This window comes from Podarcis tiliguerta (assembly GCF_965153285.1).
Source record: "Podarcis tiliguerta genome assembly, chromosome: 1".
Lineage (NCBI taxonomy): Eukaryota > Metazoa > Chordata > Lepidosauria > Squamata > Lacertidae > Podarcis > Podarcis tiliguerta.
In genome coordinates, this window is record NC_139534.1 from 125814330 (window position 1) to 125886418 (window position 72089).

General features: G+C 44.5%; 1 protein-coding gene across 2 annotated transcripts; it reads right to left on the bottom strand.

Moving 5' to 3' along the window:
* Positions 1–3002: 3002 nt before the first annotated feature.
* Positions 3003–43758, bottom strand: HIF1A (hypoxia inducible factor 1 subunit alpha). Of its 2 annotated transcripts, none has more exons than XM_083435471.1 (15): positions 43128–43758; positions 20421–20611; positions 18563–18708; positions 18322–18406; positions 16789–16901; positions 15695–15897; positions 13797–13903; positions 13464–13611; positions 11503–11723; positions 11033–11313; positions 10153–10278; positions 9435–9808; positions 7508–7622; positions 6287–6413; positions 3003–4865 (listed from the first exon to the last, which is right to left on the bottom strand). In XM_083435471.1, exons 1-15 carry the CDS (start codon positions 43169–43171, stop codon positions 4714–4716), a joined length of 2433 nt encoding a protein of 810 aa, XP_083291597.1. In that variant the 5' UTR covers positions 43172–43758; the 3' UTR covers positions 3003–4713. The 2 variants fall into 2 exon arrangements, with proteins under 2 accessions (XP_083291597.1, XP_083291598.1); XM_083435472.1 differs by having other exon boundaries at positions 7508–7619; positions 43128–43678.
* Positions 43759–72089: the final 28331 nt, after the last annotated feature.

A 72089-nucleotide genomic window follows, 5' to 3' on the forward strand; every position in this document is an offset into this window, starting at 1 on the left:
TAGTTGAGTGCACTTAGGTCGGGCTGCCATGCGCTCGAGACACGTTTATTTGCTTTGAATGGCCGTCATAGCGTCCTCTTTTCCGCTCTTCAAAATATGGCAACTCTACATGTACTTTTAATAGTTGCATAGAATAGATGAAGGAATTTGGGCAGGTAAACATTGTGGCTCAGAATATTGCTTTAAAGGAGGCTAGACCTGTTCTCTGAGAACTTGTCTATCAGTGGTTAACAGCCATGTGGAACCTCCACAGCTGGTGATAGTGTACCTCTGAATACTGGTTTTCCAGAATCATCAAAGCGGGGTGTTGCCTTCATATGGGCTTTCAAGCTATTAAAAGCAGAGTATAGTAAGCCCCATTCTCCTTTGCACCTGTTTAAGGAAATGGTTTGGCGACAGACCACCCAATCCACACAGATGGAGGGCTGCCTTATCATTGCCAAGAATGTAAAACTATTTGGAACTGCTATAAATAGCTGGCTTGTAGAGTTAACTTGCAGCCTTAGTCAATATGAAGAGGAGTGCAACTTTGCTCTCATTTCTGCTACTGAACTTCTCTAATGGACTGACAATAGTATATTTGGGAAGGGAAGTAATGAAAGAACAGAAGAAACTGATTAAAACATACAAAAAAACATTGTCAGCAGACAGATTGCGGTTTCCTAAAGAGCAATACGTTACATTTTACAATGTATTAAATATGAGATAGTATGTTGTGTTTTATAAAAATTGTAAAGGGATGAGACCTGGTCAGCACAGCAAAGTACATAAATTTTCTTTTAAGTTGCCAGTTACCGGTACTTGAAACTAATTAAGGTAGCTATTCTAGATGCAAAGAATTAGCCTAACGTCAGCAAGACATCATACAATATAGCATAAATTTTATTTGTGTGTAGGAATTCACTTTAAAATGTCAGTTATAAGCAGACTTAAGCTAAGATAGCATAGTTAATATCAGAGTTGCACACAAGCATGTTACACTTGTTTCTTGAAACTGAATCAGGGCTCTAATATGCAAAGAAAGGTATCTCCAATTCTTTCTAAGGGGCACTTCCTGTACTCCTAGGTTATGTTTGAGGTGTGGGAGATTTGTATGAAGATGTCCAAAACTGGCTACATTGCCAGGCATGGTGGAGAAACCAACAGACCACTGAACTAGTTTGCTTGGAGCACAGCATTCCCTTATATTATGCATACACTGAAATTCAATAGCACAAAATGTGGCTTTCTTCTTTTCTTAAAAAAATAGTAATCACCAAGTGACCAGGATAGCTCCTTGCCTTTTCTTCCGACTAGCAAAATCAGAATACAGTGGTACCTCGGGTTACACACGCTTCAGGTTACAGACTCCGCTAACCGAGAAATAGTGCTTCAGGTTAAGAACTTTGCTTCAGGATCAGAACAGAAATCGTGCTCCGGCGGTGCAGCGGCAGCAGGCGGCCCCATTAGCTAAAGTGGTGCTTCAGGTTAAGAACGGACCTCCGGAACGAATTAAGTACTTAATCCGAGGTACCACTGTATATTGTGCAAAGTTTAGGGGCTGCAGAATTTGGATTGCTTATGTGCGGACTAAGCATGGGCATGTTCAGTATTAAAATACTGGCTACTACTAGAGCTAACATCCCTCATGTTAGTCATTGTGTGGAACAGCTACAAAGTTGAAGACTTCCGTTTGGCAACTGTAATACTGCCTCAGCAGCATGGAGCATGCACAAATCTCTTCCCACTATTTTGGAATATGCTGTTTTCTTCCATGATTTCTCAGTCCACCAATGAGGTATGTACGTTCCAGGTGACTTGTGATTCTAGAATTCCATAGCTTTTGGCACACTTCCAGTTTGTTCCAGTGGTTTCACAGTAGAATGGGCTGAAACACAAATGTGTTCAGATGAATAGAAGATGCACTGCACATAAAAGCTTCACTTGCATTATTGCTTGCTAGCTGAAACCTTCTTGGTGTGGTATTTGGGTGCTCTCGGTATAGAATCCCAGGACCCAGGTTGGATGAAAAATATTGGGGTGGGTTTTTTTTAAATGCTGTGTGTATAGGAGAGCATCCTAAGCAAATATTTCAACATATGCCATGAAGCAGGCACTGCAGAAGAAATGGGATGGCAAGGAAAGAAGCGTTCCCACTGGGAAGCAGGAATGCTTGCACAGATGAATGTCTGGAAGAGCGTGATATTGAATTCTACTCAATGTGTCTTCTGTCTTCGTGGTTTCAGTGCGGTCTACAGCAGCATTGGCCAGGAGGTAAATTAGGAACCACCGGTAGATCTATGTGATTTTCAGTAGCCTGGCAAAGATTTCTGATTCCCAAATAGCAACAATATTTCCTCTTCACCCCCATCAGTTTAACTGGGGTAAACGGAGAACTTTGCAGTTAACTATGAGTGACGTTTGGGTTAAACAAGTGTGGGAGGTTGTTTCAGTTCTGTTCCAATACTAGAACCTCTTCAGCTCTTGATGTCCAGAAATTGTCCTGTCTGATCAAAGCTGCAACCCCATAGCAATCTTACTGAAAACAATGGAGCTTGCTTCTGAGTAGACATATACATGTGCAGATATGTATCCTTCTGCCAGACCCAAGCTTCATGAATTCCAGAAGCTTAAAGGCATCCAATCCTATATCACTGCTCTATACAATGGTACTTCGCAAGACGAATGCCTCGGAAGACGAAAGAGTTTTTTGTTTTCCCTATGGGCTTGCTTCGCAAGACGAAACGTCTTGCGCCTTTTTTTTTTAACCGCCAATGCATTCCTATGGGAAACCGTCAATACACAGCGGTGCTTCGCAAGACGAAAAAATTCACAAGACGAAAAAACTCGCAGAACGAATTAATTTCGTCTTGCGAGGCACCACTGTACTTTCAGCAACTTTACGGTGGCAAAGTAAATTTGACATGTGAACTAAAGGCACTTGCAAGACCACTTCCAATGAAAAGAATTATAGACACTAGAAATTAACTGTCATCTGCAGATACATACACTTCAGTTGCAGGCCTGGTCCACATATAGTTTATTGATGTAATAAAACAATACAGTTAGTGTTAGATCCAACCACGTAAGGGGGGGGGGAGAAATGGAGGAGGGATAATTATTATACAGCACAAAGAAGGAAACGAAGATGTTGTGTGACATATTACCTAAATAAAAAGGTTCCTAAAATATATTCAGCATTACTGAAATCTATGGTTAACAAAAATAAAACAAATGGATGTTAATAGCAACAAGGTGCATTAAAAACCAAAACATCAATTATTACCAAGCAACTGAATGATGAAACTAGGCAACTCTGCTAACAAGGCAGGGATGCTTTACGATTTGCTTGAAAGATCACCTCTACCAAACAGGGTCATTGGAACATTAAAATTCAATTATTAGGTACACAATATTAGCATGAACTTTCAGAGCGATAGGCAGGGGGGGACTGTTCTCCCTGCAGAGGTGGCAAAGCGACTACTTTGAAAACATTGTTTTTCAATTAAAAGATAATTCATCCACATATGTAACGTAAGAAGATCCCTATTGCAGTAGACCAAAGGTCCAGCCAGATGCATCGAGGAAGCCCAGAAATAGGGAGTGAAAACAACAGCCCTCCCCTGCAAACTGGCATTCAGAGGTCCACGGCCCCCCCAAACACAGATTCCACTCCGCTACTGTGGCAGGCAGCTACCAATAAGCCTATCTTCCATGGGTAATCTTTTAAAAAGCCACATAAGCCAATGGCCGCCACCACATTGTCGCAGTGAATTAATGCATTGCATGAAGAAATGCCTTCTGTCCTGAAACAATCTTCACTGGGAAAGCCAGAGTTTAAATATTGCAAAAAGGAGGGGGGAATCTCCTATCTGCTTACTCCACGACTAATCATAATTTTATAACCCTCTACCTGGTCATCTCTTATGCAACTTAAAAATGTCCCAAATGTTGCTAGCCCCTCCAGATCAAACTCTCTTCCCCCCCCGAACCATACACGGACATTAAAACACAGCATTTAAGAACCCTCTTTTTCGAGTACAACATGACAAAAAAATAGAATTACTCCAAAATTTCTACATGATTTCACAGCCAGTAAACATAAACAAGTGGAAGAGAAAAGAAATTTAAAAAAAAGTTTTCTTTAAAAACTAGCTTTATAAATGCAGTATATATTGCATGAGGAACTGCTGGCATTTCATTTTTATTTTCTTAAGAAAATAGATTGTGCGATTGTGGCTACAAATGCACCGCTGCAAAGAAATGTTTCTCTTCTTTAAAAAAAGTAAAGTAAAAATTTATCTGAACATCAGAGCACACAATGCCTTCAACCACATGAGAGAAGGCGTAGACAGTTTCACCGCGGTGGTGATTCACTTGATAGAAATATTTTCAGTGAAAAAAACGCTTGATCCAAAATAAAAAATAAATACTTTTTAAAAAGGTGCCTACTTCAAAGCTGCCATTGCAAGTGTGTTCTAAACATACTGGACTTTTGATTGTTTATGTACCAAAAAAATGCACCATTAGCCAAGTTACTGTTGTTACATAAAGAACATTGTTGTTTTTAAAAGACTGTCCAAAGTAGAAAGGGGATCAGAACCAAACTAACTGAATTAGTGCAGTATTTGTAGCCAGGCTTCTAAAATCAGATATAGAAAATATAAATAGACTGCTTTTAGGTGGTGGGTCACCAGTGTCCAAGAAAACAGAACAGTTGTGTGTGGGGAAAGCTCAGTTGACTTGATCCAGGGCTTTGAGCAACTCTTCACCCTGTAGCAAGTTGCGGTTGCCTTGTATGGGTGCGTTTACTTCACAGTCATAGCTGGTAAGTTGCGGGAGTCCCTTCTCATCAATGGACTGCCCTAGAAGTTTACTTGCTATATCTGCAAGGGGGGAAAAAGGAAGCATGTGTTAACTTGCCCAAAACACATACATTCTTCAGGGTTAACGTTGGTTTGGCAAATTAAAAAGAATACAAGTTGCGCGAGGTCTATTAGACTGCCCTGTGTGCATGTTGCAGTTTTCTGATGGGGGGGGCACTGAATGTGGGACCAGGACTCCTATTACAAAACACACAAAGAAAACAAGCTTCTAGCCATTATGGCTATGAAAATATATCCCAGAAAACGGGTGTGGGCAACGCCTCCTGAAATTGCAAGCCAGAGGAAAGACTGAGTAAGACCTCAAGTAGTCAGGGTCATGAGGCCCGCCCCTATCCTAAAAAGATGCCCATTTTACATAGGTTGCAGAACCCAGCTATTCTAAGCCCAGAATCTGGCTGCAAGACTTCATTATTTTTAGGCAAAACACACCTGTAGGGAGTGGCTGCTTAGTCCTCCTCTCTCCTCCACAAACTATTTCTTCCATCTGACTCCAAATACCCATGTTCAGCCCATCCTCCCTCTCCTCACTGCCCTTCGTCTCCAGGTAGACACAAAACTAAGGCCCTCATGTAACCATTATGCCAATAAGGGCTTCTTCTCTCACCCTGCTCCTTTTCTGTTAGGAACACAGGAAGCTGTATTGTACGGAGTCAGGCCATCAGTCCATTGCTCAGAATTGTCTACACCAGGGGTCTGCAACATGCAGCCCATGGGCTGGATGCGGCCCACGAAGACCGTTTTACTGGCCCACAAGCTGCCCCCAAACCGAGCCGCCTGCTCGGCAAGTCCCCCGCGCGTTGCACTAAACCAGCACAGTGCGACAACTCGCCAAGCGGCGCCGGAAATGGCGTCTGCGCAGATACCAGAAATTGCATCTGTGTATGTCCAAATGCTGGAAATCACTTCTGTGCCGGCGCAATTTTTGGCATCTGGGCATGCACAGAAGCGATTTCCGGTGCTGCGGACACGATTTCTGGCATCGCGCTGCGCCAGTCCGGCCCATGGACGATCTCTGTGGGAGTGATCCAGCCCATGGCCGGTAAACCTTGCCGACCCCTGGTCTACAGAGACCAGCAGAGTCTCTCCCAGCCCCACCTGGAGATGCCAGGGATGGAACATGAAACCTTCTGCATGCAATGTGGATGCTCGGCCACTGAGATACGTTCTTTCTGTTGCTTCAGGTTTTGTCCAAATGTGTAGGGGGGAAATACAGAAGCCACGGTTCTTTCCTTCAAGGAGTAGATAAATTCTGTCCCACCCAGACAAGGCTCCGGATCCTAAGGTTAATGGAAACTCCTTTTTTTGGCTTCGCCATTCATTTCAGTTATTATTATTAGAGGGGTGTCACACATCTCCGGGTTAACAATGGCAGAGGAAAAGAGAGAGCACCAGATTGGTCTTGCTCCATGACAGCCACTGACCTGATGGTAATAAAATGACCGTCTTCTCCGACACCTCATTCTGCCCATTAGATTTACATCCTTTTACGCGTTTCCAAGCCAGGGACACATTTCCCCCAGGACTACTTGACTGCGTCAGTAATGTGCCCTTAAAAAAATGAACACACAAACACACACAGAAAAGTCCAATTAATATAACCACAGAGAAACCATACAGACATACTGCTGAGTTAACCAGCTGCTGTGTAAAAATGGCCCTTTTTTTAAAAAACACAGTATTTTGCAGGAAAAAATCTGAATATAAAAGTTTAGGAACAATAAACTGTGCAAAGGGACATCCTGTTTATTTTGATGAGGCTTCGGCAGGGGCAGGTGAAGGCCACCACACACACACACAACCTTGGAATTGTTGCTGCCAGATACACCACCCATAAAATTTCAGCCTGGTCTTTGACCATTGTTGATGTCTGAGGCTCCTATGCACATTTACTTAGGACCATAGCTGTCAAGGTTTCCCCTTTTTAAAGGGAAATTCCCTTATTCCGAATAGGATTCCTCCCAAGAAAAGGGAAAAGTTGACAGCTATGCTTAGGACTCCCTCCCATGTGAAATGCATAGGATCAGGCAGGCAGTGTATCCCAAACAAGACTTTTGGGGCTAATGGTGTAAACAAAAAGTGCAAAAATGATAATTCTCTGCCATGTTGTAAAATGTTTGCCTATTCACTTGCACCCACCCGTCTTCCCCACTTTAAAAATGAGATTAAATGGACTCCTTGGGCCAAGGTTTTGTGCAGACTTGCTGGTAAATCGTATGGGTTTGATGGTAGAATTTCTGAACTGTAGTAACTAAGGTGTGGGTTTGTCTTTATAAATTCTGGTCACACTAAGTGGCACAGCAAACAAGTGTACCAAGCTACAAACATCAGCTCCAGGTAATGGACCAATGGGAAACGGACAGCAGATAGTGCAAGCCCACCAAGCCTTGTTCTGCCAGATCCGTTCCAGGGTCTTGAGGCAAAAGAACTCATGTTAAAAAGGAACACCTATGGTTCAGTGGTGTTGAATAGGATTATTTTTAAATGTTCAAACAACTGTGCCTTCACCTGATATGAAGGATAGAACCATGACCACATGGCTACAACTTGATTTAAGTTACCACCGCAGAAAATTTAAGCTTTTTTAAAAAAGCAACAACCTCATGTTTTTTTAATAGGGAGGGACTGTATATTTAAAAACTTACAATGCCCACTGCTTGGAAAAGCAAGCCATCTTGTTCCATTTTCCGTTTCCTCTGAATATTGTGCAGAGCTATTAACTTTGGATTAATTTCTTCATTTGCTGCAGCAGTTGATCTACTGAAAATAACAAGTTGAGAAGGTTAATTCCCACTCCCCTCCAGACAAATGTCCTGTGTTAAAACCTACTGCATTTGTGTCATGGCTTTAAAAGGGAAAAAAGTAAGTTCCACAATGCTCTCTAGCTTGTAAAAATGTGAGTTCCAAGGGGGTTGGGTTCACAGAACACTGATGTGTGTGGTACAACACAAAGAAGAGTACAGTGGTGCCTCGCAAGACGAAAAGAATCCGTTCCGGGAGTCTTTTCGTCTTGCGTTTTTTTCGTCTTGCGAAGCAAGCCCATTGACGGAGTAGCACTATTAGCGCTATTGACTAAAAAAGGGCTAAAAACGGCTTTTTGGGGGGGGGATTAGCGGTTTTGCTGCTAAAATGCTTTTAGCAGTTTAGCGATTCAGAATAAGGGGTTTTGGAGCAAAAAAAAAAAAATCGATTTTTTTCATCATTCGAAGCAAGCCCATAGGGAAATTCGTCTTGCGAAGTGCCTCTGCAGACGGAAAACCCTTTCGTCTTGCGGGTTTTCCGTCTTGCGAGGCATTCGTCTTGCACCACTGTATTGAATAGCTACATACAGCTAGGATCACATGGAGAGAAAATACAGTGTTCAGAGAGACCTGAAGACCATATTTCAGAGACTAGGAACAGCCTTGCTCAAATACGCTCAAAGGTTTGGGGCAGGGTATGTGTGCATTACCAGCAGTGGTCAGTCAAGAACAGGATGGGGTGCGAGGTCAACTGCACCTCAGTAAGACTGAAGCAACTTCCGAGACAGACTGATGCTGTCAAGGAAGTGGTGCAATCAAAGGTTTGCACGTTCCCCCATGTAGAATATTCCCAATGCATATGAAACAATCAGCACTTTGGGGGTAGAGGGGAGAAATAGTCTGGCAATGAAGACACCATACAAAATTCCTGCTTTTCTGTTTCGGCTCTAACTTGCAAGCCATTTCAGGGTTCCTGTGTAGAAGTTTGGCACCTATGTGTCAGGGAACTGCAATCGGAGCGGGAGGCGGAGAGGAGGCTCCCGGACGATGGTGGAGAGGGTCCTAGTAGAAGGAGGGATAGCCCATCCGCTGGGGAAGGTAATCAGCGTAACACCAGTGGGAAAGGGGAGGAGATGGAGGAATCGGAGAGGTGGCTCCAGGACTCTTCGCAGGAGACCAGCGGAGAGGGGACGAGTGCTCCTTTGCCCACACCCACCTTGCGCAGGAAACTTTCGCGCAGGCAACGGGGGAGGAGACTGGGAGTCAAACAGCTTCTATATTGGAAGCGGTTTAAGAAACGCCCACTGATGGATTCTGCCAGCGACTGAGGCAGCCACAGATCTTGAGGCTGTCCTGACAGAAAGGGTTCAACCATGCATCCTAGCCAGAAGTAAAGGCAACTTACGCACAAGCAACCCCTAGAACCATTACACTATGGAAGAGTCATTGAAACTTTGTCCAGGGTAGCATTACCAGCAGCAATAAGTGCTGCCAGGAAGAGGAGCACACAGTCTTTTTCAAGCAAACCACAGAAGCGAAGGTTTTAGTCACGATCAAAACTATCCAGGCAGAGACTGATAACCTGAAGCCTAAACCTGGAATTGTTATAGGACAGTATTTGGCTGAAACCTAAATCTTCTTGGTAGAAGAATCCATAGGTATCAAGTCAACCGTGATAAAAATACACAACCCCCTGCAGGAACCTTTTTTGCCCAATGGGGGACTCCAACCCACGAACCAGAGATTAAGAGTGTCCTGCTCTACCTGCTATGTGACTGGTTTTAAGATCAAGTGGGCAACATATTTTTTTTACAAAAACCAAACAAACTACCTTTTACCCAACGTGACTGTTAACAAGTTTGGCACTCCTGGACTCGGCTTCTCTTTCAGCTCTGTCGTGCCTTTTCCTTCTCTGACTGGGGACGCCGTTCGACTGAGATTCTCGGCATAGGGTGATGCTGGGGCACTGTTGGCTTCTATGACAACGTGAACAGGAGCTATCAGTGTCGTCGATTCATCCTCATGTTTGACCGTCGCAGGTAGGATCTTGTCTGCGGCAGGCTGAAATCCCGTGACGGTGCCCACTTTGGAAGGAGGGCTTGCCGAATTGCTCTCCAGCGGAGAAAGCTGGTCAAAGGATCGCAGCTGGAAGTCATCGTCCATGGGTATGTAGGGCGCCAACATTTCCAGGTCTAAATCAGTTTCCTGAAATGTCAGCACAAGAAAGTGTGATTGCATCTTTTGACAGGGAAGTCAAGACTGCAGGGATGGTCAATCCAGCTTTAGGGTTCCCATCTACCAAAAATTGCTGCTTTCCAAACCTCCTGCCATTTCCAAATGCGGAAGCCCCATTTAAATGAACGGACACAGGGAGCAACACAGCTATGTACACAATTCTTGTGTTTTATCCCTCACCCCAGCTTCCAGGTCACACAAGTTCTATCAAAAACATTGCCGGTTAACACTGCACAGTATTAGTAAACGTTTAAAAAACTAAATGCAGCCACAACGGAGGCCTAAAAAGTGAGTGTTTCCTCCAACGTGCTTACCTGCATAGAATATGGGTTTTTAGACTCCGGGTCTATTGCAAATAGCTTTTCCACCAGCTCCAACTTGAACTCGCTGTCAATCTCGCTGTCCACATTGAAGCAATAGTCATTAGGAGGACTACTGGGCTGTAAAGACAATCCACACCTCTATTCAACAAACTTGTGCATTTCCCTCACCCAATTTTAAAAGTGGTCCATGTTCAAAGATTTCCCCACAATGCAAAGCATCAGAGCTTCCGTAATCAGGATGCTGCAAGATTCCAGGACCGCGCAGCCTGTGGCTGTTGCAGCTCACACATATTTAATGTCATAAATATATCCCTGAATTCAAGGGACACCCCCCTCGCCCTCACTAAAAATCACCTTTCTAAAATCTCCTCCTCAATCTAGTAATCCTTTCCTTTGCTCATCTGTAAAGAAGGGTTGCAAGTTGTCAGATGGCAGGATTCTGTACAGCTCAAAGTGCTTGGCTTAAGCTGCCATCTGTTATGAGTCAAATGAAGCAGGAGGAGCTGTTCTGCAAGGTTCAATCCTCAGCATTTCAAGGTAAGAGACCTGTCTGAAATCCTGGGAATGCAGCTACCAGTCAAGAGTAGACAATACTGAGCTAGATGGACCAACATAAATCAGCTTTCTATGATCCTAAAGGAGCTTGATTTGTCTAGCTCTCCTGTTGCATTATTTCGTGTTGGATCACGTTATGCTGACTGGATTGTTTTAAGCTGACAGTGAAATGTATGCTGCCCCCAAGATTCTTGGAAGAAGGGCGGGATACAAAGCTGACAAATTTGACATTGAAAATAGATATTTTATTTACACGTCGGGCAACAGAGATTCAGTTAAAAATTACAGATCTGCAGCAGATTATCAGATGACTAACCTCAGGTGGGCTTTGGCTGGGGCTTCCATCAGAAGGAGAATCTGGTTTTTCTTGCATCCGACGGATGGAGAAAGCAAGATCCAAGGGCTCTGTGCTGGGCTCCAGCTTGGACACCACCTCTCTATTGAGTGCTGGGTCTGCATTGCTACGGAGTGGTTTTGTAGCTTCGGAAGCAGGCAGAGGGGAAATAGCCAAATTTATACTCTGCAATTTCTCACTGGATGAGGGGAGCATTACATCGTTATACAAGGGAACGTCATCAAACTGCTGCTCATCAGACTCTACAAAAATTAAAGAAAAGTCGTCACCCTAAGTGTTGCGTTGCACCTTAAAGGGCCTCATTAAAAATCCAGCACATATTACACTTGCGACACCCTGAGGGCATCCGGCAAAACATGCCGCTTGCTTTTAATGTACTTCATAGGCAACTCTGCCCGTCAGAAGGCTGCCTGAATTAAACACCCACCCACCATCATTGCTGAAATCCAACGCTATTATGGTGTCTCCAGCTGCAGGTGCAAGGTAGGTTAACGCATCTGGCTCCTTCTTAAGCTTCTCATAGAGGCTGTTGCTGTCTTCCAGTTCAGTCTTGTCCAGTATTTTGATCATCCCCATCTCAGGGGAATCCACTGGTTTCAACATGCACTCGGTTTGCTGGAGTGAAAAAATCAAATCGCCCTGAACAATGCCACTGCAGAAGAGAAGAGGAGGAATGTTAGAGAGCACCTTGTAGCCTTTGACTTCCTAAGTTTATCACATTAGTGGCTTCCAACACTTTCTATCTCTTTCCTGCCGCAGGACCCCTGCTTGTTGCAGAGAATTTTATGGTGTTAACTCAGTCCATATGGTGAACTGACCACACCTACCTACAGAACACATCAAACACTTCCCCCTATGGCTGCACATTGCAGGGAAAGATTGCTAGTAGCGGGCAAGCTGGTTTTCCAGGAAACTGGTCTCCTGCTACTCATCTTCTCATTGAGGAACCCAGAACAATACTCTAAAACCACTGCAACACTTACTTGGGAATTAGCCTGAACTCAGTGGTTAGCAAACTCGTAAGACTGGGTTGGACATGTTCATTAGTAGCCTGGCAAGAGGCTTTCCGGATTAGTGCAATATGAGAACAAATCTGAAGGATGCAGATAAAATAGAGATTAGTATGCAAAGTGTAACATCTCAGGCCACATTAATTTATCCAAGATATGTTCTCTTGATGAAAGCCGTAACACTGTAGCCATTTACACAGTTGATAAGCTGTTTCTCCCTATATATTTTGTTTTATATATTTAAGCATTATAAGATAGGAAGATATTCGTAGTTTACAACCTTTAAGGTAGAACATAGAGTTCTATAGAACCTTTTTTAAAAACAAAAAAAAAAACTTTCTACTTGTTTGGAAAAGCCCTAATGAAGAGGCAAATATGGTATGACAGATATCCGTTTCTGTTAATGAATATAGATGCATCCTTCTATAGATTGTTCTTTTAGTGCACTATATACTAAGAGCACGCACTATGAGGTCTCACCACAGGCGCAGTGGTTGTTCACAGAATATTGCCCTCCATGGCTCAATTAAGCCTCATTTACCCTTCCCCGCCCCCCCCCCCCATGCACGCAATACATATGCACATGGGTGATAACATACACAATGGTGTAAGGCATTAGAAGGTACTGGTGGGTCCATTCAGCGTTCCATTTCTGAATGCTGCACGGTACTTGAGTTCCAGAGAATGATTAAATTGCAAGGCAGATAGATCGTGCAGGTGGCATGTGCAGACATTTAACCCAGGCATGTTCCCTGCAATGGCAGTTCTGCTATTTGTATTAATGGGGTTAATATGCCCTGTGGGAGTCTGCATGACGGACTGGACTGCACACAAGCAGACTAGGATGCATTTACAGATACATGTGTCTACTGGTGTTTTTCATTTTTAATATATATGCAGCACAATTCAGGCACAATCCAAGCTATAAAAATGTATGTACATTGGGTGAATATTATGTCTGTGTGTGTGTGTGTACGCACACACTTTAACTGCCCCCAATACAAAATGAGGCAATCCATAGGAATAAAGGAGCTATGGTACAACTCAAGATGTTACCATTTTCTAGTTAGCCTTGTTAGCAATTTCCTTGGGCATCTCTGACAGCATAATATGAAAATGGGCAAACACACATACAAACTGGGTTATATGAATTATGCATTCACACGGCAGGTTTTTACAGCTTCCCTTAAAATAGAAGGAGATATGTTTTGCTAGCAAAGGCAACAGTATTGTATGAGAGAGTGAGAGAGAGAGAGAGAGAGAGAGAGAGAGAGAGAGAGAGAGATAGCCAGGCTGTTTAGGCATACTGATGTCACTAGACTGATCTTTGGCATCGAAAAACACCCACCCCTAAATACCCACAGGTAACACAGAAAGCTCACCTCAAGACATAATTCACACACACTATACATTGTGGCTGAGAATTCTTATTGTTGTATATGACGGTTGCTTGAGTTTCAACCCAAACATAGCCCCCATGTTTGGCAAGCATTCTGTACTGCCCGGTGGTCACCTGTCCTTTAGCGAACACTGGAAGCAGAAAGACACACATTATTTACATTGTTAGGCAATGTCTAAAATGGTTAACAGTGAAACAATCCATAGCCTTTAGAATGTTGCTGGCATTATGACGCATGATAGCTAGACGTGAGCAACAGAGTGTGTACTTCAGCCTGCAACTATCTCATTTCTAAAGCGACACCCCCCTCACTTACTGTCATGATGTGTTTTGGTCAGATGATCAGAGTCCAGGGCATGATAATATTCATATATGGAGCGACCCAGGAGCTCATCGGGGTTGTATCCCATCAGTTCCGTAATCCTTGAAACAAAAGGGGGAAAGGATGTTATTTCAGTAATATTTCTACATATTGCAGGGCAGATAAAACTTTATTTAAGGTCAGGTATTTTGTTTTTTAATAAGGACAGGTGACTTCAAGGAAAACCACAGCCAGTCTGCGAGCTACTGAAACAAACACAAACCACTTGCTTAGCTGCATTAGCAAAAAAGTGGCTTGTGGCTTTTCGGAACAGCTGTATGAATTAATGTCACCCCATATTAAATTAGGACTCAGCTAGACTGGTAAAGAAAAAGTGATTTATATGTGTTGCATGTGTGATATAATTTTGTGCCACCAGATGGTGACTTGGGGTCCTGTTTTTCTCTACCTGTTTTCCCTCTTTAAATTTACAATGCTTTAAACTGAAACGCTTCTTTGATGTGTCTAGATCCAGCCTGTGTGTTCCCTGTAAATAACTCATTTTTCAAAAAATGGGGAAGTAGTTTCCCTAATCTAATCAAGACACTGATAACCAAGGCCCTCCAAGATTCTCATCATGCCCTTTTCAGGCTGCATCCAACTAAACTGTTGCTTGTGCAAAATGACTTCTGCAAGTGCAACAGAACGTCCCCACCCTCTGCTCCCCCTACCCAAAAAATATGCTTGGAGGGGTGTCCCTTCAACCTTCCAGAGCAAATTTTGGGGCAAGTGACACATGGAGAAGGGAGGTTCCACTGATGTCATTCCGCAAATGCAATGATACAGCCAATACATAGGTGTGTCTCCCTCTTACATTTTGCTTTCCATCATAGCAGATATATGCCTCCGTATCACAACTAGCAGTAATTTAACAAAGAAGGCAGCTGCTTCAGGTCTGTGAATTCAAGTACAACTTTTAAGTCCAATTCATGCCACCAATTTCAGCCTGCCACAAGTTTCAATAATAACTGCCAATGCCATGCATCATATTCTGACTCTTAGTGAGTGTTTTGTTTTGTTTTGTTTGAGTTTTAGATAAGATGCATCCAGGGCATAAAATCATGGGATGAAAATGTTTTACATAAAGGTGTAACAGAAACTACATAAAATGCCCTTGGTGTTCATGATGAGAATCACTTCTGCTCCAAGTTGAATGTTTAGAAGTGCCATGTTTTAGTTACTGGCTAGCATAAAGTATTCAATTCTTTTGGCCACTGGGTGGCAATGTAGTGCATTCTTGCCTCAATAAGTTTTTTTTTAAAAACCACCTTGATTTTGGTTACAACTTAAAATGGAACATTCATCACGTAATTTATCTGGAAAGCATTTTGCATCATCAGTTTTCAGATTCTGGAGTTGCAAAACCTAAAGGTGCACCCAAGGACCTACCTGTTTTAACTCTTGCCAAATAAAGTGCCAAGGAAACAGACAAGGCTAGTAACAACATGCAGATCCACCTACCACCATTCACATGAAACAGTGGCGTAGCGTGGGGGTGCAGGGGGGCCCGGCCGCACCGGGCGCAACATCTGGGGGGGGGGGCGCTCGCACTCGCAGCTCTCTGCCCCTACCTGGCTCACTCACTCTCTCTCACTGCAGTGCTGGCTGTGCGAATCCGATCCGAACCGCCGCCCACTGTGGAGGGGAGGGTGCCAGGCGTGCGGTGCGGTGCGGAGAGAGAGCGAGGGACTATCTGGGGGAGGGACAGTGCAGCAGGGGGGGGTGCGCAAATTACTTGCCTTGCCCCGGGTTAGGGGGCGCAAATTACTTGCCTTGCCCCGGGTGCTGACAACCCACGCTACGCCACAGACACGAAAAGCCAGGCACCCCTTACTTTCACTCAGAGCTTTTACCTTTCATCACAGTATGAAAATTTCATGTCAAGGCAGTGGCGGCTGAGGAACGTCTTGCTGTCCAAGGGGACTTCAATATTTGATGGATGGGGGATGGGTTCACAGATTAACACCAAACATGTCATGGGGGGCTTTTTATATCCACACACTGTCTGGTTGTTGCAATTGTCATAGACGCGAATGTGCCCTGTGCAATGAAGTACCTGGGTGTTGGGGTGAAAAGGGAGCTTGGTTACCGTATAGCAAAACAACAACAAACCTATGATTACGTGAAACATACTCAATAAACACACAAGATGTAACTGGCTGTACTTTTGAATAAATAAGGTATACTGCAATTTGATACAATGAATAGTATACAGTGGTGCCTCGCAAGACGAAATTAATTCGTTCTGCGAGTTTTTCCGTCTTGTGAATTTTTTCGTCTTGAGAAGCACCGCTGTGTATTGACGGTTTCCCATAGGAATGCATTGGCGGTTTAAAAAAAAAGGCGCAAGACGTTTCGTCTTGCGAAGCAAGCCCATAGGGAAATCCGTCTTGCGAAGCAACTCAGAAAACGAAAAACTCTTTCGTCTTGCGAGTTTTTCGTCTTCCGAGGCATTCGCCTTGCGAGGTACCACTGTATCTTATTTATTCAAAAGTACAGCCGGTTACGTCTTGTGTGTTTATTGGTTACCATATAGGACAAAGTAACGGAGGGAATCAAACAACACAAGTTGAAAGGGGTATTGTATGACAAGGAGCCTCACCATTCGGCAACTGAACTTTAGCTACCAACTGTAATTACCCAAGGAACATCAAAAGGCAGCAAGCTTATGTATTTAATTTGCAGCAAAAGCCATTGCTAATTCGAGCATTACTTTGATGCTCCTCAAAGGCACACTGACTGCAAAAAACATTGGGTTCAATGGCTGGTGGGATTGCTAAAGTCCCCCCCCCATGCCTTCCTCCTCTAATTTTTATTTTTTTACTTTTTGCCAAGTGCGTACAGCTAAACATGTACACATGTGTGTAAGCTGCGGGTCTACTGTAAATCTTGACACCAGCCATTCTAACGTCAAAGTCTGTTGCTTTGAGAGCACAGGTATGATTACCTTCCATGTGGCAGACTTTATATTGACAGTTCTTCCTCGGCTGGTCAATGTACACTTCATTCTGAGGAAAAAGCTGCGCTCCGTGTTATGTTCCTTCCCTTTTTTCACAGGACCTAATGCAAGAGTGTTAAATATCAGTATTATACACTACTTCATGTGATATTGAATCCAGAAGGCAACAACTGAAATACAGACTTAATGCAGCAAAAATACTTCTACGGTTTCTTTTCCAGCAGAGTTTAAAGCACTTTGGAGGGTTTCGGAGGGTGTCTAATGCTGTAGAAACTGCTGGAGTTGAGAAAATGCCTACTATGTCAGTTTCAGGAAATGCGGCAATTAATACAGAAGTAGTCAATATTGTGGGAGACAGGTGCTCAGTGTAGATGAAAATTTAAAAGGCCTAGAGGACAACAACTCAGAAGTGGGTGGATTAACAGAATAGTATCAAGGTTGTTTTAGAATGCCTCTCCCCTCTTTTAATTAAAGACAAACAAACAAATCCCGAGGCAGGTCAAACCAGATTTAGTTTATCTTCAAGAGGTACTTAAATGTAGATCCTATCATTAAGATAGATGAACTGTTTTGCACGTGAGAAAACCAGTACAGGGTACTGATATTTGCTCAGAGCTTCCCATGGCATGAAGCGACAGATAAGTACACTTGCGATGAGGCACACAAATTAGTTTGTGAAAGTAACTGCAGCAACAATATCCTGTGTGAGGCAAATGCAGCACACTGATCCTGCTTAAGTTGTAATCCCACTGTTCCAAGTAAAAATTCCCTGTAGTAAGCTATGGCGCTTTATGTCAAAAGGCACAATTTCTCCCTCGTTCTGCTGATGTAACCGTGGTTGCTCCACATCCAAAACTTTTCACTTGATGAAACAGTGGCACTCAAGGGTCAAAAGACCAAGGGTTGCTAAGTATTTTGAATCCTCAGTACTGGTTCAAATTCTCTCCTGCCTGAAGATCACATATGTGTGTGGGACCACAGGCACATAGATTTGATTCATATAAACTCCTCAATCCATCAGTGGCATGGGAAGAGTTGGGTCTATGAGTGTATAGCATTACTCATTTTACAAGTGGCTGGCTCCCCAGGCCCTCAAAAGGGAGGATTTTGCACAAGTACAGCCCAGGCATGTATGTGAGGGTTGCTCAAGTCATATATTGCCATATGTGCAAAGGAGGCAGGGGCTCTGGACCCACAAAGAGGATCCTTGGCTGGGTAAATGCATTTACCGAATCACAATTTCTAATCAATATATTAAAATCTGTATTTTATTTGTGTAACTCCCACCTTTTAGGGTTCAAACCCTTGCAAGGAAGCTTACAACAGTCAGAAAAGTACAACATAACAAACTATGCAATGTAAAAACTTTTCATAACTTTTGAAAAGCAGGCTTGGGTGTTTCGGACTTAATTTAGGTATCCTGGGTTGGGCTAATCCTTCAATCAATCAAGCATAATTAGTAGCAAGCAATCAGATGAGGCATGTGACCTGAAGTTAAAAGTTTGAAAGTCTCTGTTTTACCATTCCGGTGGGTGAGCATTTCTCTCAGCTCTTCCTGGTCACACGGATGAGTGAAATCAAACACACTGTGTCCGGTCAACTCGAACTGCAAAAGAAAAAGTTCAGTCTAGTAGTGTGTTTTCCAGACAAAACACTGGACACAACCCAGGTTCAGTACTTTTAAGTTAATGTGATTGTGGCTGTATTGTAGGAAAATGTTTTAATTTAGCTAAAGCAATGGGAGGAGATGCTGGTTTCCTACCTGTGTGAGCCCCATGCACTTGTTCACATTTTCAGACATGTAGATCATGTCTCCATCCTCAGAGAGAACCATGACAAATCCATCAAGAGCTTTTAAGTAAAAGCAATTCAGCTGTGTCTCCATTTCAGCTTCTGCCTCCAGGTCACCTAGACATTCAGACATCTATACATTAGATTTCAGACACCTAGGCATTAGGCAAATTTGGTCGGCCAGCAATGTTCATATTTCCTGTTTGATTCCACCAGCACTCATTCATATCATCGCTAAAATACACCAGTCATAATAACACTTTCAAGGTGGAAAGTTGGTGCTAATCAAAGATGAAAGTTGAAGAACCTACATAAAAGCTCAAGATTTTCTTTATGAAGGCTTCTTGTAGCCTGAAGGCTCATAATGTATAAAGTCAAAATTTTAGATTTCAGAGGACACTAAAACCTTGACTGACTTTGAACATACAATATTGATATTAAGGATGTGACTGCAAGAGTACATGATCAACTAATTAAATTCAATATGGGAAACCTACAGGGTCTGAAGAAATGTTGGGAGAAGGATACTGGTTACCAATCTGAGGATAATGCCTGGTCAAAGATTTGGGAAACGAAGCCAGTGCGTTCAATTTTCCAGATCCCTAGATTTGAATCTCTTACTCTGATTGTCGTTTAACTGCTTTAACTGTTTTGTTGTTTTAAATAGCTTGTTCATTGTATATTTAATTAGGGGTGCTTTAATTCACTTGTTTTACTATATATTTTAATTACAGGTAGTTCTATTTTTTGTAATTGGTTTAAATTATTATTGTTTTGCTTCTTGGCTTTTATACCTGAGACGGGTAGGGTATAAATAATAAATTTGTTTGTTTGTGAATCACCTCTATATTTCTTCTTGAAATGAAAGGCAGTTGTTTATAATAATTTATTATTATTATTATTATTATTTAGATTATTGCCTCAACACTCCAGTATCTGAGATATTCATCACTGTAGCAAAACTAATAAAAGTCTGTGAAGTAAAACAGGAGAACAAATTTAATGAAAAATATGAAGAATACTTGATTTTGTATGTTAGAACAAGACATGGACTGATAATGATAGTACTACTATGGTGTCTGTTCCAATTTTAACACGTACTTATGACCTATGCTACTCACATATCATAACATCACAAATTTCTCAGGGGAAAGTCCTCACCCCATTAAGTACTTAAGTACATAAGTGGATGAGATCAGACATGTTTGGCTCTCTCAGGTAAATCAGGAACTTACAGTATGTGCCATCCAAGCATAGAGCAAACTAGTTTCAGTAAGTTTAGAGCACCGTGTGCCTTCAAACCATGCCCTGGGCCTTTTACTGTCTGTCTCCACATAAACCAGGTATTCAAGGTTATGTAAAAGGTACATAAAATGGGCTTTTAAGAGATGGCAGAGGCAGCTGAGAAAATATTGTGAAAACAGCGGCAATTTAACCGAGCAGGGTATATATGCAAATAAACCTCGAAAAAGCTTGTGTTGCTGGCATTCTTTAACAAAATGTAGCAAGTCTGTTATCTCTTCCAGAGCTCATCATTTTGTGGAGGTAACATTCTCTAGCAAAAGCAACGTCACAGGGGTTGAGGGTGAGAGGATGGCACACTTTGAGCTCCAACCACTGAAAAAAAGATAGTTCTTGGGTTTCCCCCTCCAATTATTTCACGAAATGACCTTCCTGACCTGCAGGGGGTGGGGAGTGAAATTAAGCTGCTGGGAAATGATGCAATTTCAGATCATTGCAACACAAACACAAGAGTTAAAACTTCTGATTCACCGAATTTTTCCAAACCCTGCTTTTCACTCCATCCTACTTCAACTGTAAAATCTCACCTGCATCAAGCAGTTTCCTCATGCGCAGGTAGCTGATTGTTAGCCTCATAATTGAGGCTTTGTCGAGATGTGCGCTCACATGGTGGGGAAGAGGCAACTGGTGAGCCAGTTCATAGAACACCTCCGATTCCTTACTCCTCCTGCACCTGGCTGCATCTCTGGACTTCTCCTTTCTGCGTTCTGAACTTATCCTGCAGAAATGAAGTTAAGCATGAGTATTTAAGACCATGTGTATTTTGCCTTGTGTTTTCACTGAGGAATTATTGCCTCCAAGCCACTACCTGAAGATAGAGCCACCATACCACTCTCCTAGCCACCTGAAAAACGCCACAGGTCTAGAAGGGAGAAAGAACCTCAACCACGTAGCCTTCATAACTGCACTTTAAAAGGGGTGGGGACCCCTTTAATCTGACATTCAGTGCTAGAAGAGGCTCCATAGGTGGTTTACAACAGTGTTCTTCAGCCTTGAGCCCCCAGATGATGTTGCACTATAACTCCCATTCTCTTTGTCCATTGGTCAAGGTGGCTGAGGCTGGTAGGAGCTGTCCATAGGTTGAAAAGCAGTGGTTTGCAAGCAGTTAACAACTGCTAGCAATTCCAATACTGCGTTCAGTACGAAATAATGAAGTTTCAGAACTATTTCGAGCGCTTAATCAAAAACAAATGCCAAAACAACAAAATAATAATTCCTGTTAAAATAATTAAAATTGTTTAGTCAGCCTGAAATAAGCTTTCGGCTATCTTTGCAAAAGCCTGCAAGGTGTGGGTGACTGGGACTTCCTTGGGAAGGAATCCCATTGTGAGGGTCCACCACTAGTAGACACTCTTGTCCTTTGCCAACACCAGCCGTGCCTCTGAAGGCCACAGTACTAGAAACTCAAAAGCAAAGCAGTGCCATGGTCAAGCACATGGCTCTACCTGTGGTACTGGCTCTATGTGTGGCACTGGTCCCACTGGAATAGCTCCACCAAAGTGGTGGGGAGGATAACCAGCAAGCCAGAGCAGCGGCTGCAGAGATATGCAAAGCCTGAAAGAAGTAGCAGTGTAGGAAAGATGAGCAAGAGTTTTTGAAAGGTTGAGCTATTTTTTTCCAGTTAATCTTTCTACCCAATGTAGCTTGCATTTCACAGCAGCCCAGATCTTCCATGTAAGGCAATTCCTTTAAGCTATCCAGATGACTTACTCATGGAGAAACTGAGCAGCTATGCCTTTTGAACAGGAATGCCTTATAAGCCGCTTGGCATGCTTCCTCTGAGGTCCTATTCAGAGATCTCTCTTGGGGAGGGAAAGGGTCGTACAGTGGTACCTCGGGTCACATACGCTTCAGGTTACAGACTCTGCTAACCCAGAAATAGTACCTTGGGTTAAGAACGTTGCTTCAGGATGAGAACAGAAATCGCATGGCGGCAGTGGGAGGCCCCATTAGCTAAAGTGGTGCTTCAGGTTAAGAACGGTTTCAGATTAAGAATGGACCTCCAGAACGAATTAAGTACTTAACCCGAGGTACCACTGTACAGGGGTCGCGGGTGGCGCTGTGGGTTAAACCACAGAGCCTAGGACTTGCCGATCAGAAGGTCAGCGGTTCGAATCCCAGCGATGGGGTGAGCTCCCGTTGCTCGGTCCCTGCTCCTGCCAACCTAGCAGTTCAAAAGCACGTCAAAGTGCAAGTAGATAAATAGGTACCACTCCGGCGAGAAGGTAAACTGCGTTTCTGTGCACCGCTCTGGTTCACAAGAAAGGCTTAGTCATGCTGGCCACATGATCCGGAAGCTGTACGCCAGCTCCCTCGGCCAATAAAGCGAGGTGAGCGCTGCAACCCCAAAGTCGGCCATGACTGGACCTAATGGTCAGGGGTCCCCTTTACCTTTACCACTGTACAAGATACCCTGGATCTGCAGCATCGCTTCTGTAATATGAGCTCACCTTCCAATCCCACCCCACCCCCCATTTGATTAAAGAAGACAGAGAAAAGTCTATGCAAAATCATTGTTTTCGGTAGTTTCACTTCTGTTACCACTTCGTCACGTGCACCCTTTTCTGCAGAATTTCTACCCTAAAAATTCTCTGCGTTGTGGCAATTACAAGGAAATTCACCAGCTGAGCCAAGAATTACTCTAAAAATCAAATATACTGCAAATGTTCATTTTTGCTTTGCATTGCTTTGCTGAAGGGTAGTATGTCTCCTCAAATTGAGAGGCAATTTTGTTAACTTAGAACTACTGCGCACACCTAGGGCTAATCCAAAATGTGACCGAGTGGCCACCATTTCACAACAAACTGTGATTTCCAACCCCCCCATTTTCATACACACAATTATTAATACTACATTTATATCCCACTTCTCCTGGCAGGAGTTCACGGTGAGAGGCGCAAAGTCCCCCTGTGAGTTTATTGGCTGAGTGGGAATTCAAACTATGGTCTCCCAGATCCTAGTCTGACACTAACCATTATATCAATGTTGTTTAATATATAACCTTTAAAGAGTTCGTTTTAATCTTAGCTACCTTGGGTAGCTTATGATAGAAAGGCAATGTACAGACGTAATAAAAGGCGATTGGAGAAATACAAGGAAAACAGGTCTGCCCGCACCTATTAACCACAATGTGATGGTTCAATAAGCTACTGATAAGGAGCAGGGGCTGTTGACTTCAGAGGGAGTTTTGACTACAGCACTGAAAGGTTGGGCGAGATGAAAGGGAGGTTTGTGGGACTTTAGGGAGGATTGGCACAGGAGTGCCATGCGGAATGATTTGGCAGCAAGAGGCAGGGAATTGTTAAGAAATGTGTAGGAGAGTATATAGTTATAATTTGCTTTACAGTAGTACCTCGCAAGACGAATGCCTCGGAAGACGAAAAACTCGCAAGACGAAAGAATTTTCCGTTTTCTGAGTTGCTTCGCAAGACTGATTTCCCTATGGGCTTGCATCGCAAGACGAAACGTCTTGCGCCTTTTTTTAAAAACCGCCAATGCATTCCTATGGGAAACCGTCAATACACAGTGGTGCTTCGCAAGACGAAAAAATTCACAAGACGAAAAAACTCGCAGAACGAATTAATTTCGTCTTGCGAGGCACCACTGTAAAGTGAACTATTTGGAAGGTGGAGGAAGAGAACAGAGGGTGATTTTAAGGGCTCAGTGTGCTGAGTTTTGTGGAAGGAGAATTGGAAGGGAGCTCCTGTGGCATTCGAACTAGCAGAGTGAAAGGCAAGATGGAAGATAGTGAAGAAAACAGAACAGCCAGCATAAAAGTGACTAATGGGGAGTTGAAAGGCAGTTTTCAAATGATGCTTGCAGCTAAGGTATTGTTTTGTGTTTGATGAAGGATGTAAACTGCCGAGACTCTCTCGGAAGATATGAATTATTGAAATAAATACATAAAATTAATAGCCAGCTCTGGAGGTTTTCCAGGAGGCATTTATTAATTAATTAATAGCCCTGCAGATCTAGGTTCTCTGGGTGACAACATTACCAGTGTGGTAAACCTGTCAGGTGAGATGGGTCTTTTGTCTGATCCTGCACAGCTTATGTTAATATAGATCTTATCTTACAACAAGTGTGGGGGCTCTCCAGATATTGCTTAACTACAATACCCATTGGCCATGCTTGCTGGGGCTGATGGGAGCTGCAGTTCAGCAAACATGAGGAGGGTCAAATGTTCCCCCACATCTGCCTTGCAAGGCTGTAAATATGATTCAACACTCTGAACACTCAAGCAGTGTTACAAAAAGAGCTACGTGGTTTTTAATAAAACTATTCCTAAAATATCACATATTGCTACCTGAATTATGAGCAAGGTTGCCAGCAATCAATTGATTCAGTGTACCAAGGATGGAGCCATCAAGCATCTCAGCTGCACAACCCATCTGTTTCAACGATGAAGCCAGACCCACTAAAATGATAATAGTGCAGCAAGCACTTAAATTAATTTAGATGTGATTAACCACCACTTCTACCAGATTGTGATGAAACACACACACATACACAATTCAGTCAAATGAAATATTTATGGTAACTTCAAAAGGCTACTAATAAGCCTATTCATAAAGCTATTACAACATTTAAGAGGAGGCAATTTCTCTTGCAGCTTCCAACAAGTGGTATTTCAGAAGCGCAAGCGCGCGCACACACACACACACGGCTGCTTTCCACAAGCCACCCAAATGGAACCCAGCAATCAGCATTTAAAAACTTCTGCCTTAGTTCATGGTTCATTGCCATTTCCACTTTGTGTGTTTCTTCTTCTTGCATACTGGGACAAGAGAATTGTTGTAAGAGAAAGCTGCATTCAAACAATGTAGCTGAGATCATAGAATCGTAGAACTGTAGAGCTGGAAGGGACCACGACAAACCCCCTGACAAACAAGACATTCCACTGTGGCAAGCGCAACCTAGGTTTAAGGTGCTGTTTGGCATCTAGCTTATACCAGAGTTTCAAATACTGGCAAGGAAGCCCATATAAAAAGCACCAGAAATGTTACTTGATGTTTCCTGATAACAATATGGCTAGAGTCATATCCCGTTCTCCGATAAGGGTCTGAAAGTTGCTTCAAATATTTTATGCCATTGGCACCTCTTGCAGCAACTGAATAAGCTGTGGCAATGTTGCAGAGGTGTGGGGCTCACAGAAAAGTCCTTCTACCAGGGACTAAACTGCTCTAACAGTGAGGATCGTCAACTGTGATTCGCAGAGGTGCTCCAATCTGGGTTTGGAGGGGAGAAATAAAAAGCAAAGCTGTAAGACGAGGCGCAGCTGGGGTTTGGGAACACAGCATGCCAAAAGAGAGAAGAGTAGGAAGGTAGGAAAGGGCTTTTTTAAAAGGCTTAGCGGTTCAAAGAAATGGGAGGAAAATGGCCGTGGGGAAGGAAATGAACTGGCAGAGAGAAGGAACAGTATCTTCTGGGTGGAAAGTTGAAGTTCATCGGGTTGTTTTAAATAGGCAAATACTTGCAGCCCTGATTCGTTTTGGATTCCTCAGAACTCGCTGCTGTGTCTGTTGGAAAGGGTTGGCCCACACCCTGTGGATGCTGCCAAGCCGCTCCCATCTCTCTTGGCAACATCTGCTTCTTCTGCCTTTGGCAACACCCGTCAGTCAATGTACCCTTCCTGAACACAGCTTACAATCCTCTTTCCACATCGTGTTTTTAGACATAACTATTGACAGGCAGAAGCACTCCTGTGTCACAAACACAATGCGGATGGCAGCTCCCCAAGTTACACAAAGAACTAGGTCGGCAGGATTTGTACAACTTCCTACTGCCTTGGAGTCCTGTCAAGGTAACTCATGATTTGAAGCAGATTTACCAGAGCAATGTTGTTTATCCACAGCACAAACTGAAGAGGGATTCATGATGCAGGAGATATAGTATAGTTTTATGCTTTGTTCTATTTATAAGCTACCTTGGGGGTCCTTTTTTCACTGAAATCATGGGAGCATGGAGAATGGACTGAAACCATGCCCGGGGCTGTGGAGCCTGTGGCCCTCCAGATAGGGTAAAACTACAACTCCCATCATTCCTGTCCACTGGCCATACTGAAAGTTGGACTTCAGTAAGATTTGTGGGGCCCCAGGCTACCCAGCCCTGGAATAGACTGTTGCTAACTTTTTAATGATAGCCAGAGCTGTGCATACATCATGCTGTTTCTCCTTGCAAACAGCCATCCAGGGCCTTGCCCCCCCCCAACTGCCAGTATCTTATTCAACCACATTTAAGGCTTCCATAAGGAGAAAACATTGCATACAAGTGTTCAAGGCAACGTTCACAGTCATAAGGCTTGAAGACTCCTCTCTAACTGTCGCCACCACCACTAAAAGGCAAAAGCAGAGTTTCTCAGGAAGCAAGAGCTCTGTGGTCACTTCCACATTTGGTGTTTTCTCTGCACTTCTGCAGAATTGTGGCATGAACAGGGATCTGCCAATAATGATAAGTTATGATGAGTACAGGGTAGCACTCAAGATTTGTCAATGTTCCACCTGTGGTTTCATCTGTCTTGTTAAAAACAAAAGTCTTGTTTTTCTATTCGCTCTCAGCTCTAGGTTACCTCTACTTTGCTCAGGTCTTTTTCAGACAATAATGCAAACCTTATACTTGAGACCATTCTCATCAACCAGCATGCATACTGTTTGGCACAGTGGTACCCAACTTGGAGCCCCCCAGATGATATTTGACTCTTAACTCCCAGCAGCCCCAGCCAGCAGTGCCAATGGTCAAAGATATAAGGAGTTGTAGTCCAACTACATCTGGAAGTCATCATATTTGCTATCTCTGATTTAGCCTAATGTTGCTGCTGTACTATTAGTAGTAGTGTTAGTAGTAAAAAGAATTATCAATACCGTATTTTTCGCACCATTGGGCGCACCGGACCATAGGGCGCACCCAGTTTTAAGGGGGGGGGATCAAGAAAAAAATATTTCCCCCCCCCCAGCCCCAAAGAGCAGCGTACAGGCTGCACACAACCTCTCCCTGCCAGAGGGGTTGCGCGCAGCTATGGAACAAGCCAAAGCAGCGAGCAGGATGGATCCCGCTCGCTGTTTTGCCTTCCCCCTTAGCCCTGTGCAGCCTCTACCTCCTGGGAGAGGCTCCGTGGGGCTAAAGAAGCAATAGCCCCATGCAGCCTCTCCTTGCAGAGGGGCTGCGCGCAGCTATGGAAGAAGGCAAGGCAGCGAGTGGGCTCCATCCTGCTCGCTGTTTTGCCTTCCCCTTCAGCCCCGTGCAGCCTCTCCCTCCCGGGAGAGGCTGTGTGGGGCTAAAGAAGCCATAGCCCCGTGCAGCCTCTCCTTGCTGGAGGGGTTGCGCGCAGCTATGGAAGAAGGCAAGGCAGCGAGTGGGAACCATCCCGCTCACTGTTTTGGCTTCCCCTTTAGCCCCGTGCAGCCTCTCCTTGACGCTGTGCAGGGCTAAAGAAGCCATAGCCCCGTGCAGCCTCTCCCTGCCGGAGGGGTTGCGCGCGGCTATGGCACAAGCTTGCATTTGCTCCATAGGACGCACACACATTTCCCCTCAATTTTTGGAGGGGAAAAACTGCGTCCAATAGAGCGAAAAATACGGTATATGGCATTTTATTTCACAAAGAGTTACCAAGGCAGATGAGAGACACAATCCAACAGCAAAATAGTAAGAATAAAGCCAATTATAAAACTACAGGTATCCATAATTAACACACACACACACAGTAAAACAACTACATTAAAACATCCAAAATTAAATATCTAACAGGAAGAAATGCTAGTCTGAAGAAGCGCATCTTCAAGGGTGACCAGACTGCCAATACCAATGGGGCCTCCCATATTTCGGCAGGCAGAGCATTCCACAGTACTGGTGGCACCAGAGAAAAAGCCCACCTCCATGTTACTACAAGCTGACATTCATCAGGCCATGACAAATCTAACTAACCAGGTTCCATTTGCAGGTCTTAATGCCCTTACCAGGCAGTGAAGAAAACCACATCTTAAGCTTGAGGGAGGAATTATGGTTTAACAACAACTGACTTCTGCAAACATATTTCAGCTTGGCTGCTTATCCCTCTATAATGGCTAAATAAAAAAGAATTGATACTGGTGGTGACCTTTTTTCACTGTTGTTTGTGTATACACTCCCAGAGTGGTAATTTTCTGATTCCATGGGTGGTCTTCCTGATTGAGGACTTAATGCCCTCACTGGAACAGCAACAATAGTAATTAAGTCCTCTATTTATAAAATACATGTAAACAGCACTTATGCCCTGCCAATACTTTTGGATTCTGAAACAACTGCTACTATACATTTAGTATGATTACCAAGAAATGCTGTGATGATCACCTAAACACTGCTGAAAGGAACTGTCTCCACCAATATTGTATATTAACACCACCTACTTCATTATACAAGGCCTTAAACGTGTTTCCTTTATTGCAGATTAATTTATGTTCCTTTATCCTCTGTTCTAAAAGTTATTCAAAATAATTAAGCTGTCCTCACCCTTTCCATATTTTTTTGCAAGTGAAATTCATATATGACCACTTATAAAAATAAAACACAAAATATTACATTTGTAAACACACATAGATTTGGCCTTGCCAGTTGTCTCATTTTTATCCTGTGAAAACTCTTCCCATCTCCATTTTACAGCAGTCATGTATAAAAACCAGGAAAAAATCACTCCTGTTCCAAGTCTTCACAAGCAGTCTCCAGTATCACACGGTTTTGAGCTTCATTTCTGAAGCCCTGTGTTCCCCTTTTCCCAACATGTAAAACTAGCCAATAAAACAGATGGTTAATTAAGTGCAATCTGGCCATTTGTGAAAAGGAAAAGCAAGGAGGGTTGGCCGCAGCCTCTCTTCAGGAACTGGATGCTTGTTTGGTCTGGGGCAGGGCCTGTGAAAGCTAGATGAAGCACCAAAATAAGGGTAAATGCAGAAAGCTTGGAGAAAGAGTGTAGGGTGATTAAGAAACTGATAGGAAAAGGGCTCAAATATCTAGGAATAGCAAAGCCTTGAGGGTGTGTAGAGATGAATCTCTGGGCCGTTCTGTCTCAGTGGGGCCTGAGAGTGCCTGGGGTGTATACACAAACTAGGCAAAGGTAAAGGGACCCCGGACCATTAGGTCCAGTTGTGGCGCTCATCTTGTTTTACCGCCCGAGGGAGCCAATGTTTGTCCACAGACAGTTTTTCTGGGTCATGTGGCCAGCATGACTAAGCCGCTTCTGGTGAAACCAGAGCAGCGCACGGAAACGCCATTTACCTTCCCACGGGAGCAGTACCTATTTATCTACTTGCACTCTGATGTGCTTTCTAACAGCTAGGTTGGCAGGAGCAGGGACCGAGCAATGGGAGCTCACCCTGTTGCGGGGATTCGAACTGCCGACCTTCGGATCGGCAAGCCCTAAGCTCTGTGATTTAGACCACAGCGCCACCCGCCATAAACTAACTAAATATAAAATCAGGTAGGTAGCCGTGCTGGTCTGATGCAGTCGAAATAAAAAATTAAAAAATAGTCCAGTAGCACCTTATAGAGCAACTAAGTTTATTATAGGTATCTGCTTTCGTGTGCATGGTATCTGAAAGTTGTATGCCGGCTCCGTTGGCCAGTAAAGCAAGATGAGCGCCGCAACCACAGAGTTGTCTGCGACTCGACTAAAGGTCAGGGGTCCCTTTACCTTTAAGGTGCTACTCAACTATTTTTAAATTTTTTATTTTAACTAAATATAATTTAAGCTGTTTTTCAGGCTTAGCCCAAGTACAATTCCCAGGATAAATAAACATTTTAAAAATCCAAAAAACAGTCCTGACAAGAGTTACATGTATATCTGCTTTCATATAAAAGGTCTGTTTTTTCAAGTTTATGAAATGGCAACTATAGCAGCCCCCAACAAATAAAAGATCAAAGGTACAAAAGCAGCTTGGTAAGTTGAAAGAACAAGATGACAACTCATATTCCTGAAGTCCTGTCCAACCAATCAGCTGTAATCAGTGTGCACATACGTCTCACAGAAACTCTGCTGTATTTGTTGATTATATATTTGCATTTCTAACACTGGTTTTAATCTCTTACAGGAATCCAACTCAGAAAAAAAGCCAACAGAAAGAAGTTATCAGTGTCCTTATCTAATATTTATGGTTGCAGTCAAATGACAAAATTTATTTTTGCTTTTATGGTAAACCATGCTTAAATTCCGCAGAAGGTCTTATGCGGCTGCTGAGTCCCTTAGTAGAAACTGTAAATGATGGAGCCAAATTTCTTGAGAACTACCTTTTTTAATTTACAGGATGTTTGCTAGAATAGCAGTAACCTGACTCTGCATATACTTCTAAGGGAGTGGATGGGGGTGGGCAGGGTTCTATAGTGAGAAATCAGTGGCAAATGTTTTTGATCACAAAGTAGGAATATTTCCCAAAACCTGAAAGCCTGAGCACAGAACAATGGATAGAACTTGCACAGCCCATACCATTTCTTCCTGCTGAGTAAATACTACATCTGACACTCCTTATGCGGTAGCGTTGGGAACTACAGCTTGCCCCATTTGCTTGACTTACCGACATTACCAAACTCACATGTATTACTGTGTTCCAAAACTTCTCCCATTGTTAGGTTTGATATATACTGTATAGCTAAATAATTCCAGCCTGCAACATCATATAGCTGCTTCCAGGGATCGCAAAAACCTAACACTGTAAGTGAAGCAGTTGGGAAGGTTAAGAAACAACAACAAAGCTGTAAGATTTGGACTCTAAATTTTAAATGCTTCAGATACTCAAGCCTGACTACTGAACTGTTTTGCTTCTAAGTGTTTTATTCCAAAAAGATAAATGTGCAGGTGCAATGAAGGGTTAATGAAAAGGCAGCTCGTGATTTATGCTTAGTGATCAAGTCACAAACCAATGATAAAAGATTGCAATCCACAAAATTAATTACTCCAAAGTAGTCTCACTGAAGTCAACCATGGGGATTAAGTCTCCTGGTGATTTGAAAGGTATACAATCTCATTATATGACTATTGTAAATTAGACAAATGTACCACCATTAAGCAAGTAGTCACATTAGTGCTGGAGGATACCTCAAAACAAGCAACTCAGATGCCCAAACAAAATAGTCCACCTGGATAAACAGAGGAAAACATTCCTTCTGCTAACCCACCCCCCCAGGCAGTCCCTTTAAAGGAGCTGCTCTTGCGCTTTTATCCTAACACCTCAAAACTTAAGTTATTCTCCAAAAAAATGTGTGCTGTAAACAAGACAACTCTCGAAAAAGGATGTCCTGTAAACAAGACATTTTTTAAAAAAATTAGCACATTTACAGGCAACCTTTACAGAAGCTCAAAGCAGCTTTCAACAAAATAATCAGAAAACCAAGTTTCAGTGCCTACAAAATAAGAGGCAGCACTAATTTGTCTTCTGTAGGTTATTTGGTTTCAGGAAAACCACCACACAATTCACTGGTATTGTATATTCTTTTCTCGCCAGTTGCCTGTATGTAATATTTTTCTGGACCAGTTTACTGGAAGAGTATGCAAGCTTTAGAGTCAGGTAGAATGGAAAGGTTGTTGTGCTTGTTATTTTATTTATTGCAGGTTATATCCCAACAATAATTACTTTTAACTAAACTGATTACATACATTTTCACCAACAAAAATTGATCCAAAAAATATCAATTTATCTGGCTTATAACTGTTTCCCCCCCCCCCCCCCAGCTACCTGCCTTGATTTTTCCTTAGCATTTTATCCAGTATTTCATTCTTTCTGGCTTTTAAGGATATATTTATTTTGTACTTAAATACAAAATGAGACCATCAGGGGACAACTAGATATCAAATGTTCCTCGGGTTAGGATTCCAGAGAGCCTCAAAAAGACGACACAGGCAACCTTGGTGAGGTTGTGAATGTATTCCTCAAACACATACACACAGCTTCCAAAGACTTTGTTATTTATCTGTCAACTTCCTATCTCATATGGTTGCAAAGAGGAAACTATAAATATATAGCTAATATTATGAGACTGTGTGTACCAGGGCCTCTCAGCAGACTTCACAGACAGAAGCAGACTGACGAGAAGTTCCCTTGAAAGATGCAGTATAGCCCAGCACTTTGGGTCCCATCTTCCAGGGCTGAATGAAGATGGCTTTGTCAGGCTGCTTGTTACAGTGGAAACAAACAAAAAATCCCACTAATAAAAAGGAAGAAGGGGCTGATGAACCTAAATTCAGAGGTCAGAAATGAGTTCAATTATTATAATTATAATTATCATCACAGTTTGTTTATTTACAGAGTGATACCAATAATCAGCAGGACCATGATACCGCTATTCCTACTGTGACAGAACTAGAGAGTCAGTGAAGCTCCATTAGTGCTCCACACTTCATTCTCTGATTCAAGCAGAAGCTGTTCCTTCCATCCCCTCCTTTGAGGACCACTGACAAGTTTAGCTGTGTATTGGGGGGTGGAGCAGATCAGATGTTTATCCTTCCCTATCAGCATTCTGTTCGTAGACTGAGGTAAAGTTCTCAAAGCGGGACACTACTTCTGGTTCTGCGGAGTTCGTAAACAGGACTGTTCTTAAATCAAAGTACCACTGTACCGACAACCATCCCTTTAAAAGCTTCTACCTTCACAATTAAATAACTATCGACTGCCTACTCATTAAAAAACGAAACAGCCATCTAACCGATAGCTTCTGCATTCCATATTTTAACTTTGCAACATGTTTAATCTTGCAGGGATTTAAAAAGTTGTATGCAGACATACATATGGCAAGTTGTTCAAATGTCCCAACAAATGAACACTTTCATTTTTTAACAATCAAGTCTAGACAATTGAGTAAAATGCAGAATGTCTGTTTAAAATGAAATCCCCTAGAAACTAGAGTGTTTATGTAGTTGATTCTGAATGCAAGGAGTGAACGTGGATTACGTAATCCTGCATCCTGCCCAGGAATGCTGCATGCCACAGGTTATCAACCCATGACCGAGACCAAGGATGGGGAACTACTAACAAGTGGGATCATGTTTTCACCAGCATTAACAGCTGTTAACTCTTTGTGCAGTTCCAGAAGTGCTCAGTTGTATTATCAGTTTTGAGTGCTGCAAATAATTCTGGAAGTGCTGTGAGATCACGGCTGCCTGAAATGCCCCACTCACGTTACAGCTTTGTAAGAAGAAGTTCCTGCTTAGTTACATATACAGTAAATAATCCAGACTCTGCGCGGCTGATCTACATAGATATGGGATGAGGGCTGGATGGGGCTTAAAAATAGCAATTTCTGAAGCACTCTGCTAATGAGGATTTTCCTTCTTCCCACTCAGTCACAGCCAAACTTTTAAGCTGTGTTATTCATGAGTTGGAATAACAAAAATATGCTCTCCTTTAATCAATGGATTGAAGACATGACAGCACTTGCAACATATGAATGGATTTCTCATAGACAACAGACTTTGCTTGGATAAATATATTGATATATGGAGCAAGTTCATACAGAATATAGTAGGTTATTAAAAGAACCCTGGACAGTTAAGTCCAGTCAAAGGCGACTATCTCCTCCGAGGGAGCTGGTGTTTGTCCACAGACAGCTTTCAGTATGACTAAACCGCTTCTGGCAGTGGAACACCGTGACGGAAACCAGAGCGCATGGAAACGCCGTTTACCTTCCTGACACAGCGGTACCTATTTATCTACATGCACTGGTACGCTTTTGAACTGCTAGGTTGGCAGAAGCTGAGACAGAGCAACGGGAGACCACCCCGTCACGTGGATTCAAACCGCTGACCTTCCAATCAGCAAGCCCAAGAGGCTCATCATTAATAATCATATATGTATTAGCATATATACATATGCATATATATGTGTGAACGCACATTTGTGTGTGTGTGTGCGTGTGCACATATATTGCGCTCTTTCTCTTTTTTCACTTTATTGTGTATTGCTGAAAAAGTTTTTAAAATTAATAATAATAAGGTATCCAGTAAATCAATACAATACACTAAAAAGTGTTATACCATAAAAAACCCACAAGGCTATTCACCCCTACTCAACACAAGCAAGAACCTCAACAAGCGACCCTTGGGGCAGAAAATGTGAGGGACAAGACAAACTGATTACCGAAGGAGAGATTTCACCAGTGTATGGGCTGTGACTTGAGCAGGAGGAGAGGAATAAAGGGAATGAATGTTCTTGGTTTCTGTTGATGTGAATTGCAGAAAAGTGAAGGGATGTGTCTGTGTGCACAAGAGATGGCCCAGCCCACTCTGGCCACATTCAGATTTTTTTGGCTGCTGACATCCGTGTGTCCCAAGGGCTGGCCAAGAGGAAATACAGCCATTAGACAGGAAAAGGTTCCCAATCCTTGCTGGCCCTAGAAAGTGTGCCAGAAAGGAAACACAAGCACTGATCCCATACTCCATTCAGCATGCCTGAAAGGAAGCTCTCTATTTACTGTCCAGTGATTGATTTATGGATTCGTTTCTGGGAATCCTATGGAAGTTCTCAGAGCCAAGCAGATTCCCAACACCTACTTCAGTCAACCAGTGTTTTTCAAACTTCAGCTTTTTCAAACTCCAGTGCCCTACTGGTTCAGAACAAAGGTTTATCTAGTCCAACAACCCATTGTGAATCCTGCTCCCTAGCCTAAATCACTTAGGCTTCACTGCGTTTTCTAATGGTTTGGTTCCGAACACAGAACAAAACTGTTTAGAATGGAATAGAATCTCACAATTTCTAAGCGGCTTTCTGCAACTCTACCATAACCTAATTTGAAACTTCCTTGGGAAAAAAATAAATAAATCACCAAAACTTCTCTCCTAAATTATCAAGGCAGATCTACTAGATATCAGCATTCCCTTCAGCAGCCAACAAATGCGTCACATTTAACTGCATAAAACTATTATCATGAAAGAAAAAACTCACACAAATTTGCAATGCAAACATTAAAGTTAAGCCAGAATCTTCTCCACATCTAAACTAACTGCGTACTTCATTTATCAAAGGCTGGGACTATAGTGATGCCAAAGCCACATGTCGCGAATACAGTCATACCTCGGGATGAATACGCTTCGGGTTAGGCAAATTCGGGTTGCGCTCCGCAGCGAACCAGAAGTAACGGAGCGCGTTACTTCCAGGTTTCGCCGGGCACACATGTGCAGACCGTCACAATGACGTCACGCGCATGTGCAGAAGCACCAAAATGTGACCTGCGCATGTGCAGACATGGGTTACGTTCACTTTGGGAAGTGAATGGGGCTCTGGAACGGATCCCGTTCGCATCCCGAGGTACCACTGTACAGTGGTGCCCCGCAAGACGAAATTAATTTGTTCTGCAAGTTTTTTCGTCCTACAAGTTTTTTCCGTCTTGCGAAGCACCAATGTGTATTGACGGTTTCCCATAGGAATGCATTGGCAGTTTTTTTTTAAAAAAAGGCGCAAGACGTTTCGTCTTGTGAAGCAAGCCCATAGGGAAATCCGTCTTGCGAAGCAACTCAGAAAACGGAAAACTCTTTCGTCTTCCGAGGCATTCGTCTTGCGGGGCACCACTGTATGCTCTTCTTCCAGAACCAAAGCCTTTCTACAATAGATCTCTTTCACAGCTCTAGCCTCACTTCTGCAACATTATTTGAACAGTACTGTAGTTGCTATCTACCTTCAAGAGGTCCATTTAAAATTTAAAAACAGTAACCATGTGGTAATCAAAACTGGTACCTTCAATGTACACAAATATCAGAACACAAATTATCAAGAAACTAGTTGCCACGGCTAATTTGGGTAGGGAGGCCAAGTAACATTTGTAGACTAATTTGAAAGGCTGGACTAGCATTTAGGAACTATGCTCCATCAGTTTGATTATTAGCCAGTTTATTCTTAAGTAAGGTGTCATATGTTACTGTTTCTCAAGCACAGAAAATTATGATTTCATAATGACACCTTCTCCTCACCATATCTCACCATTGTGTGTTTGTGTGTGCACATTACAAGTTCCAAACAACCAAAAAATTAATTCCATGCACTGAAGGATCCATCCTTTCAAACAGCAGCCAGGCTAGGCTGCCTGCTTGTCCATCCACAGAAAAATGCATCTGAAATTGTGAGGGCTTTTCAAGATAGTTTGTTGTATGGTGTTGTCCATTGCTCAAATTCAAAAACATATGCCCACACCCTTGGGCAGGCCTAAAGTAGTTCTTTGGATTGCTGGCATACTTGGCACAAATCCACAACTGGCATCAAGCAGCTTATTTTTCAAACTAAAGCAGGGATGAAAAGAATGCTATCCATTATTTATTATTAAATGTTTATTATATGCTATCCATTATATTTATGTATTATTATTATTATTATTACCCCCCCCCCAGCCACTCTGGGTGGCTTCCAAAACATATAAAAGCATAATAAAACATCAAAAATTAATAGTAACAATCCAATATTAAAAAATCACAATAACTCTAAAATGAATAACTTATATCAAATAAAGCAATATTCAATAATCCATTAGAATATAATAGCAAACAGTAAAATTAAACATCAGCAAAAAGTGTTTGCTAATAAGCAAAAAGAACCACCCCCCCCCCAAAAAAAATTCAGCTCTTGTGCTCCAGAATATGAAACTGGAAATCTGATAGGTGATTAGAGTATACACTGTTCTAAGATACTGGAGAACAGATGGGGACAGTGTGTTTCAAAGAAGCCACTCCACTTTATGTACAGTAAATATCTAGTCTCATATCGGGTATTGAGAACAGTACTGTCTTTGTTGATTTATAATTTACAAAAGTCATACTGGTAATTAAAACCTGCAATTCTAATGGATTTTAACTACTTAATGTAGAGCAGGCATCAATGATGCCACAAAAGCCTCTTTCTATCAGAGTTAGCTACCCAGATGCCCAAAAGATAAATTCCACAACAACTCTTCATATCCCATGTCCATTCTAAAAGACAGGGCTATTTAACAACCTTATCATTAAAGCTCATCTTCAAGCTGGAAAACCCCTTGACCATTCTGAGCAGGAGAGCTGCACACTCTTAACCTCTGTTTTCTTTTAATGCAAATCAATTATTTCCAGTACAGAAGTGATACTGACTTTTCAACAACAGCAAGTTACAAATCTGAAGCCACCCTTACGATTACACACTCCTCTCCCACAACCCTTCCCTGGGGAAAACCTCGCCCCCTAGCCTTTATTCATGATTAAGGCCAACCCCTTAAATCTGTGCACAAAACAGACTTCATTTTCAGCTGATTCTGAATCCAAGAAGTACTACTGTATTTTTTGCTCTATAAGACTCACTTTTTCCCTCCTAAAAAGTACAGGGAAATGCATGTGCGTCTTATGGAGCGAATGCAGGCTGCTCAGCTATCGCTGGAGCCAGAACAGCAAGAGGGATTGCTGCTTTCACTGTGCAGCGATCCCTCTTGCTGTTCTGGCTTCTGAGATTCAGAATTTTTTTCCCTTGTTTTCCTTCTCCAAAAACTAGGTGCGTCTTGTGATCTGGTGCGTCTTATAGAGCGAAAAATGTGGCAATTCTTTTCAGAGTTAGCCTCTTAACACAAGGAGATTTTCAAAGCAAGGTGTAGCCCTCTTATCTGGCTGGTCCAGGGGTCAACAAACTTTTTCAGCCATGGGCCGGTCCACCATCCCTCAGACCTTGTGGTGGGCCGGACTATTTTTTTTGGGGGGGGGGGAACTGAACGAATTCCTATGCCCCACAAATAACCCAGAGATGCATTTTTAATAAAAGGACACGTTCTACTCATGTAAAAACACGTTGATTCCCGGACTGTCGGCACGTCGGACTGAGAAGGCGATTGGGCCGCATCCGGCCCCCAGGCCTTAGGCTGCCTACCCTTGGGCTGGTCACTGGAAACAGAACATTGGTCTAATCCAGCAAGGCAGTTCTAATGTTCTTATGGACGAGAACAGGAGAACGCCTCAGGAAGAACATGTGCCCAGCTAAGTATCAAGCCGGAAGCTAATTCCATCTCTGGGGTTGCAAGGAAACCAGTGCCTTTTCCTTCTCGCCCACTGGATGCTTCCTGAATTCTGAGGAAGGAAGCCACAGAGGGCAGGAGGCTGCTGCAAACAAGGACAAGCCTTTGGCAGCAAGCCCGCAAATGTTTTGAACGCAACAGTATCATCATTCCCTGCTTAACCAATGTTGTCAGACACTCCCGTTTGCAGCTTCCCCCTTTAGACTTCTCATATTCGCTAGCCCCCAAAAGACGATAGCAAAGGAAAGCGAAGAGCTGGTTCAAAGCTGCATTGATGTGGCAAAGGTAATCAGACCCCTGAAGCAAGTACAGGTGCACCTAGGCTTCAATACAAATGCTATTGTGTTCATAGCTTTGCCAAACAATCCTAGTCAAAGAGATGCCTATGGGGCAGAACATGGGAAACCTATGACCAGTTTCCTTTTTGAAATAAGAAGCAGCTGGGGGGGATTGGGGCACTAGTGGGAGGGAGAAGAACCCTTCCTCCTATGTTGTTTCCTTGATCAAATCACTTTGTCCATATGTCCCCTCAAAATGCTTCCCCCCACCCCCTGGGTTAAGAGACTGGAGAAAGGGGATAAAACTCTCTTGCACAGGAGTTCCATTCTGGGGAGCCCATAGCTGTTTGTAAGGACATCTGAATCTCCTGTATCATATACTTTCATCCCACTCCAGCACTAATGACCTGGAGTCGAAAGTTCTGATGTGTGCTAAAAAAGGAGTATCAGAATAAAGTAACAGCTATTTGCCCAGCTCTATAGAAGGGACACGGGTGGTGCTGTAGGTTAAACCACAGAGCCTAGGACTTGCCGATCAGAAGGTCGGCGGTTTGAGTCCCCGCGACGGGGTGAGCTCCCGTTGCTTTGTCCCTGCTCCTGCCAACCTAGCAGTTCAAAAGCACATCAAAGTGCAGGTAGATAAATAGGTACCACTTCGGCGGGAAGGTAAACGGCGTTTCCATTCGCTGCTCTGGTTTGCCAGAAGCGGCTTAGTCATGCTGGCCACATGACCCGGAAACTGTACGCTGGCTCTCTCGGCCAGTAAAGCGTGATGAGCGCCGCAACCCCAGAGTCGTCCACGTCTGGACTTAACGGTCAGGGGTCCCTTTACCTTCACCTATAGAACATACAGCATTTAGAAGTGTGTTGGGCATGAGGAAACCTTTTAAACACTAAAGAAATTTACATGAAGAAATCATTTATGTGGCTTCCAAGCAAGATCCAGAGGGGCTGCAGGTTTCATACTACATTTGTGTAAATAAGTTTGTTGTTGGGGAAAGGCATTTCCAGAGAACATAACTGATGCCTGTGAACCTTACCAAACAATCCAGAGTTTCCTCTCAGATAATCTGTAGATACCTTCCTTTGTATGTGGTGGGTTGTTTGTTTGCTTTTTTGTGGAACTCTCCACACCAGCATAAATAACTACAGCCCTTTACAGAAGAGCAAACAGTTCTCACCTACCCTCTTTAATTACAAACTGAATGTTCACACCAAGACCCAGGAAAGGAATGTGTAGCACCAGATTTCAACACACAAGGCTGCTCTCTAAAGATAGGAGCTGCGATGCATCTACTGTTTCCTCTAAATCAGGGAACTTTGTGGACACCAGGAGATCTCCTTCAGGCATTAAAATTGTGGTCTTCCCACAATCACCTTTCTGGCCACAGTCAGCAAGGCAATTTCATATCGGACCATTCCATGAAGACATTAAAACAATGAACACATCAGAGACAAGCAATTCAATCTTTGCACAGGATCAGCACATTAGCTGTATATCCTCGTGAACGAAGACAAACTTTGCTTCCTAATAGTTATACCTATACAATTTACACTCTTATCAAGTATACAAACTAAATGTGTACATGTATCCATAAATATTTACAGTTAAAGTTTGTTGTCATTTAGTCGTGTCCGACTCTTCATGACCCCATGGACCAGAGCACACCAGGCATTCCTGTCTTCCACTGCCTCCCACAGTTTGGTCAAACTCATAGTTAAAGTTTAAAAAGGCATATTTTCATCTGGTTGTATATCGTATCAAACATTCTGTTTTAAAACAAATATAGTCCAGTTATATCATGCCAAGAATATCTATTGTTGTCGTATAATCAATGTTTTTATTCCAAACCATAATAAATTTTGCTGAGAAGTCTGAATTGTTAGTTCTCTTCCCACATCCTTTCTGGCATATAATTCTGTTCACAACCATGACATCCCACCCTCTTCTTAGCCACTGGTCAATTTTAGGGAGATTACGCTTCTCCAAGATCTGAAGGCATTACGGTGTAGTGAGTGTTTTATCCAGTCCCAGTAACACCATTTAAACAGCGAGAAATGTTACAGCTTGAACTCATTTATCCGTCTCAAATTGCAAAAATGGCATTGCTATCAATATAAACAAACACTGCCTTCTGCCAATGGGAGATTAAGAAACTTAATCCACCAGAAAAAGGACTGGTGTCGAATTTAAAAATAATAAAAAAATGACCACCCAATCTCCACAAATATCTAATGGCAAACCTTACTACACGTCTGCAAATTACTACAGGATCTTATCACTTGGAAATCCAAGGTAATTACCAAAGGAAGATCCAACTCGTTCTGAACATGCCACGGGAACCAGCAATTAAGGGAAATATGTGGGTAATTCTGGTGTTTAGAATAACCTCTGCTACCCTTGCCAAAAGAAAGAGCTGCAGTTTCTCTTTCTCAGCGTCCTCCATTCTCAGTGACTCATCCCCACTACAGAGAAGAACAAGTCTGCCTTTTGTAGTCTGAAGCAATAGATGAGAGAACCTGATGCAAATAGAGAGCAACTACAACACCAGGAGTTACAGAACACAGGAGAAGGATTTTGGAAGTACCATCTAGAACAGAGGTAGCCAACGTGCACTTTCTGACAACTCCCATCATCCCTGACCATTCACCACGCTGGCTGGGGCCGGTTTGCCCATCCCTGATTCAGAAACTGATTATTGGTATAAAATATTTGATCACAGGTCAAAAAAGTTAATCTGATGATACCCTTGATATAAGGGTGCTTGTATCCTCTTTTATTAACATTTACAGAAAACAAGAGCGATTTCCAGGATACCCTGAGAATTTTGTAAATGTTATTTAAACTTTTCAGCGAGTTCCATCTCAAGGGTTAGGCAAGTAATGCAACATTTAGAATTAAAACTAAGTTATACCTGCAACAGACTAAGGGAGCAATCCTATATACAATAAGCTGGCATAAAGATACTCCAAACTGCATTCAGTGGTGGGGCAACTACCGTGACTGAGCCTGGCAGAAGAAAGCAGACTTTTAAAGTAGTGTTTGAGTTAACCCACCCTTTTTGCTAGCTTAATTTATGTCTGTCATCTGACCAGGTTTAGGATCCAGTCTATGTCCCCCCCAACCCGTTGGTTCTGGCCCAATCACACCCCCAGAATACTCCTCTTTCTGAGCTTACACCAGCTTAAGATCCACCAGGCTTGATGGGGGAGATAAGGACATACCTCCAGCTGACCAGAGGGTGAGGGAGTTAAGCCAACATAGCTGGCTACACCAGGAACCTCTCAGCATAGCCAGAGGTCCACTGGATCCTAACCCACTCATCCCAGTGGATCTTGTTACAGGATGCTCCCTAAATGACCAAAAAGAAAAAAGTCATAGCATTTGTCCTTGAAAGACAATGGAAACACAATTCCAACAATTTTTGAACATTTGAATTGTCTGCTTTAGTCTCTGCACATTGTCATTATTTTTGCAGCATACAAAAGAACAGTTTGTCTCTTTCACTGGAGACATTTCTGTTCTTCTGAAAACATCATGAACTTAAGAAACATTACTTTTCTGTTCTCTCTCAGGACGCGGAGCCACCTTTTAAATCATTACTTTCCTCTCACTTTCCAGACACATAAAGCCACGGAATTTCCATCCACTTACCAACAGTGATTTTATATCTTCCTCAAACTGACTTTCTCCCATATGGTTTGGTTACAGAGAACTTGGAAAGCTCCACAGCAAATCACCATTCTTTTTCTAAATCACAGCCAGGCCCTGGCAGACTCATCTCCATCTAATATCCATCTACAAACACTCAAAGACGCATTAACATAACTCGCCTGTCTGTGTGTGCCTAAGAAATCAGAGACTGGACTCACACTGCTCATCTCAACCACAATGCTTGCAGTCTCCTCATTTCAAACTAGTCAGGTTTTTCATTCAGCCTAAAGCAACAATTTCAAAATATTGGGGGTCTACCCTGGGGAGGCAGCGAAGATAAAATTCATCTTGTCAGAAAAGTTGAGCTGATTAACAAGTCAAGGGCACCCTCCACTTTTCTATATCCTGGATTCTCGTTTTATTCCCCCCCAAAACCCTCTCACCCCCCCCACCCCCTCCAACAAAATGGCGACGTGGACACTTTGGAAGAGGGGGGGAGGGAGAGAGAAGGGAGAGAGAGAAAGAAGAAGAGTAGAAAGAGTGAAACACCCTCCAGGGAGAAGAAAGGATGGGGAAGCAGGGGGAATGAGAAAAGAGGCAGGGGGGTGGATTAAGATAAGAACAAAGGGGGAGGGGGAGAAAAGAAGGGGCGCTGCCAAGAACACACACACAGAAAGGACATAAAGGAGTAGGGAGAACTCTATTCTCTCTCTCACACACTTTTTCTCTGCTAGATTTGCTACGTTACATAATAATAATAATAATAATAATAATAATAATAATAATAGATGGAGAAGGTAAATGATGAGAGGGCCCTGGAGGAAGGATGCCAAAAAGAAGAAAACACACCCTGATGGAAGGAGTGTCCCAAGACGCCCCCTCCTCGCTTTTGCAAAATGGCAAAGCATCTTCTTTGAAGCCCAGCTAGGTATGAAAAAGAAGAGATAACGATAATAAAGAGGGATCCGAAACCTTGAACAGGAGAAACCAGATTTAGACGGCGGCGGGGCCGGGAGAGAAGAGAAGAGAATTTGGACGTGGGAAGAAAGCATATTATTACTATTATTATTATTATTACTATTATTATTATTATTTCTCCAATGGCCTGACTTGGAGGGAGAACAGGAGGAGAAAGGCTGGTGGGAAAGCAAGAGAGAGAGGGAAGGGGATTTTTGTCCTTCCAGCGCTCTCAGCTTCCGGGGGCACAAAACAATACGAATAATACTAAAGATATCGGGGTAAGCAAGCACGCAAAGGCGGGCCGGCCCTCTTCCCGAAACCGGGAGAGGGGGGCGTGTGAAGGAGGCGAGCGGTGCCGCCCAGACCCGCACCTTTTCTTGTCGCTGGAGCCGCCCGTCGTGGCGCAGGGCTGCATGGCGGCAGCGCCGTCGTCGTCGTCGTCGGAAGCCAGCTTGCCTGCCCGGACTGAGCTTCTTCCGCAGGCCGGCGGGCTCTTCTTCTTCCCAAAGAGCCGGGGGGGGTGTGTGAAGGCAGGCCTCTCTCTCTCCTCCGAAAGAGGGAAGGGGCGGAAGCCTCACGCGCCGCGGCAGCAACACGGAGGAGGCGACCGGGCTGAGGGGAGGCCGGCGAAGGTTAGTCAGCGGCGTCGGCACAGACGGGAAAGAGGAGTCGCAGGAAAGGCAGGCGAGGCGGGCGGGGACGAGGCGGGTCCGGGCCTCCGCCTTCCAGGTCACGAGCGCCGCCTGCGCCAGTCAGGAGAGGCCTAGGCGGCCCGGCCCCCTCCTCGCGGCCTAGCGCGGCCCAGCCAACCGCCGCGCTCGAGTGGGTGGGCCGAGCCGCCGCGCTTCACGTGTAGCGCTGTGTGAGGGGCGGGACGGAAGGCCGACGCCGCTGTCTCCTGCGCGCGCTTTCCTTTCCCCCCCTCACGGCTTCAAACGGGGGCACCCTCAAGTGTCGTTGCCGGACTACAACTCCCGTCACCCCCGGCCGCTGGTCTTAGTTGCTAGGGATGATGGGAGTTGTAGTCCAACAATATCTGGGGAACCAAGGTTGAGAGAGAGAGAGAAAGGCTGCCTCACAGGGTCGCCCTGCCGACTCAGAAAGGGCACGTCAGGGTTGGCAGCTGTCCTGTGTAGCGTTTGGGGCTTTTAAGTTCAGGGAGGAAGAGGTATATTAAGTTTATACAGGGTTTCCCAAACTTGGATCTCCAGCTGCTGTTGGACTACAACTCCCATCCTCCCTAGCTAGCAGGACCCCCCCTCCCAGCTGTCAGGGATGATGGGTGTTGTAGTCCCAAAACAGCAGGAGACCCAGCTTTGGGAAATCCTGGTTTGGAAGGTCGTGGGCAATGTGGGGGAAGCCTTTAAATTCAAAGCATAGGCTTTTCCACTGATTGATGGTCCTTTCTTAACCCATTAGTCTGCTGTACACATGATCATGTTTACCATGAGTGTAGCCAGGGGAGGGCAATAAATAAAAAATACTTAACTAATAGTAGAAATAATCAGAATATTTGAAATTGAAATGCTCAATGAAGTCACTTGTGTGGTTCATTCTAGCAACGCAGCTGGCAACCCGACTGAGCAATAGGCATAGCTTCTGACCAATCGTGCTGCAGGTAGCTTAGTTCTGAACAGGGCAGGTGGGTGTCCTGCCCCCCCCCCCCCACGTAAATCCAGCCTATGCCCATGCTGCCTACTTGCAAATAACCTCCCTGCTGGAGAAAGCAAGCACTGAGTTACACACAAAGTGTAGTGTAAGAATTTCTTTTGCCACTGTAACAGGGATAACGCCGCTAATGTGCATAGAACCAACATGTCCAAAACATCCTGAGAGAAAAAAACCAGGCACCATTTTTCAGGTAATTTCCCCCATCTTGTTGCCCTTCAGATGTTTTTGAGTACAGCTCTGATCAAGATCCAGAGAGCAGGTTGGAGAAGATTGGTTTGTTGTAACAGGAGTGAGACTAGCTTCCCTGGGCACACATACTTACCTCTTCTTCAAAGAAGCTGGGAAATAAGTTCCCTGCAAGAAGTTGGGAAGCTTTGTCTTCCAGTTTCGCTTAACCCCAGTTTAGCTAAGCAATAATTCTCACACCAAGATGTGGAAATAAATAGTCTCTGCCCACCTGCCACAGTGTCCCTGCTCAGAGGATGCTGGAACATGTGTTAGGTATTGCACATTCAGTCTGTGTGAGGCACTGGCCAGACCTCAGGGCCTCACAATTCCCCTACATGAACATAAGAGTCCGCCTGGGGACACACTAAATACTCTTTCTGCATCAGCACATTACAGAGGAAAGTTGACTGTTTGTGGGCAAGCTGTCTTTGAAGGAAGCTTGTCTGCTTTACATTTCACTGAGGAAACGCTGATAAGATGCCAAAGCAGCTTGCGGTTTTCTGGAACAGAACGTGAAAGCATGTCTACACTTGAGAGGTGCTTCGTTTGTGGACACAGAGGGCAAAGAGCACTCCACCCACTGAAAAAACTTTCCAAGCACTGACAAGCAAGATACACACCCCTTCTTCCTCTCAGCACCAACAGGGCTGGCTCCCCAGAACCTCCTTCTCAATGCAGAAAAAGAAGCTACCTACTCAATAAAACCTGACCTTACACGATTGTCCTCTTTCCCTTGCCCTGCTGCGATCAAACATCCATAAATATCCTCCATCTCTCAAATCTCCATCTCCTCCAGCATAAACTACAGCTCCCTTACAGAGACTTGAAGGAGATCAACAGACCCACAACCTCTTGGTTGGTTTCTGAATGTCTGATGTAGATTTTCAATTTCCTTGTTCTGTATGGGACAATGACAATAAGGATTATCGTATTGTAACCCTTCCTGAAAGATTGCTGCGTGCACACCTCAAAACCACATTATTTTGCCCAAAGAATTCAGGGAAGGGTGCTGGGGTTTTTAATAATAATAATAATAATAATAATAATAATAATAATAATAATAATTTATTATTTATACCCCACCCATCTGGCTGAGTTTCCCCAGCCACTCTGGGCAGCTTCCAATCAAGTGTTAAAAGCAATACAGCATTAAATATTAAAAAATTCCCTAAACAGGGCTGCCTTCAGATGACTTTTATAGAGAAGATAGCTGCTTATTTTCTTCACATCTGAAGGGAGGGTGTTCCACAAGGCGGGTGCCACTGCTGAGAAGGCCCTCTGTTTGGTTCCCTGTAACCTCACTTCTCGCAACCAGGGAACAGCCAGAAGGCCCTCGGCGCTGGATCTCAGTGTCCGGGCTGAACGATGGGGGTGGAGACGCTCCTTCAGGTATACAGGACCTGAATTTTAGCCTTGGGAGGGGTAAATTACAGTTCTTTGGATTCTTGAAAGGCAGGATGGGTGGGTAGCATAATGTGGCTTCAGTGTTGGGGAGTGATGCCAAAGGGAACTTAGCTTTGCTGCATTTTCTCAGTTGGGGGAAAGTGAAAATGTGGCTCAAATCTCTGCCATCTGAGCTAGCATGAACACAGCTGCTCAAAGGCAACCAAATTCAAATCCTTAGCTATTCATGTGCAGATGAACTTGCTTGCCACAGGCTTGGAAAGCCTCAGCATGTCACAAAAAGGGTATAAAGAGACGAACAGGGCCTAAATGAGGGGTCGGCAACCTTTTTCAGCTGTGGGCCGGTCCACCGTCCCTCAGACCATGTGGTGGGCTGGACTATATTTTGGAAAAAAAATAGGAACGAATCCCTATGCCCCACAAATAACGCAGAGGTGCATTTTAAATAAAAGCACACATTCTACTCATGGAAAAACACACCGATTCTCAGACTGTCCGCGGACTGGATTGAGCCAATTGAGCCGCATCCGGCCCCCGGGCCTTAGGCTGCCTACCCCTGGCCTAAATAGAAGGAAGCCCCCACCCTTTGAACTTTTCTGGAAAGCACAGCCCTTCCCCATTTCACACCATGAATCTGAAATGCTTCTATTCTTTGTTAAGATCTTAATCTTTCATTTACCATAACACAAAGTGCTCTTCTTCTTTTTTCTTTTCTTTTTTTACCCAAAGTGCTCTTCTTGTACTGCTAATGGGACACATTACACCAGTGTTTTCCAAACTTTGGAAACTCAAAAGACACACAAAGTTGTTTTTTCCTGGATTAAAACGGGGGTGGGGGTGGGGTAGGCTTCACTTGTGTGCTCAGATTCTCCCCCTCCCTTCTCTTTCCCCTGTCAGGGAAAAAGGTGGAGTTTAAATTAATGATTATAGATATAAATATACTGTGCTTTCTGGCCAATATTGATGCTTCTGGGATCCAGGATCCTCGCTTGAGATGACATCAATGCCCATATATGGAGAGGGATTTAGAAACATAAAAAGAGCCTGCTGGATCTTGCCAGTGACTCATCTAGTCCAGCATCCTATTCTCACAGTGGCCTGTGAGAGACCAGCAAATTGGGAATCAGGCACAAGAGCCTTCTCAACTCCTGTGGTTTCCAGCAACTGGTAGTCAGAAGCATTGCTGCATCCAAATGTGGAAGCAGAGCACAGAGCCATCATAGTGCATGGGGCCTCCAAGAGCATCCACAGGGCAGATGCTTCTAATTTGGGGAATCACTGCCTTCCACAGACAAAACCATTTGCTTGTGCACACTTTTAGCCCAGCAGAGCCAATCAATGGGAAGAAAATGGAAACAGCTTTAGTTCATGCTACAAAACGGGAGTGTGTTTAGAGAAACAACAGTTTCATGAACACACAGTTGCTCTCGTTGGAATGGCTACTACCACTTACCTTTTGCAATAAGATCATCCTTATTTGTAAAATGCCCACATCTAAAGGACTTTACGGACATTCTCTCGCAGTAAACCTTACAACAGCCTTGCAAGCTAAGTCAGTAATTATCCCTATATAGGAGGAGGGAAGCTGAAGCAAGGAGACTGCAGCTTGCCTAAGTTACCTAGTGTGCTCATGGCAGGAATTGTAACTCAGACTTTACTGTGCATTCCTAGACATGTCTACTCAAAAGTAAGTCCCACCAGTTTCAAAGGGGCTCGCTCCCAAGTAAATCAGCATAGGCTGGACTTAACTGACTGTCAGCCCAGGAAGTATTTAAAAGCCTCTCAATCACTGCATTCTAAAAGCTTGTTGGTAATATACGACCTGCTCCTGTCTTATTTGGAGCACATTTGAGGCTTCTAATCCAAAGTCCAGCTACTAGCCGAGCCCATTTTTCTTTGAATTCATATGATTGGGCTGAATCACAGCCAGTGGCATTGTGGCTTCTGGTTAGATGTAGATTTATTCATCAGCTGTTGCAGCCATAACAACAAAACCTCATATGCATCAGAAACTTTGGACATCAGATACTGTGTTCAGCTCACGGTATCACAGCCCTAAGGTCCAAGAAAACATAATCACAGCAAGCACCACCTATCCAGCATCAAAGCCACTGGCATTAAGAATGAATAGCAACCTCTCTTTAAAAATGTATTTAGTCTAAGCTTCATCCCCCTTAGACATCTGTAGCAGTGACATAAAGACCTACACGTCTTTTGAAGCAGAATTTATTTACAGTCATACCTCGGGTTGAAGTAGCTTCAGGTTGAGCATTTTTGGGTTGCGCTCCGTGGTGACCCAGAAGTAACGTTCCGTTACTTCTGGGTTTTGCTGCTCGCGCATGCGCTCAAAATGACATCATGCGCATGCGCAGAAGCAGCGATCGCAACCCACACACACACAGACGCAGGTTGCGTTCACTTCAGGATGCGAACGGGGCTCCGGAACGGATCCCGTTCACATCCAGAGGTACCACTGTATAGGAAATGTGCATGTATATATGGGGGGGTTGGTACCTCTGGTGTGGGATGCATCATGCTCCTTCTGGGGTAGTGTATCCACCTTTGGTTCCTACCCTGCCCTCAGCTCTCACCTATGGCTCCTAGAAGCTGTCACCATGTGAAAGTGGCCACATCCTGGGAATGGATTTGACTGGCCAGCTAAACCAGAGGTGAGGGTGGCTGATAGTTCTCAACCCCTGAGTGAATTAAGGGCTTCCCCTACACGTGAAAACAGGCTCCGGTGGATTGAGCGGACAAGACCAATACTGGGTGCAAAAGTCAAGAAGGCGGTTTCCGCAAATGCCATAGAGGGAAGTGAGGGTCAGATGGGGCTCATCCCCAGAAAGGAGCCCACCTAGGAGAAGGAAAACTCTGATCCTAAATCTGCGCTGCCTTGTGCTTATATTCATATACTTTGGGAGTAAATGCTGAAGAAGAATTCGCACCCACTGCCTTGCAGGACATCTTCAGGAGAAGAAAAGGCTAAGGAGTAAACCCTACACAAATTTGGAGTGGAGTCCCTAAGGTGGTTGGGTGGCACCTTGTATGCCTCCTTTTGGCAACTCCTGCAGCCAAGCTGTGGCCAAACATATTGCTCTGCTGTCCTTTGGCCCACATCAGTGAGGCCAAGAGAGGGGTCTTGTCGTTTGGGCAGCCCAGGACCCCCAAACACACTGCCCAGGCTTGCATCCCAGAGAGGTCACTTCATTGCTGCTAATGCAAGGAAAGCATTGCAGAAAGCATTACTGGTCTCTGCAGCCACAACAGGTGCTGCAATTCTCCAGTTGTTTGACTCTTTGAAAGTTTTAAATTATTGCGATTCGTTTTATATTGACAATTTTATTGCTTTATCTTTTTTGTAAACCGCTTTGAGGAGGTTTTTTCACACTCCTGCAGTGTGTAAATGTTACTGATAAATAGTCGTGTTAGCCCAAGGGTTACTGATAGCACAGCAGGACAGTGGCGTAGCGTGGGTTGTCAGCACCCGGGGCAAGGCAAGTAATTTGCGCCCCCACGCTGCACTTTCCCTCCCCCAGATAGTCCCTCGCTCTCTCTCCGCACCGCACCGCACGCCTGGCACCCTCCCCTCCACAGTGGGCGGCGACCCGGCGGCTCGGATCGGATTCGCACAGCCAGCACTGCAGTGAGAGAGAGTGAGTGAGCCAGGTAGGGGCAGAGAGCTGCGAGTGCGAGCGCGCCCCCCCCAGATGTTGCGCCCGGGGCCCCCTGCACCCCCCACGCTACGCCACTGCAGCAGGATGCCTCCTCTCCCTTTCATGCACCCACCTTGCCAAATCTGCTCCAAAGAAGTTGGCGCAAACCCGGAACAGGTTTAGGGGGTGTGCAGGGGGAGGAGAGGTGGGGAACAATAGCACCTTCCCCAATGCAATGAAAGTGCCAGACCCTCCCGGGGTCCATTCTGAAAGTTCTTTAGGCTACCTCTCCTGTTTACTTTAGAAAACTCCAAATCATAGGTTGCTGGCTTGTTTCGCAGGCCCTGCCCTTTTTAAGGGGGTGTCTGGAAGTGGGGTTGGCAATGCAGGCTAATGGCAGTCAGTGACTCACTCACTTTTCCTGACTCTTATCTGTGTGCAAAGTTCACGCTTCTTTAATTCATCTTTCGGGTTAGTAGAACTTCTTGACGAAAAGGCATTGCTTATGCAAGATAATTACTCATCCGGGGAGGGCAAAAGGTCAGGAGAACCCCGAGCAGGAAATGCAGTCAAGGGGGGCGGGGTAGAAGTTAAGGGGAAAGTGCCTGGTGCGAATTCTGCCCAGGCATTCAAATTTCACAGTCAACTTGAAGCCCAAAGTGACTGCGTTCCTGCACCTATCCAAATCAGCCTCAAATGGAAGACAACTGGGCTTGGCTCTTACGGCTTGATATTTCTCCCCAACAACCGCTGCTTCAGTCTGTCAGTCGCTTCCTTTCTCTATAGTCCCTTTAAATCAGAATTGCTCCCACCATCCCTTCTCCCAGTCCCTTGGACATCCATCTGAAAGTCTGCACAAGGATATAGGAAGCTGCCTTACAGCATGTCAAGACCACTGGTCCAACCAGCTCAGTATAAGCTACAGCGGCTGGTAGCAGCTCTCCAGGGCTTCAAGACTCTCTTAGACCTACCTGGAGATGCTGTGGGGGATTGAATTTGGGACGTCCTTCTTGCAACGCAGATGCTCTGCCACTGAGCCATGGGCCTTAGCAGTGTGGATGTAACTGGAACTCAGATAGGCTTTTTCACAACTGAGAACCGTGCAAATGAATATGTGTGAGGTTCATTCAGGTCTGTAAATTGTAGCCCTGTGAGGGAAATACAGGTTTCCTAAGAACTCTCCAAGGGACGCAGGTGGCGCTGTGGGTCAAAGCCACAGAGCCTAGGACTTGCCGATCAGAAGGTCGGTGGTTCAAATCCCCGCGACAGGGTGAGCTCCCGTTGCTTCGTCCCTGCTCCTGCCAACCTAGCAGTTCAAAAGCACATCAAAGTGCAAGTGGATAAATAGGTACCGCTCCGGCAGGAAGGTAAACGGCGTTTCTCTGCACTGCTCTGATTCGCCAGAAGCGGCTTAGTCCTGCTGGCCACATGACCCGGAAGCTGTACGCCGTCTCCCTCGGCCAGTAAAGCGAGATGAGCGCCGCAACCCCAGAGTTGGTCACGACTGGACCTAATGGTCAGAGGTCCCTTTACCTTTAAGAACTCTCCACCCTCTTAGCAAACTACAGCTCCCAGAATCCTTTGTGGGGGGAGCCTTGAGTGTTTAAAGTGGTATCACAGCTCCTATGGTGGCCAAAGTCAGATCAACAGTCCATCAGGCTATCCACACCTTCAGACAGAAAGTCCTTTCCAGTCCTACCTGGAGACTCTGGGTGTTGAACCTAAGGTATGTTGCATATAAATGGTACAGTAAATATGGATATTAAATATATCCAATTAAAACCTGGCTGGGGATTTTCACCATTCCTCTCTTGCCCCCAAATCTAAACAATGCCTCTAGATGGACAGCAACTGTCCACACAGGCTACAAATTCTGCCAGCTTAGCATGAGAAAAATGTACCCCAACTTCAGAAACACTAATTTACTCATTTCATAGTGACAGGCGGTCACTAACAGGAAAAAACAGTGGCAGGGATGGAACAAGCATGCAAAAAAGGAGAGTCCTGCTGTTGACTATCACACACTGTTCAAAGCCCCCCAGACACAGGAAACAACAAGTTGAAAGCAGTTTATGCAATCTGCTCACATGATGCTGGCGATAGGTCACCAGAAGCACTCACCTCACTTAACGGAGACAGTTGACAAGTCACGGCAGGCAGCCTAACCTTTGCCTCGCTGCAGTTAATTTTTAAAGGAAGGGCACTATGCACCAGTAACACAACAACACAACTGGCTGTTGTTCCAAGGGGAGAGTTCGTAATTCAGAGACAGAACATCTGCTCCTCACACAGAAGGTCTCCCAGGTTCATTCCCCCAGCATCTTCAGGTAGAAAGACACCTGTCTAAAACTCTGGAGAACTCCTCTCTGTCATTATTGAGCTAGAGGATCCGTGACCTGGCTTGGTATGTTCCTAAATGCCAGCCTATCTTGAATACTTGCTGGAATCTCCTAGTATAACATTCTTGGAATTCATTAACAGACTGTCGCGTCCCCAACAAAAAACCTGGTGTGCCCCATCTTATATTTGTACATCTGGTTCTTCCTGTCTAAGTGAGGAACCTTACATTTGTCCCCACTGAAACTCTTTTGGTTAGAATCATAGAGTTGGAAGAGACCACAAGGGTCATCGAGTCCAACCCCCTGCCAAGCAGGAAACACCATCAGAGCACTCCTGACATATGGTTGTCAAGCCTCTGCTTAAAGACCTCCAAAGAAGGAGAGACTCCACCACACTCCTTGACAGCAAATTCCACTGTCGAACAGCTCTTACTGTCAGGAAGTTCTTCCTAATGTTTAGGTGGAATCTTCTTTCTTGTAGTTTGGATCCATTGTTCCGTGTCTGCTTCTCTGGAGCAGCAGAAAACAACCTTTCTCCCTCCTCTATGTGACATCCTTTTATATATTTGAACATGGCTATCATATCACCCCTTAACCTCCTCTTCTCCAGGCTAAACATGCCCAGCTCCCTTAGCCGTTCCTCATAAGGCATCGTTTCCAGGCCTTTGGGGTTAGTTTGGGGTTCAATAGGGACAAATATTTATATATTGTATTTCTCTTTTCTTTTTGCTGTAAGTTGCTTGGAGACCTTTGAGCGACAAGCAACTATTAAATCTAATACAGTGTACCTTGGTTCTCGAACACCTTGTGACTCAAATGTTTTGGCTCCCGAATGCCGCAACCCCGGAAGTGAATGTTCCAGTTTGAAAACTTTTGTGGGAAGCTGAATGTCTGATGCGGCTTCCGCAGCTTCCGATTGAGTGCAGGAAGCTCCTGCAGCCAATCAGAAGCCGCCCCTTGGTTTTTAAACATTTTTGGAAGTCGAACGGACTTCTGGAATGGATTCCGTTCAAAAACCAAGGTATGACTATATATGAAAGTGAAGTGAAATAAATACGGTGGTACCTCGGGTTACATATGCTTCAGGTTACATACGCTTCAGGTTACAGACTCCGCTAACCCAGAAATCGTACCTCGGGTTAAGAACTTTGCTTCAGGATAAGAGCATAAATCATGCACCGGTGGCGCAGCAGCAGCAGGAGGCCCCATTAACTAAAGTGGTGCTTCAGGTTAAGAACAGTTTCAGGTTAAGAACGGACCTCCGGAACAAATTAAGTATTTAACCCGTGGTACCACTGTACCCCAGATAGACCTGTCATTCACTAATTTGTCTTAAAGGTAAAGGTACCCCTGCCCGTACGGGCCAGTCTTGCCAGACTCTAGGGTTGTGCGCTCATCTCACTCTATAGGCCGAGAGCCAGCGCTGTCCGCAGACACTTCCGGGTCACATGGCCAGCGTGACAATCTGCATCTGGCAAGCCAGTGCAGCACACGGAACGCCGTTTACCTTACCGCTGGTAAGCGGTCCCTATTTACTTGCACCCGGAGGTGCTTTCGAACTGCTAGGTTGGCAGGCGCTGGGACCGGCCGACGGGAGCGCACCCCGCTGTGGGGATTCGAACCGCCGACCATGCGATAGGCAAGTCCTAGGCGCTGAGGTTTTACCCACAGCGCCACCCACGTCCCATTTGTCTTAATCCTCATTTAAAGGTGCCTGGCCCGTGGCCATAGCCACATCCGACAACTTTTAGAAACGAGTGGTGCCTTGTGTAATGAAGGGCTTTCTGATACAGCTGGCCAAGTTCTGCCTTTCTAAACGTTGAGCTGTTTATTATTGTCCCAGCTGCATATGACATTGTTTGACTTGGAACTTTTAAAACGTCATTTCAGTACTAGGCAACAACTCTTTTTTAATTATTCTCACAGGCCTTTAAAATCTGATCCTTCTGCCCCTTGGAATGGAAGTTCAACCTCTCCCCTGCAAAGTCCACAAAAAGCAAAAACACACAAACACACACATTTGTGTGTGCATCCGCCCCCACCCTTATTTTACTTGTTTCATAAAATTTATATACCGGTATTGTTTGGTTGTATAAGTGGTTTGCAAAGGGATAAAACAATAAAACCAAGAAGAAGAAAAATTACAACCCTGCATAAAAACACACAAAAGTTAAAATACTGAAACAGATTCAAATTACCTCGACTTCCTAAGCATCTGGGTAGACTTGTCGGAACAAAAAGTTTCTTGCAGACCCCAAAAAGATTACAGTGAAGGTGCCTGCTTGATCGCAAGAGGCAGGGGGTTCTAAAGTGCAGGTGCTGCTACACTAAATGATGGAGTTCTTAAAAATGCAGGTATTATGTGGCACCTGTAGTAGGGCAGTTCTGCTGACCAAATAGGTCAATCGGGCACATGTGAGGTAAGGTGATCTCGTAGGTATACTGGTCCCAAGTTGCTAAGGGCTTTATAAACTAATCGTAGCACCTTGAAGCTAGGGTTGCCATATGTCCAATTCCAATGGCGAAATTACCATTGGGGGAAATTTCAAAAAATCAGCAATACGTCCGGGTTTTTGCAAACAGAACCAGGAAGCTCTATTGAACCTGGTCCAGTAGCAAACCAGCAACCAGTGCAGATCTCTGAGCGCAGGTGTCGTATGCCGACAAGGCCCCACTCCTGTCAGCAATCACGCTGCAGCATTTTGAACTAACTACAGCTTCCAGGTCAAGCGCGAAGGAAACCCTACATAGAGCACGTTGCAGGAATGAGCTTGCTACTGACTCGCCCTGCCCAAGGTAAGCAATAATGGGGGTTCTTGCTTCTTTGTGCTGAATTGAACTGAAGCAACAGGAGGAAGAGATTGGAAAAAGTCTTGCCATCGTGGGCACGTGTGGCCAAATGCAAAGGAAGGCCTTAGGCTGGGCTGGGGGGCTGGATCAGATGTCCCCCACCCTATATGGGGCAGTTTGGCAGGTGAGCAGGTCTACTCACCCATCAATCACCTGCTGTCAACCATTTATTTTATGATTTTTTTGCATTTATATGCCACCTTTCTCCTCCAAGAGGCTCAGGGTGGGGTACATGGTTCTCCTTCTGAAATATACTCAGAGTCGCAAAGTGATTTCATGCTCTTTATTCAGCTCATAGTGGTGAGGAGGAATGAATGAAAGTCCCCTCAAAGTATCTGCTTTATATACATTATTTACACAATGGGCTGCACATGATTGGCTAATTCCGGAATTCTACTGTAAGCCAATCAGGTTGTGGATTTACTTCTATCTGGAGCATGATTGGGTGGTTCCTGCCAACCAATCATACTGCTGCATTGTTCTAGGACCAATCAGACTGCTGCATTCTGAATCCTATTGTTCTAGGACCAATCAGACTGCTGCCTTTTGGATCCTATTGTTCTAGGACCAATCAGACTGCTGCAGTTTGGATCCTATTCAACTCAGTACATAACACCTCCCCATTTCAACTTTGTGAGGTAGGCCAGGCTAAGAAATGGTGACTGGCCCAAGGTCACCCAATGAGCTTTGTGGCTGAATGGGGATTCGCACTCTGATCTGGACTACTGCAATGCGCTCTACGTGGGGCTACCTTTGAAGGTGACCCGGAAACTGCAATTAATCCAGAATGCGGCAGCTAGACTGGTGACTGGGAGCAGCTGCCGAGACCACGTAACACCGGTCCTGAAAGACCTACATTGGCTCCCAGTACGTTTCCGAGCACAATTCAAAGTGTTGGTGCTGACCTTTGAAGCCCTAAACGGCCTCGGTCCTGTATACCTGAAGAAGCGTCTCCACCCCCATCGTTCTGCCCGGACACTGAGGTCCAGCTCCGAGGGCCTTCTGGCGGTTCCCTCATTGTGAGAAGTGAGGTTACAGGGAACCAGACGGAAGGCCTTCTTGGTAGTGGCGCCCACCCTGTGGAACGCCCTCCCTTCAGATGTGAAGGAAATAAGCAGCTATCCTATCTTTAAAAGACATCTGAAGGCAGCCCTGTTTAGGGAAGTTTTTAATATTTAATGCAGTATTGTTTTTAACACTTGATTGGAAGCCGCCCAGAGTGGCTGGGGAAACACAGCCAGATGAGCGGGATATAAATAATATATTATTATTATTATTATTATTATTATTATTATTAATAAATTTTATTTATACCGCCCTCCCCAGCCAAAGCTGGGCTCAGGGCGGCTAACAACAGTCAAAACAATCCAACATTCTAAAAACTTTCACCATAAAATCAATCAAAAACAAATTGATGGCAACCAGCAAGCAAGACCCTGTGCAGATTGCCAGAGGAGGGGGTCAGGCTGCACCCTGACCAAAGGCCTGGTGGAACAGCTCTGTCTTACAGGCCCTGCGGAAAGATGTCAAGTCCCGCAGGGCCCTAGTCTCTTGTGACAGAGCGTTCCACCAGATTGGTGCCACAACCAAGAAAGCTCTGGCTCTAGTTGAGGCCAGCCTAACCTCTCTGAGGCCTGGGACCTTCAGGATGTTTTTATTTGCAGACCGTAGGTTTCTCTGTGGGGCATACCAGGAGAGGCGGTCCCGTAGGTACGAGGGTCCTAGGCCGTATAGGGCTTTAAAAGTTAAAACCAGCACCTTAAACCTGATCCTGTACTCCACCAGGAGCCAGTGCAGCTGGTATAGTACCGGATGAATGTGATCTCGCAGCAACGACCCCATAAGGAGTCTCGCTGCGGCATTCTGCACCCGCTGGAGTTTCTGGGTCAGTCTCAAGGGCAGCCCCACGTAGAGTGAGTTACAATAATCCAATCTGGAGGTGACCGTCACATGGATCACAGTGGCTAGGTCAGGGCGAGAGAGATAAGGAGCCAACTGCTTAGCTTGGCGGAGATGAAAAAAGCACTCCCAGCACTCTAACCATTACTCCACACTGGCTTGAATTCAATATTGGCTCCATTCCTGAACTCCAGCCTGGAGGTGGTGATTGGAACAGTTTTACCTGGGAATACCATCTGCTGGGAAGCTGTTGCCTTCCAATGCCTAGCAGCCAACAGAACAGAAAGCAATGCGTCTTTATTTCATTTGCAAATGCACTCATGGGCCTGGGAGGCTGGTCACTTAGGGCAAGGTGGGGCAGAGCCCTGTTAACATCCTTACAGATCAATTGCTTAAGTGTCTGCAGGGTATCTTTGCAAGGGAGGAGGATGGTGGAGAAATCCAGAACTAGTTGTCCCAACCTCCAGGGACCTCTTTGGCTGCCTCACCTGCTCCACCACGGTCCAAAACATTAAGCAACCGCTGCTGCATTGCATCTCCTTTGGTGTCCTCGTGAGCATTGCCTGCTTACAACTTACTTGTGATGAAACCCAGGTAGCAGCAAACCCTTGGTTTTACAAAATGCAATAAATTAAAGTCAGCAGAACTAAGTAAACAAGGCCTGCAGCTTAACCAACGCTGTGATCAGAAAGCTGAACTGTATGATAGACTGCAAGCCAGCAGGAACAAACTCCTGATGTAATTTGGACTCGAGGGGGCAATAAAGTAAGCAAATAAGAGTTTCCTCCAAGTGGATGAACGGCTGGAGGAAATACAAAGTTTCACAATAGTTGCTTTGTCAGCACTAGACTACGGACCAGGCTTTGACTTATATCCTATATCCTTCCCAATAGGACATTGTATGAGTGTGCATCCTTACGGGTGTTTTAATTACAGGTGTTAATGGTTTAATGGGATTGCTCACTGTGCATGTTAATGGTGGATGTTCATATTTCAGTGCTTGTACCACTGGTTTTCATACTTGTGAACCACTTCAAAGCCTATTTTGGAGAGAAATGGCCCTGGGAACTGGGAGAAGTGAGAGTGTTCTTGTGCTTGGCTGCTGCTTGTGGGTTTCCCAAGCCGGGTTAGATAGGCAGCAGGCTTGATCTAGCAGGCTTTTCTCATGTTCTCAACATTTATAGCATGTCGATCCATATATCTTGAATCTGAGGTGTGTGTCTCTGTGTGTTAAACTGTAGAGCATCATATTTCCATACGAACAAACCTGCAGCTGCTAACCTCCATAAATGTAAACTCTCATTTAGTAGCCTAGCCAGACGCAAAACAGGGTGAGGTGGGGGAGCTGCTTCCTTCAGCCCCCACCCAGGCGGGTGCTGTTGACATATATGATATTACCCGCTTGTAGTAGACACTAGCCAATAAGAGGCCTCCAGCTATTAAAGCAATGCAAAATCCTGTGCAGAAGAGTGTGCTGCATGTCCAGACTGTGTGCTTGCAAACTATGGGTGCTAGATCATTGGTTTAATGTACTCCCAGAAGGAATCTACATGCAGCCAGTAATTCCATTGTGGGCGTGGGCATCATCTCTAGCACAATTAGCATAATGGTTAATCTAGGCAAAAGTGTGACTCATGAAACAGGTCCATTCGGGCTATCAGGCTGCAGTTTAAATCTTAAGAGAGATGCAGTTAGCTTCATTGACACAAGTTCCCCCCCATTTCGAGTTATGATTCATATATTTTCTCTGGTTGTGCCCTATTGTTCTGCTTTGGCATCAAACCACTCAGTCTAAGCCAACTCACTTCCCTTTTGTATCACGGCCTCCATCTAAATGCCGTCTTGCAGGGTAAGTGAGACAGACAGAGGGGCCCATTTCACAATAGCTCTTAGCAAACCAGTGAAATTTCCGGAGAACCAGAAGTCTGTAGTTCTAACTTTGTTACTTGGGTATGGAGAATGTGAGGACCTCACATGTTGTTCGATTGCAACTGCCATTATAGGAACATAGGTGCCAGGCCAGTGGTCCACTGAGCTCAGTATTGTTGCAGGCCACCGCAATCTCTGAGCAGTGCAAGATTCCAGGGGTTCCAGAAACATACCCAGAGTTCAGTTTCCTTGGAATGAGGCACAGCGGAGACTGCAGTGTCTTTATGATCTATGGTTTATTTACACATTTATACAGCCTGAGCCTACGATGGAGGGGCTCACAGCATTAACACTCCAGAAGGTATTGCTATTACTGTTGTTAACCGCTCTGAGCCCGGCTTTGGCTGGGGAGGGTGGGATATAAATAAAATTTTATTATTATTATTATTCTCCCACAGTCACAGCCTTGGATTCAAGCAGAATCCACAGTGTGATGGGCATGTTTTCATCCCTTGGGGTGCTGATATTTAAAACCTAACCCTGAACATTCACAGTGCCCTTATGTAACCTGCTCAAAGTAAATGATTTTTCTTTTATAGAACAAACACAACAAAAGAACCCCAAGATGCCTATAAAAAGAAGCATTTAAAACCCTACAGGTGTATTCACTAGAGGTTTTTTAGACACAGCACTGCAATGGCTTAACAGTTCCCTTAGTAACACACAATTCAATTTACTACAAGGCAGCCACATGATCTCATTAAAAAACAAACCCAGTTGTGGCTACTCTTTATTTATAGTCATTTTAATGAGCGCTCCGTAGGAGAGGTTATTTTAGGATACTCTTGGCCTGGATTTCCTGAATGCTGGCAGTTATGTAACGCTGAATGGAAAGAGAATTGGAGGGACGCACAGTGGGTTTCAATTCCAAAGGCACAGTATTAATAGCACCTCTGATTTTTGAAGGAACAATTGGCGGGCCAAAAGTGTGATATGGAAATATTATCAGGTGTTTTACTGCGCCCATCAAAATTAAGATACCTACCTCCCTGCAAAAAAAAAGAAAGTTATTTATACAAGTTTTTCATCATATTTATGCAAGAATCTGTTCAAAAGCAAACACAGATTGACTTGCATATTTGACTTTTTGCGCCTTTTGGAACATTACACACTTGTGTGTACAGTGATGGCAGCCTCACTTCCCCCCTTTCCCCTCCCCCTTAATCGTCTTACCAGAAATGTTTCTGTTTGTGCAGTAAATCCAGCTCCTAAAACTGCTTGCGATCTCAGCGTTATGTAACCTCAGCAGATGGGCTCTGAGCAATTTTTATATATGTATGTCAATTCATATTACAATCTAAACAGGCTGCAATCATTTATCAGCTCATTTGTGGTGTGGAACCAAAACAGACTCCAGGCCTGTAAGCGGGTGTGCCTCACATTTCTCCATGCATGGCACCGCATCAACGTGAATAAATTACTTTATTATTCGGCACGATATTTGGAATCAAAATGCAAAGATTGCCCTACCTTTCCATGCCCCGTACCCCAATAGCCATATCCACTCCCAAAAGCTCTACCAAAGTTTTCTTTCCCCCAGCCAAACTGACCTTCTCTCTTCCCTCAAGGCAGCTGTACTGACTTTCAGCAGCACAGAACTAATCTCTTCATCCGCAGTTTGTGCGTTTATCAGCATTTTGTGATATTTCCCAAGTTAGCCAGCCGGACCCTTCCCTTCCACCCCAACAGAAACAAATGAACTTAATCAACAGCAACCTTCTCTAGTTTCATGAGCTTTTCAGTCAATTAATATAGTAGGTATCTGCTCAGTTGTCTCCACCTCCCCCGTTCATTTTTGTCAAAGTGAATTTTGCTGGCTCCTTTGCCAGGCCGCCAACAGATGCCAGAAGCAGTCAGTGGGGCAGTGGAGGTGGGGTGGTGTTGCTCTCTGCCCTTCCAAACCCCAAGTTTGGAGGACTTGGGGAGGAGCTCGGCATGGGGTGCTCAGCACAGTGGAACTGCCAATCCAGTGCTCGTGTCACTGCATGCACCCTGCACTGAGCTCAGGAACCTGCAGCAATGCTTTGCCAACTCTGACCTGCCACAACATCAGCTGCTGCCTGATCCCTTTTTAAGAGGAGACGCTTGGCATTAAAACCTGGGGCAGTCTTCTTGCAGCGCACCTGCTCCAGCACTGAGCTACGGTAAGAACATAAGGAGAGCCTTGCTGAGTCAGATCAAAGGCCTGCAGTGACCAAACGGATGCCTCTGGGATGCTCACAAACAGTGCAAGAGACGATCGCTCTGTCCCACCGTTCTTCCCCAGCAGAGGAGGGATCATCACCTTGTCGTGGTGAGTGGGCTTGCACGTTCCTATGACCCTTGTGAGCAAAGCCGTTGGGAATCTCATACTCCCAGCAGGGTCACTCAAGGCGGTAAGGTCAAAGGGAAGGAGCTAGACAAAGAATGATCCAAGAAGTCCTCAACGGCAGAACAGGCGGATGATAACAAGTGGTATGTTACAACGGCTATGAAGGCGGATGAAGGCTGCAGCAGATAGTAATCTACTGGTTCATCATGACTACTTATGCCATCAGAACAGAGCCCTACTGCAAAGACTGTGCGTTGGTCAGCGTGCACTGATCTACACACATAAAACAAATTCACACACAGGCATCTTCCAAAAACCCATCCCAAACCCAAACCCCAAAAGTCCCATGGCGATCGGCAAATGGTAACGGGGACAGGATCGTGAAATCTGGTAGCCCCTAGTCATGAACCGGCGCATGGGCGGTGGATACAGATTCAGTCCTTCTGACTCAAGGAACAAGGCAGTTGAGCAGCTCGGCAGCTGTATCCATGACTGAGCAGCCCTTTTTAGGATCCACTCCGCTCACCCCGAAAAGGGGGAGGGGCTAGAAAAGGTGCCCTTAACATAGTCTGGCTTCCTTTTCCCCTGACTGGATAACCGCGCCCAGTGGGGTCACCACCTAGCAGTTGTAAAAGACCACACCATGATCAACTCCCGCCCAGAAACCAATGTCCCCACTGTGGAAGGACGTGTGGTTTCAGAATTGGCCTCCACAGTCACTTACGGACTCATTGTTAAAACCGTGTTTATGGAAGAAGAAGAAGAAGAAGAAGAAGAAGAAGAGGAGTTTGGATTTGATATCCCGCCTTTCACTCCCTTTAAAGAGTCTCAAAGCGGCTAACATTCTCCTTTCCCTTCCTCCCCCACAACAAACACTCTGTCAGGTGAGTGGGGCTGAGAGACTTCAAGGAAGTGTGACTGGCCCAAGGTCACCCAGCAGCTGCAGGTGGAGGAGCGGAGACACAAACCCGGTTCCCCAGATTGCAAGGCTACTGCTCTCAACCACTACACCACACTGGCTCTCCAGACAATCTTACTCGGCTACGAGTGGTCGCCAAAGAAGAAGTAGGCATCAATGATCCCTCCTCAACACAAGCACACAAAATACTATGGGAGAGAACAGACAGATGGGAAAATCTGTGGCACAGTAGTAAGACATCTGGCTTGCATGGTCCCATATTCAATCTCCAGTCAGGGATGGGAAAGGTGTCTGCCTGAAACCCTGGAGAGCCTGTCCTAGAGTCCTAGAAATAGATTAATAGAAATGTAGAGTTGGAAGGGACCCTGAGGATCATCTAGTCCCACCCCCTTAAATGCAGGAATATGCAGTTATCCCGTCCGGGGATGGAGCCCATGACCTTTGTGTTGTCATCACTACTCTCTAAACCAGCTGAGCTAAATGGACCAAGGGTTCTCACTTGGCACAAGGCAGCCTCCTATGTTCCACATATTGCCAAGAGCTACAGGGAAAGCCAGCTGAAGCTTATATAATGATTTGGAAAAAAGCAGCTGCATCTTGGGACTTTAATTTCCTTTAAAATACTCAAGATATCTATCTGCCCTTGTTGCCTTAAAAGAAAAAGAAAGTGGAGGTGGGAAAGTGGCAGAATCAATCTTTTTTCTGTTTGTGTAGCATGATTCCCTTTTGAATGCACACAAATACACCCATGTTACATTTTTGGCAGGGACACAAAAATCCTGCTTGCTTTAGAATAGCTTTCTTCTCCCATGAGTGATGTAATTGACTTGACTCTGTATTCCTAAGCATTGCACAACTGGGTTAGTTGATCTAAGCAGGCTAATCCTGTGAAACACCGATTTGGCAAGGGCCCAATTTTTGCCCAGCAGTTGGCAGAGCACAATTCAAGAAGGGCTGTTATTTTTGGGATGCAAGAGGGAACACCTCGATTAGGGCCAAGATGGCAGGTCAGATGAGGACGGTGAGTCGGTTTGTTTGTTTGTAAATGGGTTTCCGCAAAGCTCCTTGAGGACTCTTGTGATTGAACTAAGCCAGATACTGTGTTGGGCTCTTATGCAAGGGAAATAAAGGGAGCTGGCGGGATTCTTCACCTCTGCAATGTGACTTGCCTATACAGAACATTGTGTAGTTCCCAAGGAAGACAGCCTGCCCAAGATCAGGAAAGGTAACATTGTGTTAGGTACACACATTTCTCCGATGAAAATAGGGACATCCTATTCCATATTAATAATTTTATTATTTAAACCCTACCCATCTGACTGGGTTGACCTAGCCGCTCTCGAAGACTTCCAACATACAGAAACATAGAAAACTATACAGGGTTGCTGTCAGATGTCTTCCAAAGGTTATATAGTTACAGTGGTACCTCGGGTTACATACGCTTCAGGTTACACACTCCACTAAGCCAGAAATAGTGCTTTAGGTTAAGAACTTTGCTTCAGGATAAGAACAGAAATTGGGCTCCGGCGGCGCGGCAGCAGCAGGAGGCCCCATTAGCTAAAGTGGTGCTTCAGGTTAAGAACAGTTACAGGTTAAGTATGGACCTCCGGAACTAATTAAGTACTTAACCTGAGGTACCACTGTACTTAGCTCCTTGACTTGAGGGTTGCATAACTCCATACTCTCCAACATTTCTCCGATGAAAATAGGGGCACCCTACCATACCCTCCAATATTTATCTGATGAAAATAGGGATGTCCTATGGAAAAGTGGGACATTCCAGGATCAAATCAGAAACTGGGGTGGCTTCTGTAAACCTGGGATTGTTCCTGAAAAATAGGGACACTTGGAGGGTCTGCCAAGGGCAGGCTTCCTCATCCTTGGCCCTCCAGATGTTTTTGCCCTACATGTTTTGATCCCTAGCTAGCAGGATCAGTGGTCAGGGATGATGGGAATTGTAGTCTCAAAACATCTGGAGGGCCGAGGTTGAGGAAGTCTGGCCAAGAGCATCATTCATATGCATCCATTTGTACAGAACAGTTCTTTGCTTGCAATAGCTAAGAAGATTCAAGGTTTCTTTCCACTGGCGATACAAATTTATTTGTTATTATACTTGGATCCCACCCCTGCTCCCGAAGGAGCCCAGAGCACGAAGCATCAAAACAGATTCACTATCCATTGCAAAGAACGAAACATACATTTTAAAAAAGGGAAAAAACCCAAGCATGGGAGTGCCATCCATCTCTTTCTTTTCTAATCGGACCCATCACATACCCTCATGTTCAGAAATCAAACAGACAGCAAGGCTTAATTGACAAGTTTCATAATAGCAACTGATGTTTAGCAATTCCCCCACCCACCACCTTGCAACCTAAAACAAAGCGAAACATATTTAAAAGAATTTAAACCAAATGAAACATTGACAAACCATCAGAAAACATTTGAGGACAGTTGCAAAAGTCCGTATAGTAAAAGCTATGGTTTTCCCAGTAGTGATGTATGGAAGTAAGAGCTGGACCATAAAGAAGGCTGATCGTTGAAGAATTGGTGCTTTTGAATTATGGTGCTGGAGGAGACTCTTGAGAGTCCCACAAACTGCAAGAAGATCAAACCTATCTATTCTGAAGGAAATCAGCCCTGAGTGCTCACTGGAAGGACAGATCGTGAAGCTGAGGCTCCAATACTTTGGCCACCTCATGAGAAGAGAAGACTCCCTGGAAAAGACCCTGATGGAGGGCACAAGGAGAAGCGGACGACAGAGAACGAGATGGTTGGATACTGTTCTCGAAACTACCAGCATGAGTTTGACCAAACTGCGGGAGGCAGTGGAAGACAGGTGTGCCTGGCGTGCTCTGGCCCATGGGGTCACGAAGAGTCGGACATGACTAAACGACTAAACAATAACAACATAAAGCCATCTTGAAACATTCCTTTTTACAAAACAAATCACATGTCCTGACAGTTACTAAGTTCAAGGTTGCCACGGGCAGTATCTATCAGTCATCAAATATCTGGGTAAAGAGAAATGTCTCCAAATTTCTCCTGAAATTCAGTGGTGAAGGAGACAGACGCTCCTCCCCAGGGAGGGCATTCCATTGATGGGGAGCCACCACTGAGAAGACCCTGCCAGTGCCAATCTGGCAGCAGCTGGAGGTGGTGCTGGCAGCAGAGCCTCTCCTGCCAAATGTAGAGCCCAGCACATTTCCCATTTGTCCAGGGACTAGCCATGATGGAAGCAGCTTTGCATGTAGCTTCTGTATGGCAGATGTCCTTTGAATAGCCTTCTTCTGAGCCAGGTGTGCCATCTTTTTTTTTTTTTTAATTATTTTCAGTTTTACAAGTTTCCACATTCACATTTGCCAACAAAAAACAATACATTTATTCACCGGCTTCCCTTCCCTGCCCCTTCTAGGTTTCCTTCTAATTATCCTCTGCTGCTGCATATTCTAATTACTCCATATTAATTCTTTTTCATGTCCTGCTAATGTTTTAATTTGTGTACAATGATTCTTTAAATATTCTACAAACATTTCCCACTCTTCTTTAAATACTCTTTGTTCCTGGTCTCTTATTCTATATTCCTTCAGTTTCATTTGCTGTTTCTCCTTTGTAGGTACTGAACCCTCCCTGCATTTCGGTGCATATACCATTCCAGCTGCCTTGGTTGTGTTATAAGAATTTTAAGGTCATATATATATATATAAGGTAAAGGTAAAGGTGCCCCTGCCCGTACGGGCCAGTCTTGACAGACTCTAGGGTTGTGCGCCCATCTCACTCAAGAGGCCAGGGGCCAGCGCTGTCCGGAGACACTTCCGGGTCACGTGGCCAGCGTGACATCGCTGCTCTGGTGAGCCAGAGCCGCACACGGAAACGCCGTTTACCTTCCCGCTAGTAAGCGGTCCCTATTTATCTACTTGCACCCGGGAGTGCTTTCGAACTGCTAAGTTGGCAGGCGCTGGGACCGAACAATGGGAGCGCACCCCGCCGCGGGGATTCGAACCGCCAACCTTTCGATCGGCAAGCCCTAGGCGCTGAGGCTTTTACCCACAGCGCCACCCGCGCCCCTAAACATATATATATATATATATATATATATATATATATATATATATATAATAAATGTTCATAACTATACCAAGCAAACACGTACAAATATGTAAACCCACATGTCTGAAACCCACAGAAAAGTCCTGAAACCATTTTCTCTCTCCCAAAACGACCTCAAATATTTCTCTGCAAGGTCAAAGGAAATGGGAAATCTCCCCATTGTCTCTTTCACAAATCCTGTCTTAAGGGCACATTTAAGATATGAATAGGGTGTGAGCCTGTGACCTGGATTTGGGAACTGAATAACAAAAAGAGCGGCCAGGATGCCCAGGTCATCCAATCAAGCATCCTAGCAGGCAGGAGAAAAAACAACACACTCAGATTTCTGTTGTAGTCCGCCCCTCCTGTGATTTATGTATGATGCATTGGGGGAGGTGCTCCTGAGATACACCCCTTCTGTGATGTATGTATGATGTTTCTGGGGGTGGTCTGGAGTTTGAGGGTGGGCAATTTAAAAAGTCTATATAAGGGCGGGCACACCTTTGTTCTGGGTCCCTCTCCCCCCCCCCTCCTGTGTGTGTGAGGGAGCACGCTGTTGCAACACCTTTAATAAAGATCAGGCTTACTAGCTGCTTTGCTTCTCAATATTCTCTGGTTGGTCTCTGTTATTTTCTCCTACTGATAGAGAACCTACAAAAGGACTCTACAGTCATACTTCGGGTTGAGCATTTTCGGGTTGCCCTCTGAGGCGACCCGGAAGTAATGAAACGCGTTACTTCTGGGTTTCGCCGCTCGCGCATGCGCACACACTCAAAATGATGTCACGCGCATACGTGGAAGCGGCGATCGCGACCCGCAGACGTGGGTTGTGTTTGCTTCAGGATGCGAACGGGGCTCCGGAACGGATCCCGTTCGCATCCAGAGGTACCACTATATATGGGCTCTTGGGTACCCCATAAGGGAAAAGGAGCAGTTTTTTTCTCATAATAGTTGCAGAAAGAAACAGATTATTTTGTTCTCTGGGGACCCGAGCCAGGTGTGTCGCCAGTCCCCACAACCTGACCACACAGCGATGATGGTCCCCCAGAGCAAAGGGCACTGATGACATCATGAGCTCTCCATCTGTGTGGCTGACTTTCTACCCTCAACACAGGGCTACTCTGTGACGATAGATTCCTGGACACACCTATCCCAGTCCCAATGATGTGGGCTGGAACACAGGAAGATGGCACGTCGACATGCCCTACTTTTACCTCTGAATACCAGTAGCGTTGGAGCAAATAGAATCATAGAATCATAGAATAATAGAATCATAGAGTTGGAAGAGACCACAAGGGCCATCGAGTCCAACCCCCTGCCAAGCAGGAAACACCATCAGAGCACTCCTGACATATGGTTGTCAAGCCTCTGCTTAAAGACCTCCAAAGAAGGAGACTCCACCACACTCCTTGGCAGCAAATTCCACTGTCAAACAGCTCTTACTGTCAGGAAGTTCTTCCTAATGTTTAGGTGGAATCTTCTTTCTTGTAGTTTGGATCCATTGCTCCGTGTCCGCTTCTCTGGAGCAGCAGAAAACAACCTTTCTCCCTCTTCTATGTGACATCCTTTTATATATTTGAACATGGCTATCATATCACCCCTTAACCTCCTCTTCTCCAGGCTAAACATGCCCAGCTTCCTTAGCCGTTCCTCATAAGGCATCGTTTCCAGGCCTTTGACCATTTTGGTTGCCCTCCTCTGGACACGTTCCAGTTTGTCAGTGTCCTTCTTGAACTGTGGTGCCCAGAACTGGACACAGTACTCCAGGTGAGGTCTGACCAGAGCAGAATACAGTGGCACTAAATAGGTCTGTTGCCTTCAACAGACCAGGTTCTGAGCTTCCTGGACACATCTGGCTGGGCACTGTGGGAAGGAAAGCTGATGCCTAGGTGGACCTTTGGACCTGATCCAAGAAGGGCTCCTCATCGTATTGGCGCATTTAAGCTTGTTGGGATGGAGAGACAGACGTATGTTTGCATTAGATATGGAAATGTTTGTAAAATGTTCTTGACTTCCTTTCAACGCATTAACCCAACGGGCCATCTCTGGCTGCCAAGGGTGTCTATATTGTTTGCTCAGCCTGTGTTAGCCTAAGAGGCCCTGACAGCTAGCTTGAAATGCAGTTTCAACCCACTTAGCACCCATTGTAGCGCTTTCCTTTGATCAAGCGGGTCCCATCCTTTCTGCTTTGTGTGCAAATATTTCCTGAAGACAAAGAGCCGATAACTGGATTTGGAGTAGATCATTTACCCACCCCACCTGGCTCCACTTGCACAGAGCTGAAGATCGCTTAGAAATAGCCACATTGCTGGTTACTTGGGGCAAGAAGAGTGTCCTCCAGGCGAGGCATAGTGGTGGTAATAATAATAATAATAATAATAATAATAATAATAATAATAATAGAAGAGAATGTTGTTTTCTCCTCCACCACCATGCCCCCAAATGGCTATTATAGGTTATGTATGAACCACCAAATAATTTAGTTACAAATGCTCATTTCTTCCTAGGTAAACACTCTTCATGCTTGAGGGTCTGTTACGGTGCTCCTCCAGACATCGTTTTTATTTCACAATCATGATTATCTATGTCCATGATGCAATTGAGGCAATTCCACTCTCAGTGCTATTTGATGCTGCCAAACAATTGTGGCAATCAGACTGCTTCATTTCCCACCAGTGTACTGTATATCCAGTAACGTCCTGGTGAAATCCTGTAAATGTTGAGACCACCAATGCTCTGGTTTCTTTTTGTCCCTTTTTTTTGGGGGGGGGGGGTGCACTATAGCCTCTCTGGACAGCAATAATGTGGCAGCATTGAAGCAACATAGCAGGGCAGGCTAAAGCAGAATAAAATCCACACACTGTTATTGTGTCAAGGTCATGTTGCAGAGCTCACCCACAATAACACCCCAGCCTGGAGGGGCCCACGGACAGGTCCCAACACTTCCCAGTCCTGCGACACTTACTGTGCCCCACCCAAGGTTCAGCTGCTGACGTGGCTGAAAACACACCTGTTGCATCTCTTCGTAGTAGCTCTGTGCCTTCCAGCATATGAAAAATTTCTCGATTAACAACACTTGATGAAATGTTGCATTAACTGGGGAAATTGGCTACATTCCTCAGATTCCTAGATGGGGCTCTGCAGGTGATGCCAACGGTCTGAAAAACCACAGAAATATTGATGTTCCTGCTTGCCTCTTACGCCTAAGCAATATAACTATGAGGAACGGCCAATAATAATAATAATAATAATAATAATAATAATAATAATAATATCTTTATTGTCATTGCCCCCTTCGGGGACAACGAAATTACTTATGAGGAACGGCTAAGGGAGCTGGGCATGTTTAGCCTGGAGAAGAGGAGGTTAAGGGGTGATATGATAGCCATGTTCAAATATATAAAAGGATGTCACATAGAGGAGGGAGAAAGGTTGTTTTTTGCTGCTCCAGAGAAGCGGACACGGAGCAATGGATCCAAACTACAAGAAAGAAGATTCCACCTAAACATTAGGAAGAACTTCCTGACAGTAAGAGCTGTTTGACAGTGGAATTTGCTGCCAAGGAGTGTGGTGGAGTCTCCTTCTTTGGAGGTCTTTAAGCAGAGGCTTGACAACCATATGTCAGGAGTGCTCTGATGGTGTTTCCTGCTTGGCAGGGGGTTGGACTCGATGGCCCTTGTGGTCTCTTCCAACTCTATGATTCTATGATTCAATGAACTAGTGAACTGGAAGGCTAAGAACTCAGCAAATGCAAACAGCTTTTCCTTCTCCTCCTTACAGGCTTTGCATAGGAGAGACCCTGGCATGGCCACCTCTAGGCTATAACTCCTTTTAAAAAGCTTGTTTCAAATGCCATGTTCCAGTCCAATGATTGGTTGATTTGGGTTCAATTTTATCTTTCTTTTCTCAAAGCAACTTACCATCAATAAAGGCTTGCCATTGTCACGATTTGCTGACCACTGCCCCATGTGGTGGAGGATCATTACTGCAGCTTCTTGGAGAAGACTCTTTCCTGATTGGCCCTGGCTCCACCCACTGACTAGCCATTGGCTCCTCCTGGACCGGAGGAAGTACATAAGAGCATCCTTTTCCAAGTGAGCCTTACTTAAGCAAGTCTGCCTGAGCTTTGCTGAATTAGACATTGCTGGTCTTGTACCCGATTCCTAGCTTCTTCTTCGGTTCTGGCAGCTCTTTAGTTGTGACTCCCACCTTGACACTTCTCTAGTTTACCCTTGGGTCCTGACTCCCAGCTCCTGGCTTGCTCACTCTAGACTGCTGTCCATGGGCCACCCCTGAGGGTTGTAAAGTACAGTGGTACCTCTACTTATGAACACGATCCGTTTCGGGGTGCCATTTGCACTCCGGAAAATCTATAAGTAGAGTGCTGCTACTGCGCGTACACAAAAGAGTGCTTCTGCACATGCGCAAAGCGCGCAGATTGCTTCAGCGCGTGCGTGGCGAACCCAGAAGTAAACACTTCTTTTTTTTAAAAAAAAATGATATTTATTAGAAGTTTAAAAATTACAGAAAAAAGAAAAAGGAAAAAGGAAAAACAATTAAAAGTTTAACAAAACATACAGTACAATTACAATACATAAAAAAACAAAAAAAGGAATATAGAAACATAAAAAGGCAATACAACAATGCAAAGAAAAAAAACACACTAAACACACACATCCAATATTCCATATCTTTACCTTTCATTAACTTGTTTCATCGACCTCACACCTCCCTTTTTGTTTTCTATTTCAGTTAACTATTTCAGCAAATTCTTTCCATCTTTCTCAATTTTTGTTCTATAATCTATCTTAACGGTCGAACCTTAAATTTTTCATTTTGTCCCGTTATCAATCAGCTTTTACTTAATTCTTTATTACATTTCTGCTAAAACCATATGGCTTCATTCCAGCATCCTTATAACATTCATTAATTTTACAATGTTTTTGTAGATAAACTTTAATTTTTTTCCAATCTTCTTCCACCGACTTTTCTCCCTGGTCTCGGATTCTGCCAGTCATTTCCACCAGTTCCATGTAATCCATCAGCTTCACCCGCCATTCTTCCCGGGTGGGTAGATCTTGTGTCTTCCAATACTTTGCAATAAGTATTCTTGCTGCTGTTGTGGCGTACATGAAAAAAGTCCTATCTTTCTTTGGCACCAATTGGCTGACCATGCCCAGGAGAAAGGCCTCTGGTTTCTTCAGGAAGGTATATTTAAATACCTTTTTCATTTCATTATAGATCATCTCCCAGAATGCCTTAATCTTTGGGCACGTCCACCAAAGGTGAAAGAATGTACCTTCAGTTTCATTACATTTCCACAGAAGAAAACACTTCTGGGGTTGCCGCATTTGTAACCTGAAAAGCCGCAACGTGAAGCAAACGTAACACGAGGTATGACTGTAAATGAAGCGTTTCTTCTGTAGATGATTAATCAAGATATTATTCGCTCTTATGAGATAAAGACAACCTCAGTGCTGATTGGCATCATTCCACCAGATACCAGTTGCTGTTAACAGAGGCAAGCTCTTGCTTGCCTCCATGCCCCCTTCCAAGCTTCCAGGGGGAGGCATGTGAACAGCCACGCTATAAGAAGCGAATTTCTGGATGCAAATGCCTCTTTGGTCTCATCCCACAAAGCACTTATCACATTTGGACTTCTGCAGATAACCAGCGTATTTTGTATGCATTTTGCTTATTTTGTGATATGTTCAGGAAAGCTTATACGCTCATTGCTGACCTCAGTGGAAAGTCCCTAGTAAGTTTATACTCCATCAGCGGAGTTTCCCAGAACACAGTTTCAAAACTACTGATATAGTGATTTTTTGAGATACATTTTAGATATGTGTTCATAGGATATGCCCTATTCTTCTGATGTAAATTGTTTTAACTGATTTTGATATTGTATTTTTACATTGTAATAACTCACCCTGAGACCTTATAAAGTGGTACCTCGGGTTAGAGACGGTTCAGGTTACAGACACTTCAGACTCTGCTAACCCAGAAATAGTACCTTGGGTTAATAACTTTGCTTCAGGATGAGA

Coding starts and splice junctions, on each gene's coding strand:
- HIF1A (XM_083435471.1), bottom strand. CDS start 43,171: ATGCAGCCCTGCGCCACGACGGGCGGCTCCAGCGACAAGAAAAG. Junction 15,898..16,788: donor TAAAGTCTGCCACATGGAAG/GTAATCATACCT, acceptor CCCAACACCCAG/GTACTTCATTGCACAGGGCA. Junction 9,809..10,152: donor AAAACCCATATTCTATGCAG/GTAAGCACGTTG, acceptor CTGACATTTCAG/GAAACTGATTTAGACCTGGA.